The following is a 72,089-nucleotide window of genomic DNA, read 5'->3' as shown; positions in this document are numbered from 1 at the left end:
TTGCAGTTCCATTTCTACGGATTTTTTAAATAAATAATTTAATTATTTTAATTACTAAAATAAATAATTTGTAACATATTTACTAATTTACATTACATTTATTTATCTCGTTTACACTGTAAATGAGATAATTTTTAATGTGTCTCGTTTACAGTGTAAACGAGTAAACGAGATATATGTATTTATAAATAATTAAATATAATTTTTGAAAATAATAAAAAATATTAATAATTTAAATTGGACCAAACTCTTAAAAATAGAACGTTTCAAATAATAAGGAAGATGAATGTAACACCCTACCACACAAAGCCTTATGCTTAAGTCATAAGATAGAGGTGGTGAGTTATTATGACCTCTAAAAGTAAGATTTATACACATAATATAGTTGAAAGAAATATTTATAACTAGGAGCTTTTGAAGAAAAGTTAAAACAAAAGTGTTAAAACGAGAAGCGCAATACTCACGAAGCTATAACGCAAATGAAGCAAGATAAGAGTAAGCTAAACATGGTTATAAACAAAAGAGTTCCAATATACGAATAACAAAGCTCATGACTCGACTTGGAAAGATAAATCGGCCAGAGCACATAAGTATATATACATATATATATAGGAGAACCCAAAAGACACCAAAAATACAATTACAGAACCTGTTTCTCCAAAATAACCTTTAAGAGGAATAATACATCATATACATAAGTAGTAGAGATAATAAGTATCTACATATATACATATATATATATAGCCAAAAGTAAAGCCCCAAGAACACAAAGATCTTCGCTATCAAAAGCTTTTAGCATGCCTCAGCGAGGTGCCTCACATCCTGTATATGAAAACCACAAAATATGTATGGGATGAGAACCAAAGGTTCTCAGTATAGTAACTTTGCCTACATCTCTAACATATAATATCCCGGAAAAGCCAAAGGCGATCTTAGAACTCCGACACTCAGATTCAAGTCTTAAAGTTTGTAAATTTAAGACCATAAATAGGGTAGATTATCTAAAGATTCTTGATTCTATCTCAATTCTAACTTAATCCCTAAAATTATCTCCTTTCCTCCAATTCTCCGAACACCAGTAGAACCACACAGACAAACAAAACAGACGAGGCAAACACAAGTAGTATACAGGTACAACAAGAAAATCATGTAGCAAGTAAGCATAGTAATTTCACAAAGGCAATCCCAAATAATGCAAACTCAAACAAGACAAACAGATGCATATGATGCATGCCTTTTCTACTGGCTGTTGATATCAACTGTCGGTTACATAGCCAGCCCGACATGTCCTGGTAGCTAACCATAGACATAACACCAAACACAGAACAAGTGGGACAACGCCGCAACCCTTGCATCTTACCCGCGTACCCGGAGCAGGGGACAACTTCACTCTGCCTCTTACTCAGGCGGTGTTACAGTTCTCGACCTGGAGCAAGCGGCGATAGAACACAGCCCTTGCATCTTACCCGAAGTCTTGAACTCTCCCGAAACAACTGGATAACACCACTGCATCTTACCCGACTTATTGACTCTTACCCGGAGCAAGTGGATAACACCACTGTATCTTACCCGGAGTTACATTCAGAAACACATTTCATTATCATAAAAATTCATTCTCATTCATCTATTCATTCTTAATTCATACCCGGAGTAAGTGGATAACACCACTACGTCTTACTCAGTCACGTATATCTCAAACATAATCATTATCAGCCATAAATCATAATTTAACGTAGCCCTCAGGCCTATTACATAAATAGTACTTCCGCCACCCTCATCATTCACTTTTACCTCTTTCTTCACCAACAAGATATCTTCCCCAACAGTCCTAACCATACTTCGCTACCCAAAAATCTATCTACCAGGCTTTAAATGAGAGTTATAAAGGCTTTGAAAGCTAGAGGAATGGTTTAAAACCACAAAAATTCATATTTTAGAAAAATAGGGGATGTGCGTATGCACACCCCTACTGTGCGTACGCACACGACTAAAAATGGGTGGTCGCGTACGCAACCCCCTTGCTCGCATACGTGAGTATTCCAACCTGAATGGACTATTTGCGTCGCGTGTGTTCCTCGCATACGCATGCTTAGCAGAAATCGCAAAAAGCTGCTAAGTCCAGAATTTCTGTTTTTTACACCAATCTTTGATCGCGCATAACTTTCTCGTTTTAAAATATTTTTCCTCCATTATTCAAATGGTGAAAATCTCTCGGACCAAATTTTCTTCCAAGACCAGTTTGATAAAGTTCGGAGGTCTGAAAGCCAAGTTATGCTCCACCAAACTTGGCCAAAAATCAAGATTTTTCTCAAAACTTCCAAAACTCAACTTTCAAAGCAATAAATGTCAAACTTTTTAAAATCAAAACCAAAGCTTACCAACATAGCAATGAACCCTTCCAATTCATATTTCAATCTTCCCTGTTCATCTCACAACTTCCTCATACACACCAACTTACCATTATATTACCATTTCAATCAATAATCCAAATTCTCAAACAACTTTATGCCAACATCGTAAACAACATCAACATTTCCATTCCAAATATTCACATACAATATCACATATCATAACATAAAAGTCTCAATCACAATTTTAACATTTCCAACCTGCATACATGTCCACCAAATCTAATCGTCAATAATATAAATAGTTCAATCCTGCCCTACGGTTAGCTAACCTAAGTTTTCACGACATATTACATTTTAGTTACGAGAAACTGAAACCATACCTTGGCCGATTCCTCCCTAAGCTCGAAACATCTCAAGTATCCACCGTTAACAAATATCCATACCCCCCAAGTTCAAGCTCAAGTTCAAGCTCCCAACTTTGCCAATTTGCCTCCAATATCACCAAATTGTTTCCAAGTACACAATTCAATCTAAATTTTCATATAGCAACACTAGAATTACCTTAGGATTCACAAATTCATTAATTTGACAAGGGTTATAGTTGTCTCACCTTACCAACGTAAAATTGGAAAAAGACTAAGCAAGTCCACGAAACTGATTCGGTCCTAAACACCGAAATTACACAATTTCTCAACACTAAACCCAATTAATTTTTTAAATTAAGGACTGATCTGTATGGAGTGAGAATGAGGCTTACCTATAAAATTTTTGGATGGATCTTGTAGAGCTCGTCGCGGTAAATGCGTGGCCACAAACGGTGCGGTAATCGGAGTTTTGGATCAAAAGTTATTTGAGATTGAAATCAAGCCAAGGATTTGCATGTTCTTCCTCTCCTCCTCCACAAGTTTCCAGCATGTGTGTATGAAATGAGAGAGAGAGAGAGAGAGAGAGAGAGAGAGAGAGAGAGAGAGAGAGAGAGAGAGAGAGAGAGAGAGCTGAAGCTCTTTTGTTTAATTAATTGGGTTGGGTCTTGGGCCCAATACGGACCCGGTTCGTCTGATTTGGCCCGTTTGGCTCAATATTGGTCCAAATTCTTTAAAATTAGTGTCAAAATTTTTATTTTAATTAACTTTATCTCATTAAACTATAAAATTTAATTGTTCTAATTTCTTTTATAAACAACTAATTTATTAGCTAATTATCTACTAATTTTACGGGTTTTACAATGAACGATTTTAAATAATAGGGAAGATATACAGTCCATTATAAATAATAGGGAAGATGGACTGTTCATTTAAAATAAACACATTAACATGTTTACTTTTTCTAACGGTTGAAATAAGTGAAAGCAGATAAGTGTATTGTTAAGCTGCCCACTATTAACACGATTATTTTTTTTCTAACCACCAATTATTAATACGATTGCTTCTTCCATTCACTTACTTCCATCGATTGATGGTTGTTTTGTAGGATTTTTATAAAAATTTGAAATTTTGTTTGTTGTATGGGAGTACATTGAAATTTCATTTGTTGCATGGGAGTACATAAAAATTTGAAATATAATTTAAATAACCTTATCCCAAAAAGAACTCGATGGAGATGGATTGATCGGTTGGATGATTCTCATTAATGAATAAGAGTCCATCCCTATTCGATCGAAAGAACCTAGTTGGCTTTCTCTACCTTGCAGAGCACACTGGTAATGTTTGTTTACAGAGACCAGAACTAAGACTAGGAGACAAAGACTCAGTATTATGTTTGTTGAGCCAGAGACTGGTACTTAAATTTCTATCTCTGTCTTCAAAATTTCAGTATTTTAGTATTTCCAAAAAGTAGGGACACTGAAGACAGAAAATTTTAAAGACGGGGACTGAAACTCTAATAACATTTTGTACCTAAAATACCCCCAATTAAAACTTAAAAATCCAACTCTACCCATTTGGCTTCTCCTTTCTCTGCACACTCAACCAACTCTCTCCTCCCATCGCTCGTCCCTGCATTGCCGTCGTTGCTCGTCCTTGCACCATCGCCGCCGATCATCCCTGTGCATTAGCCATGCCCATCCCTGCGCATTCACCGCACGCCCGTCATTGCTTGTGGACCAATGACCAATATGGTGGCTTCAAAAAATTTCTAGGAGAATAGCGGACGTAAACACTAATGAAAGAAAGAAGGTTCTTAGCTAATGAAATGACCAATCTGGTAGACCAATGACCAATATCGTGGCTTCAAAAAATTTCCAGGAGAATAGCGGAGGTAAACACTAATGAAATAAAGAAGGTTCTTAGCTAATGAAATGACCAATCTATTTTAGGGAGTGTTGCAGATGAAAGTTGGATTATATTGGTCCTTGCTGTGTGGTGCGCAGAAATCGTGACGGTTCCATTCCTTGATAACGGCGCTAAAAAACTCAATTCACACGTTCATGATCTTAGTTCTTTGTCACAACTTTGCACAACTAACCAGCAAGTGCACTGGATCGTCCAAGTAATAAATCTTACGTGAGTAAGGGTCGATCCCACGGAGATTGTTGGCTTGAAGCAAGCTATGTTCACCTTGTAAATCTCAGTCAGGCGGATTCAATTGATTATGGAGATTTAGTAATTAAAAGATAAATAAAATATAAAATAAAGATAGTGATACTTATGTAATTCATTGGTGAGATTTCAGATAAGCGTATAGAGATGCGTTCGTTCCTCCTGAACCTCTGCTTTCCTATTGTCTTCATCCAATCATTCATACTCCTTTCTATGGCAAGCTGTATGTTAGGCATCACCGTTGTCAATGGCTACATCCTGTCCTCTCAGTGAAAATGGTCCAATGCGCTGTCACTGCATGGCTAATCATCTGTCGGTTCTCGATCATACTTGAATAGGATCCATTGATCCTTTTGCGTCTGTCACTACGCCCAGCACTCGCGAGTTTGAAGCTCGTCGTAGCCATCCCTTCCCAGATCCTACTCGGAATACCACAGACAAGGTTTAGACTTTTCAGATCTCAAGAATGGCCGTCCATGGATTCTAACTTATACCACGAAGATTCTGATTAAGGAATCCCAGAGATACTCATTCAATCTAAGGTAGAACAGAAGTGGTTGTCAGGCACGTGTTCATAGGTTGGGAATGATGATGATTGTCATGATCATCACATTCATATTGAGGTGCGAATGAATATCTTAGAATCGGAATAAGATTGAATTGAATAGAAAAACGATAGTACTTTCTATTAATTCATGAGGAACAGCAGAGCTCCACACCTTAATCTATGGTGTGTAGAAACTCTACCGTTGAAAATACATAAGTGATAATGGATTTCATTGGTTTCGGCCCCAGAGGGGAACCGGAGTAACCAAGACTTCGAATACAATGATAAAAAGTTCTATTTATACTAAACTAGTTACTAGGGTTACAGAAATGAGTAAATGATGCAGAAATTCACTTCCGGGGCCCACTTGGTATGTGCTTGGGCTGAGCATTGAGCTTTACACGTGTAGAGGCTTCTCTTGGAGTTGAACGCCAGTTTATAACATGTTTCTGGCGTTTAACTCCACTTTGCAACCTGTTTCTGGCGTTTAACTCTAGAATGCAACATGGAACTGGCGTTGAACACCAGTTTGCGTCATCTAAACTCGGGCAAAGTATAGACTATTATATATTTCTGGAAAGCCCTGGATGTCTACTTTCTAACGCAATTGAGAGCGCGCCATTTGGAGTTCTGTAACTCCAGAAAATCCACTTTGAGTGCAGGGAGGTCAGAATCCAACAACATTTGCAGTCCTTCTTCAACCTCTGAATCTGATTTTTGCTCAAGTCCCTCAATTTCAGCCAGAAATTACCTGAAATCACAGAAAAACACACAAACTCATAGTAAAGTCCAGAAATGTGATTTTTATTTAAAAACTAATAAAAATATTCTAAAAACTAACTAAATCATACTAAAAACTATGTAAAAACAATGCCAAAAAGCGTATAAATTATCCGCTCATCACAACACCAAACTTAAATTGTTGCTTGTCCCCAAGCAACTGAAAATCAAATAGGATAAAAAGAAGAGAATATACTATAAATTCCAAAATATCAATGAAACTTAGCTCCAATCAGATGAGTGGGACTTGTAGCTTTTTGCCTCTTGAATAGTTTTGACATCTCACTTTATCCATTGAAGTTCAGAATGATTGGCATCTATAGGAACTTAGAATTCAGATAGTGTTATTGATTATTCTAGTTCAGTATGTTGATTCTTGAACACAGCTACTTTATGAGTCTTGGCCGTGGCCCTAAGCACTTTGTTTTCCAGTATTACCACCAGATACATAAATTTCACAGACACATAACTGGGTGAACCTTTTCAGATTGTGACTCAGCTTTGCTAAAGTCCCCAATTAGAGGTGTCCAGGGTTCTTAAGCACACTCTATTTTTGCTTTGGACCTTGACTTTAACCGCTCAGTCTCAAGTTTTCACTTGACACCTTCACGCCACAAGCACATGGTTAGGGACAGCTTGGTTTAGCCGCTTAGGCCAGGATTTTATTCCTTTATGCCCTCCTATCCACTGATGCTCAAAGCCTTGGATCCTTTTTATTACCCTTGCCTTTTGGTTTTAAGGGCTATTGGCTTTTTGCTCTTGCCTTTTGGTTTAAAGAGCTTTTGGCTTTTTCTGCTTGCTTTTTCTTTTTCTATTTTCTTCTTTTTTTCGCTATTTTTTTATTTTCTAATTTTTTTTTGCAAGCTTTTGTATTCACTGCTTTTTCTTGCTTCAAGAATCATTTTTATGATTTTTCAGATTATCAAATAATATTTTTCCTTTTCATCATTCTTTCAAGAGCCAACATATTTAACATTCATAAACATCAACTTCAAAAGACATATGCACTGTTCAAGCATTCATTCAAAAAACAAAAAGTATTGTCACCACATCAAAATAATTAAACTAATTTCAAGGATGAATTCGAAACCATGTACTTCTTGTTCTTTTGTTTTCAAAACAGTTTTCATTTAAGAGAGGTGATAGAGTCATAGGACATTCATAGCTTTAAGACATAGACACTTAAACACTAATGATCATCTAGTAAAGACACAAACATAATTAAACATGAAGCATGGAAACCGAAAACAGAAAATAAATAGACAAAGAGATTAAGGAATGAGTCCACCTTAGTGAGGGTGGCGTCTTCCTCTTCTTGAAGAACCAATGGTGCTTTTGAGCTCCTCTATGTCTCTTCCTTGTCTTTGTTGCTCCTCCCTCATAGCTCTTTGATCTTCTCTAATCTCATGAAGGATGATGGAGTGCTCTTGATGCTCCACCCTTAGTTGTCCCATATTGGAACTTAATTCTCCTAGGGAGGTGTTGATTTACTCCCAATAGTTTTGTGGAGGAAGGAGCATCCCTTGAGGCATCTCAGGGATTTCATGGTGGAAAATTTCCTCATGCTCTTGTTGAGGTCCATGATCTCTTGTTTGCTCCATCCTTTTCTTAGTGATGGGCTTGTCCTCTTCAATGAGGATGTCTCTCTCTATGTCAATTCCAGCCGAATTGCAGAGGTGGCATATGAGGTGAGGAAAGGCTAACCTTGCCCAAGTGGAGGACTTGTCAGCCACCTTGTAAAGTTCTTGAGGTATAATCTCATGAACTTCCACCTCCTCTCCAATCATGATACTATGGATCATGATGGCCCGGTCTATAGTAACTTCAGACTGGTTACTAGTAGGAATGATTGAGCGTTGAATAAACTCTAACCATCCCCTAGCCACTGGTTTGAGGTCATGCCTTCTTAGTTGGACCGGCTTGCCTCTTGAGTCAATTTTCCATTGAGCTCCTTCCTCACATATGTCTATGAGGACTTGGTCCAATCTTTGATCAAAGTTGACCCTTCTTGTGTAGGGGCGTGCGTTCTCTTCCATCATTGGCAAGTTGAACGTCAGCCTTACATTTTTCGGAATGAAATCTAAGTATTTCCCCCAAACCATAGTAAGCCAATGCTTTGGATTCGGGTTCACACTTTGATCATGGTTCCTAGTGATCCATGCATTTGCATAGAACTCTTGAACCATTAGGATCCCGACTTGTTGAATGGGGTTGGTGAGAACTTCCCAACCTCTTCTTTGGATCTCAAGTCGGATCTCCGGATACTCATTCTTTTTGAGCTTGAAAGGAACCTCAGGGATCACTTTCTTCTTGGCCACAACTTCATAGAAGTGGTCTTGATGGACCTTTGAGATGAATCTCTCCATCTTCCATGACTCAGAGGTGGAAGCAATTGCCTTTCCTTTCCTCTTTCTAGAGGTTTCTCTGGCCTTAGGTGCCATAAATGGTTATGGAAAAACAAAAAGCTATGCTTTTACCACACCAAACTTAAAATGTTTGCTCGTCTCTGAGCAAGAGAAGAAAGAAAGTAGTGGAAGAAGAAGAAAATAGAGGAGATGGGGGAAGAAGATGTATTCGACCAAGGAGAAGAAGAGAGGGTTGTGTTGTGTGAAAATGAAGAAGGAGTGAGGGGTTTATATAGGAGTGAGGGGGGTGTAGGGTTCGGCCATTAGGGTTGGGTTTGGGAGGGAAATTAGTTTGAATTTTGAAGGTAGGTGGGGTTTATGGGGAAGAGAGGATGGATGTGAGTGGTGAAGAAGTGATGGGAAAGAGTGATTGAGGTGAATGGTGAAGGGTATTTGGGGAAGAGAGTTATGAAAAGGTGTGAAGAGGAGAGAAGAAGATGTGGGGATCCTGTGTGGACCACAGATCCTAAGGGGATCCTGTGGGATCCACAGATCAAGTGGGGTCAAGGACTTAACATCCCTACTCCAATTAGGCGTGTAAAATGCCCTTGCTGTGCAATCCTGGTGTTTAATGCCAGATTGCTGCTTGTTTCTGGCGTTAAATGCCCAAATGTAGCCTGTTTCTGGCGTTTAACGCCAGGCAGATGCTTGTTTCTGGCGTTAAATGCCAGACTGCTCTTCCTCCAGGGTGTGCTGTTTTCAATGCTATTTTTCATTCTGTTTTTGATTTTTCAGTAGTTTTTGTGACTTCACATGATCATCAACCTAATAAAACACGAAATAACAAAAAGAAAATAAAATAGATATGATTAAATAACATTGGGTTGCCTCCCAATAAGCGCTTCTTTAACGTCAATAGCTTGACAGTGAGCTCTCATGGAGCCTCACAGATGTTCATAGCATTGTTGGGACCTCCCAACACCAAACTTAGAGTTTGAATGTGGGGGTTCAACACTAAACTTAGAGTTTGGTTGTGGCCTCCCAACACCAAACTTAGAGTTTGATTGTAGGGGCTTTGGTTGACTCTGCAGTGAGAGAAGCTTTTCATGCTTCCTCTCCATGATTACAGAAGGAGATCCTTGAGTTTTAGATACAAGGTTGTCCTCATTCAGTTGGAGGACCAACTCTTCTCTATCCACATCAATCACAGCTCTTGCTGTAGCTAGGAAGGGTCTTCCAAGGATGATGGATTCATCCTCTTCCTTCCCAGTGTCTAGAATTATGAAATCAGCAGGGATGTAAAGGCCTTCAACCTTTACTAACACGTCCTCTACTTGTCCATAAGCCTATTTTCTTGAGTTGTCTGCCATCTCTAATGAGATTCTGGCAGCTTGCACCTCAAAGATCTCAAGTTTCTCCATTACAGAGAGTAGCATTAAGTTTATTCCTGAACCTAGGTCACACAGAGCCTTCTCAAAGGTCATGGTGCCTATGTTACAGGGAATTAGGAATTTACCAGGATCTTATTTTTTTGAGGTAATTTCTGCCTATCCAATGTATTTAGTTCATTGGTGAGCAAGGGAGGTTCATCTTCCCAAGTCTCATTACCAAATAATTTGGCATTCAGCTTCATGATTGCACCAAGGTACTTAGCAACTTGCTCTTTAGTAATGTCTTCATCCTCTTCAGAGGAAGAATACTCATCAGAGCTTATGAAGGGCAGAAGGGGGTTCAATGGAATCTCTATGGTCTCTAGATGAGCCTCAGATTCCTTTGGTTCCTCAAAGGGATACTCCTTATTGGTCACTGAACGTCTCAGGAGGTCTTCCTCACTAGGATTTACGTTCTCCTCCTTCTCTTTGGGTTCGGCCATGATGGTTAAATCAATGGCATTGCACTCTCTCTTTGGATTTTCTTCTGTATTGCTTGGGAGAGTACTAGGAGGAGTTTCAGTGACTCTTTTATTCAGCTGGCCCACTTGTGCCTCCAAATTTCTAATGGAGGACCTTGTTTCATTCATGAAATTTACAGTGGCCTTAGATAGATCAGAGACTATATTTGTTAAGCTAGATGGATTCTGCTCAAAATTCTCTGTCTGTTGCTGAGTGGATGATGAAAAAGGCTTGCTATTGCTAAACATGTTTCTTCCACCATTATTAAAGCCTTGTTGAGGCTTTTGTTGATCCTTCCATGAGAAATTTGGATGATTTCTCCATGAGGGATTATAGGTGTTTCCATAGGGTTCACCCATGTAATTCACCTCTGCTATTGCAGGGTTCTCAGGATCATAAGCTTCTTCTTCAGAAGATGCCTCTTTAGTACTGTTGGATGATTCCTTCAATCCATTCAAACTCTGAGAGATCATATTGACTTGCTGAGTCAATATTTTATTCTGAGCCAATATCGCATTCAGAGTATCAATTTCAAGAACTCCTTTTCTCTAAGGCATCCCATTACTCACAGGATTCCTTTCAGAAGTGTACATGAACTGGTTATTTGCAACCATGTCAATGAGTTCTTGAGCTTCTGCAGGCGTTTTCTTTAGGTGAATGGATCCACCTGCAGAATGATCCAATGACATCTTTGATAACTCAGATAGACCATCATAGAATATATCTAGGATGGTCCATTCTGAAAGCATGTCAGAAGGACACTTTTTAGTCAGTTCCTTGTATCTCTCCCAAGCTTCATAGAGGGATTCACCTTCCTTTTGTCTGAAGGTTTGAACATCCACTCTAAGCTTACTAAGCTTTTGAGGAGGAAAGAACTTGGCTAAGAAAGCCGTGACCAGCTTATCCCAAGAGTTCAGGCTATCCTTAGGTTGAGAGTCCAACCATATTCTAGCTCTGTCTTTTACAGCAAACGGGAAAAGCATGAGCCTGTAGACCTCGGGATCAACCCCATTGGTCTTAACAGTATCACAGATCTGCAAGAATTCAGTTAAGAACTGAAAAGGATCTTCTGATGGAAGTCCATAAAACTTGCAGTTCTGTTGCATCAGAGAAACTAATTGAGGTTTCAGCTCAAAGTTGTTTGCTCCAATGGTAGGGATTGAGATGCTTCTTCCATGTAAATTGGAATTAGGTGCAGTAAAGTCACCAAGCATCTTCCTTGCATTGTTATTATTTTCGGCCATGTCTCCTTCTTTTTCGAAATTTTCAATCAGATTTTCTCCAGAGAGTTGTGCTTTAGCTTTCCTTAGCTTCCTCTTCAGAGTCCTTTCAGGTTCAGGATCAGCTTCAACAAGAATGTTCTTATCCTTGTTCCTGCTCATATGAAAAAGAAGAAAACAGAAAAGAAAATATGAAATCCTCTATGTCATAGTATAGAGATTCATTTATGTGAGTATTAGAAGATATGAATAGAAGAAGGAGAATCCAAACACAAGGGTGAGGAGTAGGTTCGAATTCTTGGGTGAAAAAGGGATGTTAGTAGATGAATAAATAAATAGAAGGAGGTGAGGGAGAAGAATTTTCGAAAATTAGATAAAATAAAATAAAAGCATTTTTGTTTTTAAATTAAAAATTAAAAATTAAAATAAAAAATTCGAAAATTAAGCAAGGAAAATAAATCAAATTAAATTAAATTTAAAACAATTAGTTAATTTAAAAAGAAATTTTGAAAAAGATGAAGGTGATTTTCGAAAATTAGAGATAGAATTAGTTAGGTAGTTTTGAAAAAAGATAAGAATCAAACAAAAAGATAAGATTGATTGAAAAAGATTTGAATCTTAATTTTTGAAAAGATAAGAGGTTAGAAAAGATTTTGAAATTGATTTTGAAAAGATGTGATTGAAACTTATTTTGAAAAAGATTTGAAAAAGAAATTTAAAAAGATTTGATTTTGAAATTAAAGTTGATTACTTGACTAACAAGAAACTAAAAAGATATGAGTCTAGAGTTTAAAGATTGAACCTTCTTACTAGGCAAGTTACAAACTTAAAAATTTTGAATCAATCACATTAATTGTTAGCATTAATTTCGAAAATATGACATAAAAATAAGAAAAATATTTTGAAAATAATTTTTGAAATTTTTCGAAAATCATAAAAAAAGATTGAAAAAGATTTGATTTTTAAAAAAGATTTGAAAAAGATAGAATTTTTAAATTGAAAATTTGATTTGACTCATAAGAAACAACTAAATTTTAAAAAGTTTTAAAAAAGTCAACTCAAATTTTCGAAAATTTATGAGAGAATAAGGAAAAGATATTTTTTTGATTTTTTTTTAATTTTAATAAGGAAAGAGAAAAACATAAAAAAGACTCAAGACATAAAAGTTTTGGATCAAAACAAAGGAAACATGCAAGAACACTTTGAATGCAAAGATGAATACCAAGAACACTTTGAATGTCAAGATGAACACCAAGAACTTATTTTTGAAAATTTTCAAGAAAAGAAAAACATGCAAGACACCAAACTTAGAAATTTTCAAACTTTAGACACTAACAAATTAAAAATGCATATGAAAAACAAGAAAAGACACAAAACAAGAAAATATGAAGCTCAAACAAGAAGACTTACCAAGAACAACTTGAAGATCATGAAGAATGCAATGCATGAATTTTCGAAAAATGCAAGAAAGAGATAAACATGCAATTGACACCAAACTTAAAAACTGACACAAGACTCAAACAAGAAACATCAAATTATTTTTGGTTTTATGATTTTATTAAATTTTTTTTTTGGATTTTTCGAAAATTATTTGGAAAAAGAAAATAAGGATTTCAAAAATTTTAATGAGAATTCCAGGAATCTTGCAATGTTAGTCTAAAGCTCCAGTCCAGAAATTAGACATGGCTTACTAGCCAGCCAAGCTTTCAGTGAAAGCTCCGGTCCAAAACACTAGACATGGCCAATGGCCAGCCAAGCTTCAGCAGATATTGATACCTCCCATGTATACAACAACTATGTGTGCAACTGCCAAATGGGTGAAGATCAACAAGCTCTTGTGATGATAAGTTGAAACTCCGGTCCAAAAGATTAGACATGGCTTACAGCCAGCCAGGATTCAACAGATCATCATGAAACACTAGAATTCATTCTTAAAAATTCTGAATAAAAATATATTTTTGAAAATAATTTTTTTTTCGAAAATAAGAATAATAAAAACAAAAAGGTTAAAATTAAAATAAAATTACCTAATCTGAGCAACCAGATGAACCGTCAGTTGTCCAAACTCGAACAATTCCCGGCAACGGCGCCAAAAACTTGGTGCACAGAAATCGTGACGGTTCCATTCCTTGGTAACGGCACTAAAAAACTCAATTCGCACGTTCATGATCTTAGTTCTTTGTCACAACTTCGCACAACTAACCAGCAAGTGCACTGGGTCGTCCAAGTAATAAACCTTACGTGAGTAAGGGTCGATCCCAGAGATTGTCGGCTTGAAGCAAGCTATGGTCACCTTGTAAATCTCAGTCAGGCGGATTCAATTGATTATGGAGATTTAGTAATTAAAAGATAAATAAAATATAAAATAAAGATAGTGATACTTATGTAATTCATTGGTGAGAATTTCAGATAAGCGTATAGAGATGCGTTCGTTCCTCCTGAACCTCTGCTTTCCTATTGTCTTCATCCAATCATTCATACTCCTTTCTATGGCAAGCTGTATGTTAGGCATCACCGTTGTCAATGGCTACATCCTGTCCTCTCAGTAAAAATGGTCCAATGCGCTGTCACTGCATGGCTAATCATCTGTCGGTTCTCGATCATACTTGAATAGGATCCATTGATCCTTTTGCGTCTGTCACTACGCTCAGCACTCGCGAGTTTGAAGCTTGTCGCAGCCATCCCTTTACAGATCCTACTCGGAATACCACAGACAAGGTTTAGACTTTCTGGATCTCAAGAATGGCCGTCCATGGATTCTAACTTATACCACAAAGATTCTGATTAAGGAATCCCAGAGATACTCATTCAATCTAAGGTAGAACGGAAGTGGTTGTCAGGCATGCGTTCATAGGTTGGGAATGATGATGACTGTCACGATCATCACATTCATATTTAGGTGCGAATGAATATCTTAGAATCGGAATAAGATTGAATTGAATAGAAAAACGATAGTACTTTGTATTAATTCATGAGGAACAGTAGAGCTCCACACCTTAATCTATGGTGTGTAGAAACTCTACCGTTGAAAATACATAAGTGATAATGGAGTTCATTGGTTTCGGCCCCAGAAGGGAACCGGAGTAACCAAAACTTCGAATACAATGATAAAAAGTTCTATTTATACTAAACTAGTTACTAGGGTTACAGAAATGAGTAAATGATGCAGAAATCCACTTCCGGGGCCCACTTGGTATGTGCTTGGGCTGAGCATTGAGCTTTACACGTGTAGAGGCTTCTCTTGGAGTTGAACGCCAGTTTGTAACCTGTTTCTGGCGTTTAACTCCACTTTGTAACCTGTTTCTGGCGTTTAACTCCAGAATGCAACATAGAACTGGCGTTAAACGCCAGTTTGCGTCGTCTAAACTCGGGCAAAGTATGAACTATTATATATTGCTGGAAAGCCCTGGATGTCTACTTTCCAAAGCAATTGAGAGCGCATCATTTGGAGTTCTGTAGCTCTAGAAAATTTACTTTGAGTGCAGGGAGGTCAGAATCCAACAGCATCTGCAGTCCTTCTTCAACCTCTGAATCTGATTTTTGCTCAAGTCCCTCAATTTCAGTCAGAAATTACCTGAAATTACAGAAAAATACACAAACTCATAGTAAAGTCCAGAAATGTGATTTTATTTAAAAACTAATAAAAATATACTGAAAACTAACTAAATAATACTGAAAACTATGTAAAAACAATGCCAAAAAATGTATAAATTATCCGCTCATCACTGTGATAATATTTTTTATAATGTATGTTTGGAATTATGGAAGCAAGCGCAAGTATGAAACTGAAGTCAAACAAAAGCTATCAATGGTTTTGATGCGAGAATTAGGTAGCAATCTACGCACAATATGAACTCCTAGAATTGGTCTTCTCTATAATGAATTAATAAAAGGAAATGGGGATTAGGGATTTCAGGTTTTATGATATGGGAATTTTGTGATACTTTAATTTTAAAATAGGGGTAATTTGGTCATTAGCCTCATTTTAGTCTCTGTATTTATTTCAAATCAAACAGGATACTGAGACATAATTCAGTCCTGAACCTTTTTATACCAAATACAATACTGAGATTTATTTTCGTCTCTGTCTCTCAGTCTCAGAGACGAAAATAAATCTCAGTATTGTATTTGATGTAAAAGGGTACATGACTGAATTATGTCTCAATATCCTATTTGATTTGAAATAAATACAAAGACAAATGAGACTAATGACCAAATTACCCCTATTTTAAAATTAAAGCAACACAAAATCCCCAAATCATAAAACCTGAAATCCCTAATCCCCACTTCCTTTAACTAATTCACTATAGAGAAGACCAATTCCAGGAGTTCATATTGTGCCTAGATTGCTACCTAATTCTCGCATCAAAACCATTGATAGATTTTGTTTGACTTCAGTTTTATACTTGTGCTTGCTTCCATAATTCCAAACATACATGATAAAAAATATTATCACAGCAAGGACCAATATAATCCAACTTTCATCTGCAACACTCCCTAAAGCAGATTGGTCATTTTATTAGCTAAGAATCTTCTTCCTTTCATTAGCGTTTACCTCCGCTATTCTCCTGGAAATTTTTTGAAGCCACCATATTGGTCATTGGTCCACAAGCAGTGACGGGCGTGTGGCGAATGCGCAGGGACGGGCGTGGCTAATGCACAGGGATGATCGGCGGTGACGGCATAAGGACGAGCGGCGGCAACGCAGGGACGAGTGGTGGGAGGAGAGAGTTGGTTGAGTGAGTAGAGAAAGGAGAAGCCAAATGGGTAGAGTTGGATTTTTAAGTTTTAATTGTGGGTATTTTAGGTACAAAATGTTGTTAAAGTTTCAATCTCCGTCTTTAAAATTTTCAGTCTTTAGTGTCCCTACTTTTTGGAGATACTGAAATACTGAAATTTTGAAGACAGAGACATACATTTAAGTACCAGTCTTTGGCTCAACAAACATAATATTGAGTCTCTGTCTCCCCGTCTCATTTCCAATCTCTGCAAACAAACAGTACCTTATATACCCGAATCACATTGCAACAAACTTTGTATAACTAACTTAAGTAGAAAAGATTCTATATTCTATGCCAATAGAGTCGTGACATCCATTAACTGAGTCATCAAATAGATCACGTATATTTAAATTATATTTTAAATTTTTATGTACTCCTATGCAACAAACAAAATTTAAAATATATATAATTTAATTTAAAAATTAATACTCAAGAGAGTATATAAAAAATTTAAAAATTTTGTCAATTAAAAATTTGAAATATTATTTGAATTGATTTAATATAAATCCTAATAAAAAACCATCTGTCGATGGAAATGAGTGAGTGGAAGAGAGTTAAACCCTAAAATGGTCCCTGAGATTGGCGTCGTGCACTAAAATCGTCTCTGAGATTCTAATTGCACCAATTACGTCCCTGAGATTGAAAAAAGTGCACCATATTAGTCCCAGACCCATTTTCCATTAACGACGTGATGACATGGCATGATGACGTAGACTGTAAGTGACACGTGTCATTTCATGATTTGGCCACGTGTAATGGTATGATGATGTAGTGACTAGTGACACGTGGCATGCTGACGTGGATGGTTGTGCCACGTGTCACAATGTTATTGGCACGTGTCCGTTTGTGCCACGCGTCGCAACAGTATTCGTCCACGTGTCATCCATTATGTCATCGTTGTATATGCACCAAATTAGTCCTTCACTTTGCATTAAGTGACTCATTTTAGTCCCTAAAATTGAATGTCGTGCACCAAACTAGCCCATCACCAATTTTTTCTCATTTTTTTAAATTTAAAATTTTAATATCTTGGATACACTAATTTCAATTCTATTTTTTTCATATATCGTTTAAATACAAGTGTTTTAATCATATAATTTAACATTGGTAAAATTTGTAATATATAAGTATGTTATTATAAAAAAATAATGATATAATTGATTAAACATATTTTTTTCATAAAAAAAAATATTTTTAACAAGAAATTAATAATTAAAATAAATATTTTTTTTCTTATGAAATACACGTATTCGTTATGTGTAAATGAGCTAGATTGAAGGCACTTCAAGCACCCTCACTACCATCTTTGACCTCTGCAGTCTAGACAAAAGAGGTCGGAGATGGTAATGAGGGAAGCTTGAAATGCTTTCATGTCAACTCCAAGACGGCAGTTATTAGGGGTATCCGCAAGAAAAAAATATTTTATAAAAGTACTAAAAAAAGTCGGAAATGGTAGTGAAGGTGCTTGAAAAGCCTTCACGTCAACTCCAAGTTGGCGGTTAGGGTATTCGCAAGAGAAAAAATATTTTATAAAAAGCCTTTATTTGAAGAACATGTGAAAAAATAGAATTGAAATTAATGCATTCAAAAATATTGAGAATTTTGAATTTATAGAAAAAATGAGAAAAGACTGGTGAAGGGACTAGTTTGGTGCACGACATTCAATTTTAGGGACTAAAATGAGTCACTTAATGCAAAGTGAGGGACTAATTTGGTGCATATACAACGATGACATAGTGGATGACACGTGGACGAATACTGTTGCGACACGTGGCCAAATAATATTGTGATGAGTAAATGCTCAATCCGGTCCCTAACCATTTGAACGAAGGACAAAGCGCCCCTTGAAAATATAAAATTGACCAACCGGACCCCAACCACACATGAAACCACTCACAGCGGACCCTGCAACCGGATGGGAGAAGGTGGAACGATGACATATCAGTTTCTCCGCCACGTAGATATTGTCTTCCTCTAAATTGAGACCCATTGACCCCTCCTAATTTCAGAAACGGCATCGTGAAGGCTGTTTTGAATTTCCATAAAACCCCTCATTCTCCTTTGTCATTTACGCTTTACTCTAACCCAGACAAACCCTTCATCTTCATTCCCTCCAAAAACTATACCAGACGTAGACGACCTGCGAGTTAAGGCATGTACTCATAAGCTTTCAGGGACAACGAGTTTGCGACGACGGTACTGCATTGCAAGAGTAGTCAGGCACGGTGAGTGGCATTTCTGTTCTTCTTCCTTTTTCTTCATGTTTTACTTAGCGTGAGTGAAGAACATCAGATAGGTCGTACTCTGTAATAGGAAGCTATGATGAAAAATTTGTACTAGTTGAAAAATTGATTTCGTTAGGGTTAAATTTTCTGTAATTATTTATCTGCAAATTAGGGCAAAGTAGGGCATGTTCAAAGTTTAAAATTGTTTTAGTAAAGTATATTTGATTAGAAAAATCACAATTTTTTATCCTTATTGTGTTTAAATTTTGTGGGTTGAAGTTCCAAAATTTATGTTAGTCGATGTTTTGAAGTATATATAATGTCATTTTTTAATGTGATGCAGATGTCTATTTTTGTTGTGCCTGTGTTTTATCATGGTGGCAAATTTATTAGAGATGGAAGTGGAATTTTACGTTACAGAGATGGGAAGGTAACAAGATTTCCTCCCATGGATGTAGATCTTGTGAATAAGAAAGACTTGGAAGAACTGCTTAAGAGTTTAGGGTATTTGGAGTACAAAACAATGTATTGGTTGGACTGTAATTGCTCTAACATAGAACTTGGATTGCACATTCTGAAGGGTGACAAAGAGATTAACGACATGTGTGACTGCATCCTTAACAATGATCACCCAAAGGAGTTTTATGTGTTTTTTGAGCATTCTGTTAGTGAAGAACCTGTGATTGTAGAACATGTGATTGTAGAGACAGAGTCTTCTTCTTCTTCACACGATAGTTATGAAAGTGCAGAAGATGAAGTATACAAGCCACCTCCACCTGGTTATGAGAGTGAGAGCAGTGATTCAGAATTATCAAGAGAGACTAGAAAAAGGAAAAAAAGTTATTACACCAAAGAAGCCATCTCAAAAATCTTCAAAGAAATATGCTGGAAAGAGGAGAAAGGGACATGTTTTAAGGAAGGGTATGGAGAGTAGAGCAGGGACAAGTGGGTCAGTTGCAAAGAATTCAGGAAATAATGGTTCAGGACCCAATGCAAGATTTGGGCCTCATGATCCAGTGGTGGCTGGTGAGGATATGGGCTTAAATAATGGTCAAGTTGGAGCAGGTGTCAGAGATCCAAACGTTGGAAGTGAATCTGAAGAGGAAATTATTTATGATTATGCTTCTGAAGAGTTTCATACCCCTGTCTCATCAGAGGACGAAAAGGTTGTTGCAGGTCCTGATTTCAATGAGGACAATGAATATGGCAATGTCAGGTTTGAGCTGGGAATGCAATTCGCAACAATGGAGAGGTTTAAAGTAGCTTTGAAGGATGTTTTTGTGTGGAAAGGCAGGGACTGCATGTACATCAAGAATGAAAAAGAGAGGGTCAGAGCTAGATGTGCGGAAGAAACATGTCCTTGGTTGATATATGTAGCTAAAAATTCTGCTACATTGTCGTTTGAGGTTAAGACATTCCATGACGAGCATACTTGTGGGAGGGATTATGGGAGTAATTTGGCTGATAGGGTGTGGGTGACTGACAAGTTGGTTAAACGCCTAGCAACTCAACCCAGTTTGACTCCAAGAGAGGCCATGGAACATCTGAAGCAAGATTTGAATGTTTAGGTGCATCCTAAGATGATAACTAGGGCTCTTAAGGCTGCCAGGGAGACTGTACTTGTTAATGAGAAGGCCCAGTATGGAAAGTTGAGGGATTATATGCTAGAGCTGCATCGGAGTAATCCTGGGAGCACTACCAATATGGAAGTTGTTCCCCTTTCACATTCTCCACCCTTATTTGAGAGGATTTATATATGTCTAGAGGCATGTAAGACTGGGTTCAAAGCTGGTTGTAGGCCACTGATAGGACTAGATGGTTGTTTCTTGAAAGGTTATTATGGTGTTCAGCTCCTGTGTGCAGTTGCACAAGACGCCAATAATCACTCTTTTGTGATTGCATACGCAGTGGCCAGAGCTGAAAATACAGAAAATTGGATGTGATTTCTCACTCTCTTGGAAGAAGATTTAGGTGATCACAAGACATATGGATGGAACTTTATGTCCGATCAACAAAAGGTTAGAAAATATTAGTATATTTTCTTAAGTTGAATATTCTTAAATTGAATTGTTAAGCTGCTTTTTGCAATTTTTTTTAAGTTGCTTTCTGTTATTGAGATTATTATTTATTAATAGTACATGTAAGTTTCATTTTTGTAATTAAATATAATGGGAGTACATAAAGAATACATATAGAGTACATATGGTGTTTTCATTTAATAAAAAATATTATTAACCAACATGTTGAATGTGATTTGATCTATAAATACTGTTGGTATATTTGTTAGGCTATATAAAAACTTATAAATTAAATAGAACATATTGTGAACCAATATGTTAAATGTGATTAATTGTAAATTTATGTATTACTGGTAGGGTCTTGTTCGTGCTATGAAAGAGGTGATGCCAAATGCACACCATCGACATTGTGTGCTGCATATTTGGAAGAATTTCAGACAAAGATTTAAGGATAAGCAGACGGAGGGACTTGTGTGGCAGGCCTCAAGGTGCACAACACATAGTCAGTTCAAGGATGCCATGGAGAAATTAAAGAGTGTAAACCTTGGTACATGGGAATATATGAATGGCATTGATCCTGGTGCATGGTGCAGGGCTTTTTTTAGTCACTTTTCAAAAAATGATAGCAACACAAATAACATGTGTGAAGTATGGAATGCAATGGTAGTTGCTACCAGAGAGAAGCCAATATTAACAATGTTAGAGGAGATTAGATGCACAATCATGAAAAAGATGGCTAACCATAAACGGATCTTAAGTTCATATACTAGAAAATTGGCACCAGCTCAGCAGAAGAGGCTAGACAAGTTTATCAAGCCTGGAAGTCACAAATGGACAGCTCAGTAGTCTGGAGATAATGATAGAGTCTTATTTGAAATCACAAGAGGAAAACACAAATTAGGAGTGAATCTACAACAACATACTTGCACCTGCAACATATGGCAACTTTCAGGTAAGAGTTGTATATGTTTTAATAATACAAAATTTATTAGTGGACACTTAGAATAATTGAATGTATTTGGAGTAAGAGAAATTAATGTATTGTTATTGTTCTGTCCAGGTATACCATGTGTGCATGCTGTTGCTGCCATATCTAAACTTAGGGTCAGAGCTGCTGAGGATTTTGTTAGTCCACTGCTAACAATGGATGCTGTTAGAGCCACTTATAATGTGTGTGTGAAACCAGTGAACAGTGAAGAGTTTTAGGAAGAAGCAAGTCAACCAAAGCCTGGCCCACCTAGAATAACAAGACCGACTGGACGTCCGAAAAAGCGAAGGTCGGATGCAGCTCCCCCACTACCACAACCTAATGGTGATAAGGTTAGGAGGACTTTTCAAGTCACGTGCAGCAAGTGCGGAGAAAAGGGGCATTATTACAAGACTTGCAAGGGAGCACCTTCAAGACCTGACTGGCAACCAAAGAGAAAAAAAATCAAAGGTTTCTAATCTACAATTGGCCGTACATAATGGAGATGAGGCAGACCAGCAAGTTACAGGGATGCAGAATGCAAATGAACAAACAGAACAGGTACATATTTGTGATTTCAGGGACCAAATTGTACTATACTTATAATGGTTAGGTATTTATCTGTACTGAACTTAAATTGGTTAGGGTGTTTTCTATCTTGAAAGATAAGGGATAGACATTCATGGTCTTTTAATTGTACTCAGGTTGGAGGCTTAGGTCAAACTAACATAGGCACTGCAGACGTCACTAATGAACCTTTGGTCAGCTCAGTGGTAATGGATCCTTTTAGTTTGCAAGTACATAACGTGTTGTGTATGTTATCGAGATTAGTATTGAATTTCACTTTTGCATTAATATAGGAAAAGGCTAGGAAGAACAAAAAAAAGATGCCAAAGAGGCCCATAGGTGAGGCAGATGAAATTAATGTCTCACAATCTGCCCCACAATCAAAGGTAACAACAGCTATTTTTATTTTTGTGTATTTGAAGTCTATTGTGTACTTATCTATACTAGTTGTCTTATTGTTAACAGCCCACTGTGGTTCAACCTGAAACTCCTAACATTGCAATGGCAAATACTGGCATAAGGTTTAGACCAAAGCAGAAGATATTTAGGCCCCCAGTCCCACCAGCAACACAACAACATGCAAATACCACCATCCCACAACCTCAACCTAATGCAAACCCTACTCAAGGCCCAAGATCTCCTCATGTACAACCTAACATCAGTGGTGAAGCTATTTCAGTGGAGACAATAGCAGCAGCTGGCAACCAAACCTCATCAAGACTGTATAAGTTCATTCCAACCCCAGGCATAAATCTATCAAAGAAGGATTAATGAACCTTTTCACCATGACATACTCTTTTTGAAAGGTTTACTTATAGTACATGGGATCTCATCTTTTGTTTTGGCTTAATTGCTATTAGACTTAATGCTCTTTTGTATTTTGATTTAGTTTACTTATATTGTACAACAATACTGAATTGGCTCAGACATCGCCTCTGTTGTGATTATTCTGGTTATGCATTTTGGTTGACTCATTTTATGTATTTTGAGTACCTTAAATGCACTTATCTATTACTAATTTGGTTACAAATACTCTATTCTTTTTATTCCTTTTGTCAACTTAGATTACCTATCATAATGAAGTTGCTAGTATTTATGCAGTGAATATAGAAAAAAAAATAACAACTTACTTTCATTCTCAAGGTTACAAAACATACATATTTAAGTTCAAACTCACACATTTGTCAACAAAAAATATCCATCATACAACCCTGTTTTGATATCCTAACCTAGTTCTTATAAACTAAGAATCAAATTTTTCAACCATATAGTCCGCTGAATAAGACCCAAAATAACAGTGCCATTGCAATTCCAACCAACAATGTCGGAATAGTCTTGCATTTAGTACTCTTAGCTTTTGTTCCTGTTCTATCCTTTGCCATCAACAACTTCATGGATTCCAATTTCTCTTCCAATCTCTTAACTTGGTCCACCAATTCATTAGAACTAACATCTTTCGCATGGAAAGATGTCACATATTCATCCAGCCAAGCAAAGAATTTACAGTGAGGAGTTCTGGTCTGCAACAACACATGAATTTGCTAAGACAAGAAAGAAAAAAAAAAGAAAGAAAGAAAGAAAGAAAGAAAGAAAGAAAGAACGAATGAATGTGAAACTAAAGAATGTCCCACTTCAATATGTGTTTACCTTAAAATAGGCGCACCCGAAGAAGAGTCTGTTTGGATTGTCTATGGTGCTTGATTCAAACAGTATGGCATATGTTCCGCAGTTACATATAGGTGCTGTAAATTTTTTCTTCCTACTATTCGCACCTTTTCGAAACCTACTGGTCGAGCCCAGCATCGCACTTGAACCCTCGCTTTCTGCATCGGCACCCGTCTCGGTTTTACTTCGTGAGTAGCAACCACCATTTTTTCCAGTCATGACTTGCATATACTAATCCCCAAATGTAGCTCCAACAAAGATCCAAACCCTAATTTGGAGAAGATACAATCCAGCCTTCACGACGCCGTTTCTGAAATTAGGAGGGGTCAATGGGTCTCAATTTAGAGGAAGACAATATCTACGTGGCGGAGAAACTGACATGTCATCGTTCCACCTTCTCCCATCCGGTTGCAGGGTCCGCTGTGAGTGGTTTCATGTGTGGTTGGGGTCCGGTTGGTCAATTTTATATCTTCAAGGGACGCTTTGTCCTTCGTTCAAATGGTTAGGGACCGGATTGAGTATTTATTCTATTGTGATACGTGGCACAACCATCCACGTAAGCATGCCACGTGTCACTGGTCACCACCTCATCATACCATTACACGTGGTCAAATCATGAAGTGACACGTGTCACTTACAGTCCACGTCATTTAAAATTATCATCTTCTCTATTATTTATATTTTTAAGAATTTGGTCCAATTTAAATTATTAATATTTTTTATTATTTTCAAAAATTATATTTATATATATATATATATTGTTTACATTGTAAACGAGATAATTTTACAATGTAATCGTTTTAGACGAGATAAATAAATATAATGTAAATTAATAAATACCATATAAATTATTTATTTTAAAAAAAATCCCATTTCTACGTAACGCCATAATACAATATTACTGAGTAACACCATTTTTTTTCGTCTTAAATTAATCTCTGTAATAAATTCAAGGAATTAGATTAACTGATGTACTTGCTACCCTAGCTGCAGGCTGCAGCCAGCTTAAAGTACGTCGCCACGTCACTGATCCCCAAAAAAAAAACTATCCATAACATCTACCCGGAAAGTGTATTCACCGTTGATAAAACAAATCAACAATCAGTAATTTCCGCAACCACAGGACAAGGATTACAATCTCGAAGCGTCCATTTTTCCCACATCCAACGGCCAAGAAACCTCTCTTTCTATTTCGAGACTCGAAAGTCGAAACACAAATCCTACTTGTGACTCACCTCCTCTGTATATATAACAAGTAACAACATCAACAATTCAAGAAACAGCGCCATCGAAACTCCAACAACGTTCAAATAAATTCTTTCTAAAAAAGAAAAATCTTTTATCTAGTGTTTGAAGATGTCGGGTCGTGGAAAGGGAGGAAAGGGATTGGGAAAGGGAGGAGCGAAGAGGCACAGAAAGGTGCTTCGTGATAACATTCAGGGAATCACGAAACCCGCCATTCGCCGTTTGGCTCGCAGGGGAGGCGTCAAGAGAATCAGTGGCCTCATCTATGAGGAGACACGTGGCGTCCTCAAGATCTTCTTGGAGAACGTCATTCGCGATGCTGTTACCTACACCGAGCACGCTCGCCGCAAAACCGTTACTGCCATGGATGTAGTTTATGCCCTCAAGAGGCAGGGAAGGACTCTCTACGGTTTCGGTGGTTGATTCGTTCTAGGGTTTAGTATTTGCTCCTGTTTGTAAATGTTTCATGGATTATTGAGCTTGATGAGGTGTAGTTTGGATCTAGAGGAAATGGAACTGATTACTTCTTTTGTTTTGGAAGTTGATGTTATAATTCTATATGAAATATTAACGTGAAGAAGTTAGCAATTTCATTCTGTGTTGGTGCTTTAATTTTTATTTTTTTATTTTTAATGTTAATTCGTTCGCATTATGTTATTAGTTCGAATTTGAAGTTCAATGAGTAGAATTGGTTTATCTGGGTTACCTGGGTTTAGAAGTTGGATAACGGTGGAGTTGATAATTCAATAATTTAGAGTTTTGTTGAGTATTGAGTGATTTTGTCGAATGAATTTAATTTTGATCTCAAACTTGCTTCATAGCTTTCAAGAACAAAATTAAATATTGGAAGGATTAAGAATTCCTACAATAATGCAAGTAACCAGTAAAAAGCATAACATAGAATATAATCAGGAGCTGCATTTACTCAACCGATGAAGTGTGATTGGATTGCTTTTGCGAATGCGGTTGATAACTAGGATGGCATCAGATCTAGAGCAATTATTCAGCCAAGGATATAATTCTTCAATGTTCTTGAGAGCTTCAATTATATAAGGTATGTCAAACTTTAGACTGTTCCTTCAACATCTCTTTTGGCATGTAAAGAATCCACAACTTCTGATCATATTTTCTTCATTTAGAGAGAAGGTATCACCAGATATAGATCTTGGATTCTGTTTAGATGCCTTTTCTCAATCTTCAGGAGCAAGCATCTTTTTCTGCCGCACTTCTTGAAAGGAAGAAAAGGACTCATTTATATCACAAGAATATTTTTCTGCCACACGAATCTGCATATGCAGACCCAAAGCTGATTTCCCTATAAAAACAATATACAACATAACCACCCAAAGACGATGAAATAACATGATAGACATACATAGTAAAGAATATTTGATAAATTAAGTACACTGCAGAAAGCTGTAACGATAGTACATAAAGTCACAACTTGATCAAAAGAATTCAATAAATGTGCAGTAGCCAAAGACATGAAAAATAACATGACAGGAAGCTTTATGCAGGAATTACATGATGAAAAGTATCAAATTAGCAGTTCGGCCATTCCGGTGTCCTTAATTGGGAAACGAAAGGATTTTCTTCAGATAAGAAACCTTGTTCTTTAGGAGGAGCTAAGATGTTAGTATCAAAATGACAAAATCGCACTCAAGCGACTTCTGCAGTAACGATCGATCCGTAAAGGGATCATGCTTCCCTGCACCTGGTGCTGTTGCTAAACAAGGAGGGAGCTCTGGTCTACCACAATAACAGATGAGATCAATCCCCTCAAAAGTCTAAACACTCTTCAAGGTGTTTGATAAAGAAACTACTCAAATGTGGATTTGGCTTTAGACTCGCAGGGAGAACTGAATGTGCCTCTGATGTAGCTTTTTGATATTGCAAATCTTTTCAGTAATGCTATTGCTGATAAAAGAGATGTAAAAGGGGACTTTTTTTTCTCCTTGTACTCTTTGATATTTTGTATGAGAAACTAGTTATTTAACCTGTATCTTAAGTTGTCAATATAAGTGGGAAACATTTTAAGCATGTCATTCATCAAGAAATAAACCTGAGATCAAAGAATAAGATTATAATCAATACTATTACTATGCTGATTTCTAAATATTATTAGTTTATTACCTCAAGGGTAAGTTTATTACCTAAAGATCCACTACTTTTTTCTAAATAAAAGTTATATTGAAGATTAAAGAACTTGAAACAAAAAATTGTCTACTAAAACAAAAGGGGTTCTGCAAACTCATTGAAGACATAAAATAGAAACAGAATTATTTAAATTTTATTGATGTGCATCAAAGTGTGTATCATAACATGAAGTATGAAGCTCATAATTCTACAATGGAGAACCCCAACCCCCGCCACCAGGAGTCAAAATTTGAAGAATTTCTCCTGGAAGCACCTCAACTGAATTCTTACCACCGAGATAAATCTTTCTTTTATCTTTCTTTATCAGGTAGTTAGCACCACGGGCGCCATTTTTCCCACCCTTGAGCCCTCTTGGTGCATGAACACGTCTCTCAGAGAGAATGCTAACAATTACAGGGCGCCTGAACTCTATTTCTCTGAGAAGCCCATCACCACCTCTGTGAACTCCATCTCCCCCACTGTTTTCTCGAAGTCCGAACTTGTGAAGAATAACTGGATATCTTTGCTCAAATATTTCCGGATCAGTCATGCGTGTGTTCGTCATGTGGCACTGTACACCGCTGGTCCCATCCCATGAAGGACCAGCCCCACTCCCGCCGCCAATTGTTTCGTAGTAACCAAATGTGTTGTCTCCAAATGTGAGATTATTCATACAACCCTGTGAACAAGCACAGGCCTGAAATGCAGTAAATATGACGTCGGTTATCCTCTGAGAGGTGAGGACATTACCTCCTACTACAGCAGCAGTATCACCAGGAGACAGAAACGAGCCTTCCGGAATAAGAATCTTGACTGGATCCAAACAGCCTTGATTCAGAGGAATATCGATATTCACCAGACAGCGGACACAGTATATGACAGCTGCAGCCGTTACAGCTTCGGGTGCGTTCCAGTTACCATAGACCTCAGCGCTCGTCCCACCAAAATCAAAAACTGCTTCTGCTTTGTTTGAATCAATGCTCAATTTCAAATGGATAACAGATCCATCGTCCATGTAGTCCTCTTCTTCAATAGTCGCTCCGTTTTCATTTGATTCAGAGGAAATTCTAAGACCAACTGACTTCAGCATCTCTCTTACTGCTGCTTCTGCATTCTTCTGTACATAGTTCATGTAAGCCTGAACTGTTTCCAGACCATACTGCTCAATGAGCTCTTGGACAAGAGAAATTCCTCTCTGATTTGCTGCTACTTGTGCATGAAGATCTGATAAGTTATCCTGAATCCTACGAGTTCCTGGTACCTTATTTCCCTGCTTATCAGTTCCTGGGCACTGGAGAAGATTTATAATTCCTTCTTCTTGGAAGACACCTTTATCCACAAGCTTAAATGTTTTAATAGCAGAACCTTCCTCCAATATGGACTTTGAAAATGGAGGCATGCTTCCAGGAGTAATACCCCCAATTTCCGCATGATGCCCTCTGTTTGCCACAAAGAATACCAACTTTCCATTGAAGAATACAGGTGTGACGACAGTAATATCAGGAAGATGGCTACCTCCAGCTGAAGGATGATTAGTGACCAATACATCTCCTTCGTTCAAATTGTTACCCCAGTAATTGAGCTGCCACCGAACTGTAGTAGACATAGCTCCTAGATGGACTGGAACATGAGGGGCATTTGCAACCAGGCCCCCACTAGGATCAAACAGTGCACAAGAAAAATCTAGCCGTTCTTTGATATTTGTAGAAATAGAAGTTCTTTGTAAAGTCCTTCCCATCTGCTCAGCTATACCCATAAATCTGTGATTGAAGATGGAGAGCTGCACAACATCCGCAACTTTATCAGATATTTTAACACTGCTCAACGGGGAATCAATTTCTATCTTGATGTTTCCGTATTTGGTTATAGTGGCTCTACAGTTGGGTTCTACAATCACAGTGCTATTTCCATTCATGATAATCGCAGGCCCTAAGATCACATGCCCAGAACCCAGCTTCTCAAGCTTATAGAGGGGTGTTTCCTGCCAACCATTTCCAAAGTAAACCTTATATTTGCCTTCTATAGGACTTGTGGATGCAGATCCTATGGCCCGTGGCCTCAATATATTAGTAACTCCTATACCACGAACTCTAACATCACAAATTACAATCTTTCTGTTCTGGAGTTTAAATCCATATTCCTGCTGAAACAATCTTACAAATTCGGTAGCATAGTCACACAATTTTCCATCCTCAGTTGTATGTCTTTTGACCATGATTGCAGTGTCTGTACCCTCATATCTCAGATTTAAATATGTCTCTGTTGAAATGCTTTCCTCTTTAAATCCTTGCTTTTGCAACTTCTGCTTTACCTGTGCCACTAATACAGCTTCACGTTGTGAAGCCTCAAGTGTAGATTCGGCTCCATACACTGCAGAATAAGGCTCTTGTGCCTCTTCCACAACATTTGCCAATCCCATGCCATAAGCACTTAAGATCCCACAAAATTTGTGAATGAGCACTTCCTTCATACCTAGTGACCTAGCTATGGCACATGCATGCTGAGGTCCAGCACCTCCAAAGCAAGCAAGCGCATGATTCTTGGTCTCATGGCCCTTCATTTCAGTCAACTGCCTTATTGGTCGACACATTGTCTCATTAGCAACATCCACAAAACCAAGGGCAATCTCTTCCACTGCCATGTCTTTAGCCGTTGGATCCTGGTTCTTTCTGTGAGCATTTATTTGCTCGGCAAGTTTCTCAAACTCTTTTCTTGTAGACTTGACATCAAGAGGCTGGTCTTCATTTGGCCCAAATATGGATGGGAAATAATCAGGAATAACATATCCTAGAATAAGGTTAGCATCTGTAATTGCCAACTCTCCACCCTTCCGGTAACATACAGGACCTGGGTGTGCTCCAACCGATTCTGGTCCAACTTTAAAAGCTCCAAATTGGAACTTCAACTTTGAACCACCACCAGCAGCCACTGTGTTTATGTCAAGCTGAGGTGCTTGTATTATGGCACCAGCAATCTGGGTTTCCAGAACTTGCTCATAGCTCCCTGCATATCGACTAACATCTGTAGATGTACCTCCCATATCAAAGCCAATTAATGGCTTATCCGTTTCAAGATCGAAAAGGGTTTGCGAGTAACCGACAACTCCACCAGCAGGGCCAGACAAAATTGCTTTGTGCCCTGAGAAACTACTCTCAGGTGCAAGTCCTCCATCCGACTGCATAAATAAAACATTCAACTTCCCCAGTCCCTCATCAAATCTTGAGATGAAGCCTGACAGGTACTCTTTAATAACAGGCGTTAGATAAGCATCAACACTGGCTGTTAAACCACGAGGAACAGCACGGACCATGGGAGTCAAAGCAGATGATATAGAGACATGTCTGAACCCCAGACTCAAAGCTAGCTTCTCAACCCGTTGTTCATGTTGTGGATAAGTGTATGAGTGCATCAAAACAACAGCCAAGCAACTAATTCCTTTGGCCAACAACTTTTTAAGTACAGGCTTTAATGCTTCTTCATTAAGAGGCTTTACAATCCTAAGAAGCTCCCCAGAAATTCCTTCAACAACCGATAAAGTATCGCCCTGTTTTTCTTCCTCTTCCTCCTTGCCCTGAACAAGCTGAACCCTCTCCTCCACCTCTACAACCTCTTCATAGAGATTCGACGGCTTCGATACAGTAAGGTCAAATATGCTGGGGCGAGCCTGGTTACCAATCTGGAGTAAATCTCGAAATCCTTGCGTCACACACACAGCAATCCGCTCTCCCTTTCGCTCTAGAAGTGCATTTGTCGCCACCGTTGTACCCATCCTTATCCACTCAATCTTCTCAGTTGGTATCTTTGAGCTGCGTGGAATTTTCTCTCCAGTGAACTCTTCCAAGATCCTCCGAATCCCTTCCACGGGGGCATCATCATAGTTTGAAGGGTCAACAGAGAGAAGCTTCATAACCCGACCATCGAGCCCGCCGGGGATCTCTGCATAAACATCAGTGAAAGTGCCCCCTCTGTCTATACAAAACCTTAATTTCCCTTCAGAAGCACTACCCATCCTCTTAAAAAGCACCTGTAAATTCATACCGATTGCAAAGTCGCAATTCAGTGATCAAATGAAGTAAACTACGAAACAATAATAAGGAAAATGCATTTCACTGAACAGGCAAAGGATAATCATATCATATTCCATTTATTAAAGTCAAGTAGAAAATTACTACTACACTAATGGATTCAGTATTCAACTATTGAAAAAGATAGAAAGAAAAGAACTAGCTAGCTGCACCGCATAAAGAAAAGAATCCAGTCTTAAATATAATTTTCTATTTCTCAATCTCAATGAAAAATAAAAACCCCGCATATGGTTGATAATCACAAATTGGATAAGATAGAAAGAACAGAAACCTGAAAACTGAAATGGGAAGGGGAGTGATGAGAGTGATACTGAAATCGGAGTGAGGTACAGTCTCAGAGTACTTAAATAAAGGCAGATACTCAGATTCAAGAAGGATGCGTTGCGGGTGGTTGGTGAGGAATTCCCTTTCTAAAGTTGCGAACTTGCGATACATGTTTTTGAGTAATATTAGTACAACTAGTTGAACAATTTTAAGGAAAACATCCTCTCCAATTTTTTTAACAATGGATAGAATACAGTGTTATTTTTTATTTTTGATTTTATGAGTGGGATAAAAAATAAATAAAAAAAAATAATAAATAATTAGATTGAACATTGAATATTATCCAATTTTTTTTCATTGGAGGGGATCACTCTCCAATTTTACGATATAATTGTACGTTCTTAATTAAACAAAAAATATATTAAGTAAATACCCTAGAAACTTTTGTAATTAATTTATAATTTTGAAGGGGAAAACATAAGTCTTTGAAGATTGCTGTAGACTTAGCGGACTTTGTCAAATTGGAGTAGAAGGCTAACTAAAAATGACATTATCTATTTATAAATTTATAATTTTAGTTTTTTCGAAATTTATTTAGAGGAGTGTTAGGGGCAGCAACTTTTGTGATTTGTAGTCATCAATGATGTTTTTAATGGTGTGAGATTTAATCCAACGGTGTAAGATTATTCACTTTTCTTTTACTAGTTACATACTTTTACTAGTTACATACTGACCAAAATTTAATAAAATTACTGGCCTCCTAGACTTTTCTATTTATTTAATATTATTTTTAACAAATTTAAAAGTATATCACGGAATTAATTTTTTTGGAGATCTATCTGATTTTTTTTTTCTAAATTCTATAAGTCTAGGGCCATTAAAATGGGCCAAACCCATCAGACTAACCCATTTATCCATTTAAATGGATGGATTTTGCCTCTAAAATTAAGCCCGTTTAAATTTTAGGTTAAACAGGCTAACCCGTGGACTAAATGGGTGACCCGTTTATTTTTTTTAGGGTTAAGTATGATTTTGGTTCCCAACGTAGAGGTCGAAAATCGGAATCGTCCCCAACTTTTTTTTTGCTACAAAATGTCCCCCAAAGTTTTGATTTGTTTTAAAATCGTCCTTCGAACAAAAATACTCTTCTCCCTTCACCCCAAAATCAACCACCACCACCACCACCACCACCACCAGAACAGAAGCCTACGCCCAACCAGAACCACCACCACCACCATCAGTATCATCATGGTCATCATCATCTTCATTATAACTTTCTCCAAAATAATCAAGAACCTACCACCACCACCATTATCATCATGGCCTCACCATCATCATTATAAAAAAAAAATAATCAACAAATTTGTACCATCACAATAATCAACAAATTCAGCAACAACAATATTCCAAATTCAAATTTTAGCAACAACAATATTTCACAACAAATTTCACAAAAAATCCAATTTGAAGAAGAAGAAGAAGAAGCTGGTGGTGGTGCAGTGCGGTGCAACAGGGCGACGAAGAAGAAGAAGGTGGTGGTGATGGTGGTGCGGTGCGGTGCGGTGCGACAGGCGACAGGCGGCAGCGCAGAGGTGCGGTGGTGCGGCGGTCTCCCTTCTCTCCCCCCTCCTCCCCCTTTTTCTCACGCCCCCCTTCTCTCTCTCCCCACTTCCCTTCTGAATTCATTTCTTTCTTTTTTTATTTATTTTATATTTATTTTATTTTATAATTTTTTACCGAGGGATAATTTAATAATAAAAAATAAAATTAGTACGTTAACTCGCACACGCAGCCATTAAGTATTTACGTGTACAAACTGAACAAATCAATCCCAAAACAGTCTCTAAAAAATTTAAAAAATCTCAAAACAATCATTAAAAATTTTGAAACATTCATTTCGAATAATTTTTTTTATCTTTTTCAAAAATTAACTATTATAATATTTTTATTAATCAAAAAAATAAAATATTACTAAAAATATATAATAAATAAAGAATATAAAAAATAATAAAAATATATACTAAAAATAATTTTATTTATTAATTTTAAAATATCATAAAAGATAATATTATTTAATTATTAATCTTTGGTACCTATATAGATGTGATGTAGAAACTAGAAAGCATAATAATAATTACTAAATTTAAGAAGTCATTAAATTCTAAAAGTCATTATTTATATACTAAAACTTTTAAGATATTGACCAAAATTTATAAATTTAACTTCATAGGTAACTTGATTTGCATTACATGCAAGTTTCAAAATCTTACCTTTATAAACGTTCGTAGAAATATTATCAATTGTTTATGTAAAAGATTTTATATTAAATAAAAGTTCTTCCATCTCTCTTATTCATCATTAAATAATGATCATAGAATTTATAAATTAAATTAAATTAATATATTGCATGATAAAAAATAAATATACGTTTATTTATTATTAAATTTAATTAAATTAATATCTTGTATGGTCAAAAATAAATATAAGTTCATTTATTTTATTATTTTTGAAAAATAGTGCTTTTTTAAAATTTATTTATAATATAAGATTTTAAAATATATAAAAAATTTTTGTATATATAAATAATTAAATTTGAGATAAATATATAAATAATTCAAATAGACTATTTTAAAAATTTTTGAATTTTTTAGGGACTATTTTGAGATTTTTTAAATTTTTTGGTGACTGCTATGTACTTCACCCTAAACACTGATTTGTTCAGATCACACACATTGACGGCCAAGTGAACGAGTCAACATTCTACGTTAGTAGTCACCATTAGTGACTAACGAAACTGATGGAAAAACAATAGGAACTATTTTGTGTATCTTAAAACTTGAGGGACTAAAGTATTCGATTTTAAAAATTTCAAGAACTGACTTGGGTAGTTACTCTTAAAAGAATAAAATACTCAAATTAATTTCAAAGGAATTTCCTTCCCCAATTAATGTTTTTTTTTTTTAACTTTAAAAGTTGTTGACAATTATTTTCATTAAATAGATTGATCTATCCATTATTCTTAATAAAACTAAGAGAAAATAGTCATTTCTAACCATGAAAGATTTGGATGTTGACAAAATTGACCATGAAAAATTAAAACTAAAGTTATACCTATATAAGATAAGTTTTGTTCGACAAAAGTGACCAATTACTAAATTTTTGTTCATAATTTCGTAAATACCCCTAACCTTTCATCTCCAAACCTAATCCCTAACCTTAACAATTTAACCCCGCTCCCTCCTCTTCTGTCTCTACCTTCCACCCTTCTCCGCCATCGCAACTCCCTTCCACCACCATCATCCCCTCCATCCTCTCACCCTCCCTTTATTGTTCTGCTGGAAACGCTAGCGTGAGTATACTTGATCGTGATCTTCCAACGTACGTCAGCCTTGGTATCAGGCTCAACTTCTCAGGTGTTTCCTTGTATCAAGGCAATGCTTTACCTAATTCTCCATTACTGTTTGTTTACGTTGACAATGCAAGCAACGCAACAAATAGAAACTTGTGCATGATGGAAACACTATCGCTCGAGAAAGTCGTCAAAAAATCGTATTGTGTGAAAGAGGAGTTAGCGCTAGGGTTAAAATAGGTGCTGTGGTGAAGGCTGCGAGAGGATTGGGGTGCTTGCTAACACTGTTGCCAACAGTAAAGAGCTTGTGGTTGACGCGCACCTACTTTTGACAACGGCGGCAAGTGAGAAAGCCAGCAACACCATGAAGAAGTATCTCTTTATTGACGCTAAACCAACCGTGAAGATAGATTTTGAAGGGACTAAGGTAGGGATCCAACCATCGCCGGTGGTGGCGATGTTCAGTTTCCATGGCCTCAATGGTGAAGGAGGTGGTTGAGGGAAGGGTGGGGAGGAAAATGGAGCGGCGGTGGTGTTGGAGTTGGTGATGATCGAAGGAGAAGGGAGGGTGAGGGGGATGGAGGGGATGGTGGTGGTGAAAGACGATTGTGATGGCAGAGAAGGATGGAGGATAGAGGCAAAGAAGGAGGGAGCGGTAGTTAAATTGTTAGGGTTAGGGATTGGGTTTGGAGATAAAGAAAAATAAAAGGCAAGGGATATTTATGGAATATGAACAAAAATTTAATAATTAGTCATTTTTGTCGAACAAAACTTATCTTATATGGGTATAACTTTAGTTTCTATTTTTCATAGTCAGTTTTGTCAGTGTTCGAATCTTTCATGGTTAGTTTTGCCAGAAATACTTTTTATTTCAATTAAACATGCATATATAATCCATTTCATATCACAATTTCATAAGATATATATATACCTACAAAATTTCTTATACAAGTAACTTACCAATATATATATATACATATCATTACAACTCCTATCCCTCTTACAAATATAATAATAAAGGCGAAGGAAACCTATAACTGTACATACAATAACATAGAATACAATCAGATGCTCGAAAAAAACTCCTTAAATTCTTCGTTCGTCTTGAAAGGAAAAATCTGTAGAGGGTACAAACATCGTCCTCGCTGGTTCTCAGTAGAGGATTTTTAAGAATTGTCGTAAGAGGATATTTAAAACAAAACTGTTTTTCGATTGCAATGATCATCGCTCGTCTTATGAATCTTTTTGAAAACAAACTATTAGTCATCCAAAAACCAAACTTTTTAAAAAAAAACCATAAGTTAATTACCAAAATCCAGATTCATATTTTAAACTTACAGAAATTCCAATTAAACACAATATCTCGTAACTTTTCACTACATGTACCAAAGAAGTAATTTCATCAAACTTACCACTGACTCAACCAATCATGGTCCCAGCCCAAAACAACCAAATCACGGTTTCCGGCCCAAAATAAAATCACATCACACTCCAATCATCATAAACTAAACCAACAATTACAATCACAAGTAATACAGTTTAAACACAATCAAGAGCAATTACATCACATATAGCAACTAGTAGTTAAACAGAATTATTCACATAGGCAAACCAAGTACAATTTGCACACCTAAAAATATCACATAGATGCATATGATGCATGACTATCCTACTAGCTGTGATATCACATTGTCGGTTCAAAGTTGCCAACCCGACACATCCTTTCGAATGTAGCTTTTCTGCCACGTCAGGGATTCAGTGCCCTGCACACTATCGTTTCAAGGATATAGTGCCTAACACACTCTTATATCAGAGAAGGTTATGCGAGTGGGATACTACCTCATCCTTCACATTTGAACGTAAGCGGGATTAACCACCGTCCTTATGCCGGCGCCGCAACCTCGACAAGTGGGATTCACCACTATCCTTACCCGAGCCGCATAGCGACTTACCAAAACAATATATAATCATAAATCATCCCAGGGATATAGTTTCCTGTACACTATTGTTCTTGAGATATAATGCCCGGCAGGCCAGCACACTATCAACTTATCATAATCATCCTCATATCTCAAGTTCTTTCAAGCTCATAAACTATTTTTCAATTTGAATCTCTTTTAAAAGACTCAAGAAAATCATTTATTTTAAATTTACTAAATACTTTTCAAAACAGAACTTTTTCCTATTGAATCAGACTCAAAACATAATTTCTTTCTTAGATAATTCAAACTCGAAATATAAACTTTTCTTTGATAAATCAAATTCAAAATAGTATAATTCTTTTCTTAACTAAATAAAATTCAAAACATAATTCATTGCTTTTCTTAAAAAATCAAAATCAAATAATATAATTCTTGAATCCAAACTTTTCTAAATAACATTTCAAACCAAAACTCCAATTTAAAAAAAAATTCGACAGCATCTCTTCTAAAATTCGGACTATTGCCACCAATCAAGGGTCCCAACCAAACCATTTATCAAACTTTTTTCAACGGGTTCAAAACCCAACCATTCCCAAATCTCAAATCATTTTCTAAAATCAAACCAATTCTAATATCAAATCATTTCCAAATCTCAATTCATTTCCGAAACCAAATCATTTTCCAAATCTCAAATCATTCTTTAATAAAACATACGAATCAGATTTTCAAATCAATCTTTCATTCACTACCACAATGAAACTCAATAATAAAAAATAGCCACAATCCGATCATCTTCATAAGGACCTTAAATCAATTACAAAACCCAACTAAACATCTTCAATCGATCAATAAACCAATCAAGCAAGCAATCACATTCATTCAAGGCAACTCAGTTCACTCTATAAGACTCACATAATCACCAAAAAATATATTATTTGCATCAATATCGATTTATAACAATTCTTGAAAATAAAATAAGTTTAATGAAAGCGCCCCTACCTCAATCACGACTCAACGTGACAAAAACTTTCTTTTCTCTCGGCCTGCAACAGCGGTAGCCACGACCTCAGCTTTATCTATTATCCGCAGCAACAACCGCAACTCCAATCATGACATGCAATAACCGGAACTTGACCCTATGTTGCCAAAACCTCAAAAACATATACAAAAAAGCGACTAAAAGATTTTTCGAAGCAAAAGCAACTTACTGCACAAAAAGAAACCAAGAGCGGAGCAGCCACAGCTCCGATGATGACTGTCGGAGAGTGGAACGGTGACTGAGCTCCAGTGGGGGTGCTTACCCCGAAGGCAGAGGCAACCACCAACCACGGCGTCAGTAGGGAACGGCACTGCGCAGCGGTGCACAACTCGACCGCAGCTCAGTAGTGGCGAGGAACAGCGACGGCATGAACGGCGATGAAGGTGGCTGACTCCAGTGACGGTGATAGGTCGCGATGAGGACGACGATGGCGACGGCGGCTTCCCTTGGCAGCGAGGTCGTAGCAAAGTTGACGCCTCTCCCTCTCTTTGGCTGGTTCTCCCTCAGTGTCGCGCTCTTACCCTCCTGACGCTCTTGATGACAACGGCGACCCTCCAGCATGACGATGACAACGCGAACAGCTTCCCTCTCTCTCCTAGCACTCGTCCTTCTCTCCTTCACCGTTGGCGCCAACGACGGCGACTTGGCGGCAAGACGGCGCGACAACGAGCTGGACGCGGATGGGTGTGACGGGGTGCAGTGGCGGCAGGGCTCCTTTCTCTTCTCTTCTCCCTCACTCCTCGGGCACTCCCTTTCTCTTTTCTAGGGCTGTTCAAATTCAAACCGATCCAAATTAAACCGCTCATCCAATCCAATCCAAACCGAAAATTGATTAAAACCGCACTAATTCAGATTTGATTAGATTCTATTTTTTGCAAACCGCTGGATCGGATCGAATTTCAAATATACTTTTCATAACCGATCCGATCCAATTTAAATCGCACAATGTGCTATAATATTATTATTTTATTATTATATTTACAATTATACTTATAACATATTCAATTTGTTATACATTTTTATATTATTTATGTGTTATTATTATATAATAAATATTTTATGTATCATTTATTTATTTATTTTAACTAACCTATAATTTTATGGAAAATTTATTATAAAGGACTGTTAAAAAAATTTAATTATTAAAAAAGACTTTTAATATTAAAATTATTTAAAAGGATTAATTTTATAATATTTAAAAAAAAGGACCAAATCTTTTTTGTGAAGAGAGAAATATATTTTTGGATTATTTTTTCATTTATTTCTTTTTTTGTAAACATATTTTTATTTTAATTATCTATCATATTCAAATTCTTATTCTTCGTCTATAATTCATAAAGACATTTGTTACTGCCAATCATAAAACATAAGACCTGCGAGTATACTAATGTCTTACTATTATCATATATAGAGTAATTATCAATGAACATCAAATAAATCATTTAAAACTTGTGGAATTTGTCTCGAGAGATCTATTTCTTCAATTATTCAAGGGTAAAAAACACAAATAAACCAAGGGGGGAAACTTGTTACATGAATAAGCCAAATGAAAAAGAGATCCACGAATCAGCCAAACCCTATTTATATACAATTCGAACCTAATTGGTTCGAATTACTACTGATTTTGTCCCTCAAGTAATTCGAACCTAATTGGTTCGAACTACGTTCAATGCAATTTGAAGCTAGATGGTTCGAATTAGTAAGGAACGAAGCTGCATATGTTACGTGCATGGGATCGGAATTTATGAATATGTTTTGTTTAGGTAGTATTAAACGAAATGTATGCTGAACACGCATGAGAATAAATTAGTGTACGAGTTACATTACGAAGACATGATGCAGCAATTAAATAACATCAAAATGCAAAGTACAAATGTTTTCTCTCTAACACAGACATACATCTAAAGGTGGATACAAAGTAACACTGGTAACAAAATACATAGACAAACATGGGTAACATACAACTAGGCACATAAATCATCTAAAAAGGTGCGACCCCGTGAAGCAACGACGTGAAACCCATGTCCTCTGACCTCTCCGAATAAACGGCTCCTGTTCCTCGATCTCCTCGTCCTCGTCCTCGTTCTGCGGGGCTGGCTATGCAGGCGTCCTAGGCTGGACATGTACCGGTCGGGATGAGGACGGCCCGGCAACTGAATGTGACCCAGCAGTATGTGCGGACGCTGGGGTACCACCCAAAGCGAAATACTCAGGAGGAGGAACGGAGGGCGGCTCATTCAGATCGACATCTAACGGTGCCTGTGTCCCCGTCGTCTGACTCCGCCCAGGGACAGCCTCATCATCATGCATGATGGCACTGATGTCATCAAAGAAGGGGGATCCAAGATCCCCGTCAAACCCAACACCGGCAAGTAGGTCTAAAAACGTGCTGCTTGGACTCACCCATGGCCTACTCTCCTGAGGTGTGGGGTCTTAAGGTGGAACTCCAACTAAGTAATCTCCTAGCGGCACCTCCCCAAGTCCAGCCTCAGCATGGGGAGCAGGATCTCTGGTGGCGTACCCCTGTCCACCAAGGCCACCAGCCTCACGACCGTCCTGGCCCTCGACGGGCGCCTTCCGTCTGCCTCCACGCCCTCGTCCTCGACGACCACCCCTACCTGCCTCATCAGCCTCGTCGATAGCCCGCTCCAGCCACCTCCACTCACGCTGGCTCCGTCGTGTCCCGACACGAGCTCTCCTCTCAACCCGACGCCTATCAGGGACGTCGTCGACTCGATCCATGTCAAGAACTCGACCAGGACCCTTCTGTGACGCCTCGACAGGAATAGGAATGCCCCTCGGATCCCCCATATGAATATCGGGTGACAAGAACCTCTTCCCATGCTGGCTCCACCAGTCTAGATAGGCGTGCGAAGGTCCAGGATCGGCAACAAAATCGAACCGGAGGACGTGGTCCGCACGGGTCTCCCAATGAATATGCCAATCTGGTAAGGCGGACGGGAACCAACGATCACCGCCTCTCCCGTCCTTCGACATCAGAAAGTCGATGTTCAGGGCGGGACGCGGGAGGGGCTGCAAACAGCTGAGTGCCCAACAACATCATGATATAGGCACGAGCGAAGCACCGCATAGTGTCCTCATCGGCTCCCTCGGGGCACTGTCCGAAAGTCTCCTGGAACCAGGTGCAGTTTACTGCGAACTTCTGAACCTGGCTCGGAGGAGGTATCACTCCAAGCAACTCCTCGAACCACACCCAAGCTGGACGTCCACCCTCGATATACAGATGGAAGTCTGTAAGGCAACCGCTGACATAACGCCCGTCCACTGCCAACCCCAACTGGTATGCCACGTCCTGAAGCGTGATCGTGCACTCTCCGAAGGGCATGTGGAAGGTATGCGTCTCAGGACGCCACCTCTCGACGAAGGCGCTGACAAGGGGCTCGTCTAACCGGAACCATCTATCGTTCAGTCTAACCAGATGGTATAACCCGGCCATCTGCAGGTACGAAACATAACGCTCATCGAGTGGCATGCCTTGTTGCCGCCGCATGCTCCTGATGCATCGCTGTGGCTGCGCATTAAATGGACCACATTATTAAACCACTTACCCTAAACCACCAACTAAACCGCATGCAAAACCACTAAATTAAACCATTTGCAATACCACTACAACAAACCACTAACAAAACCACCTAACATAAACCACTTACATAAACTATTCACAGAAGCGCATATAAAACCACTTACAAAAACCCACTTACCAAAAACCGCCCCCCTAAACCGCATGCAATAACCTCTAAGCTAAACCATTTCCAATGCCACCCCGATAAACCACTCACATATAGAACCGCTAAAACCACATGCAAAACCACTAACTCAAATAAACCATGTGCAGAAACTTTTCTATGTACTAACCTCGTCGTTGATGACCCCAGCTATATGAGCAACCCCATCCAACCGGTACAGCCTTGCAGGATCGTCCCCCATCAGCTGAGTCTTCGGTTCTACTATTTCTCGGATCGAATCTGGGTCGTTTTCTCTGGGATTTGGTGGGGTATGGAAAAGGATAAGTGATTCGAATCTGCTTGATTCGAACTCCTTATATAGCACAATCACTCATAGGTTCGAATTATTTGATGCACGTAATTGAACGTAGTTCGAACCAATTAGGTTCGAATTATAAAGTTGAAGTTCGAACCTATTAGGTTCGAATTATGGGTAAATAGGGTTCGAACCAATTAGGTTCGAATTGTATATAAATAGGGTTTGGCTGATTCGTGGATCTCTTTTTCGTTTGGCTTATTCATGTAACAAGTTTTCCCCATTGGTTTATTTGTGTTTTTTACCCATTATTCAAGGCTTAACCCTTGAATCAAATGCAATAATCGGTGCTGATCTAATTGGTCTCTGGTGTGAAATATTTGTAAATTATTGCATTTCACGCCTTGAATAATTGAAGAAAGAGATCTCTCGAAACAAATCCCACAAATTTTGAATGATTTATTTGATGCTCATTGTTGATTACTCTATATATGATAATAGTAAGACATTGATATACTCCCAGGTATTGCTTCTAGGTCTTACATTTTGTGATTGACAGTAACAAATGTCTCTGAGTTATAGATGAAGAATAAAAATTTGAGTACGATAGATAATTAAAAAAAATGTTTAAAAAAAAGAAATAAATAAAAAATAATCTAAGGATATATTTGTTTTTTTACAAAAAAAATTTGGTCTTTTTTTAAATATTATAAAATTAGTTCTTCTAAATAATTTTAATATTAAAGATCCTTTTTAATAATTAAATCTTCTTAACGGTCCTTTGTAATAATTTTTCTTAATTTTATTTCTATTGTTATATTATCGTTGACTTTTTAAGATATTGTTGAGACTTGTTATGTCATTGTTGATTATTTAAACTTTGATATTGAGACTTGTTATATGTATTTTATTTTTTTAATTTACAAAACTACAAATCCAATCCAATCCAAAGCGCACCGCAAATAAAATTAGTGTTCAGATCAGATAAATTTTTAACTCAAAATCGATCCAAACCACACCATAAATACTCCTATTATTTTCTGTTCTGTGGGAATGGAGTGGGTGACGGCTGGAAAAAGGGTGAGGGGTAAAGGTTTGGAAAAAAATTAGGGTTTTGTTTTGGAAACAAAAGCTACTACTAGTGTAGATATTTTAAAAAAAAATTAAAGGTAATATAATAACTAGAAACAAATTTTAATCTAACAAAATTATCTTTAAAAAAAATGCTATTTATTCATCAATTTACAATTATTTTTAAATAAATACTCTAATTTAAAATTAAAGGTAATCAAATAAATATTTTTATTCATAAAATAAAATTTAAAATTAATTATTCAAATTAAACCATATAAAATCTTCATTATTTTTTAATTATTAAAATTTTAAATCATTAATAAAAATAAATATTCAATTAATATCAAAATTTTAAAAAATATATTCACCCCGAATAAATAAAATAAATAATATATAATTTATTATTTAATTTCCAAAAATCTAAAATCCTACAAATAACACCACTGAATATTAGTTCTAAAAGTGATTATTCTTTTGGATTGGAGCAAATAAATTATATTTTCACAAAATAAATATCCTTTATGTTAAAAGATCACCTTTTATCCTCAATAAGAATAAGAATGCGCTGGTAGAGGGCAGTTAAATTATATATCTTAACATTGAAAACTAAAATGAAATCAGAAGTTAGCACTACTCCAACAAAATTTTTTGCCTCTATATTATTCACCTTTCAGCGTACAAATTTTTAGGACTCCTTTCCGTAATTTGAATATTACAACCACTTAAGTATTAAATATCAAACAAAATTGGTATCTTCCCGCTAACAATCACCAACACACACTTTCTTTTCAAGAAGATTAACCTGCATCATTTCTGCTTCAACTCCTAAAGATTGAGCGGGAAGTGGAAAGCTTACTTAGTGACAACCAATGCAGGTCGAATGGCATGCTCCATGCTGACTTAGACTGCAAGAAAGGCAATCCCTTGAGCTCTTTAATGTGAAGTAGGGGCCCATGCATGTCTCAATTTGTTAACGCAGTATCGAAGAAAGCCGAAGTTAAATTTATCTCTTCCTCTTCCTCCCTTTTCCCAGTTGTCCAGATTTGAAAGCATGTTCTTGTTCTTGAAGGAATGCCTTAGCTCTACCATACTTCTCGGTTCTTTCTTTTTCTTGTAAAGACCTTTCTTTATCCTTCACCTCAAGCAAGAAATAATTGTCTTTACGCAATTCACGAGCAGCTCCTTTTGCTTCACGCTTCAACTGTCTCTTCAACTTTCTCATTTCGGCTCGTTCACGGTCTGGGTCATAATCTCTACCCTTGACGTAACTGCAGAATAAATATGGAGTGTTTAATTCGAGTTCTCTGTATATCCTACAGGCAAACAAACCAAATAAACATTTTGAATGTGCGAAAAAGAGGTAAACTTACTTCTCCTCAAACTTGGGATTCAATAATTTGATTGGTACTGGCTTTTGTTTTCGCATTTGAAGTGGTCTCCTCAAAGTGTGATGTTTATCTATGTTCGCCTTAATTAGCTCAGTCACATCTTTAATTTTCTCTCTTAATGCATTTGGCATATTTTTCTGTTCTGATATCTCAAATAGAATTCTCAAAATTGGTAAAAATATTTCAGGAAACGAGCTTAAGCCTTCATACACTTCGACATATCCTTGTAGAGTTTCGACAACAGCAACTAACACACTAGCCCTGTAATCATTGAAAACCAAATTAGCAAAGGATAAATGAAGATACACACCAGGACTACAACCAAAACTCAAGACTATATATAGCCACTAAGTGTAAACACAGAGATATAACTGGCAACTTTTAGGAAGATCGATATGATTGCATTATTTTCATAAAAAAATTCCCAACTCTTCTACAGGCTTTGCCCCCAAAAGAACCTTGATAAGGAATAAAGAATCCTTTCAAGTCCGAGTGGGACTCGGTATTAAAAAGATATATGTTGATAACAATGTGCATCTTATTGAGTGTGAATAATTACTGATTACCTGAAATTATCAGAAGAATAAATAGAAGAGTCCTCCGGCATGTCCATTATCTGGAAAAAGTTCAGAGGACTAATCTCATTTACGGTTTCACATATGCACAACACAGGCTTGAGAGCTTTCAGTTCCATAAGTTGATATGCCTAGCATAAAACAAATAGCATGCTTACTTCAATGTCCAACCAGGAAAATGTAGCACCAACATGGCAACATAACGCATATAGCACTACATAGCCGATAATGTACACCAAAAATCAGGATCTAATGGATCTACTACTGCACAAACCTCAAGCCTATATATGAAGTCTTCTTGCATGATAAGCAATACACTCAATTGATCAGTAGTACGAATGCAAGATCAATATAGATATCTGTTAACTTAACGTTGGGACTGCTTGCACTGAAATATCCACTAAATGTTGAAGTATAGTGCATCAACATTCTTACTTTTGTAAACAACATTAAAAGAGTATCAAACATGAAAATGCATATTAACCCAATAATCTGACATGCACTTTGCTCTGTAAGGGATTTGAACTTAGTCAATCATGGATTTACATTATAATTAAGATCAGATCTCTTCATTTTTTTAGAGGATTTGATTGAAATTAAAATGCTTTGGTGTGTTATAAATGCAAACTTTCGTTTTTTGGTTAACATAAAGCTGTTATTTAACTCCTCCCAAGTTCATATCATGTAGCAGTAGCATATGTTCTGATAAAAACATGTCTAGAAATTAATTATATATGTATAGTTTCCATGAATGATTTAGGGGAACACTAATCAAAAGTACAAGAAATTACAGAATTTTTCTCTAAACAAAACAATAGTTTTATACTTGGAATTACCAGAAAATAGTTTTCATAAAGCTAACACAAGTTTTTTCGATAAAAAAGCAAACACAAATTAATAGGCCAGATGTATACGAAATATCTTTCTTTCCATGTCCCTGCTCCTTTTTCTTTTCCCTCCTAATGGTTTCTATGTAGTGAAATTTCCATTACAGATATAGCCAAACCGAAAGGAAACTTCTTCATTATCCATTAAGAAGTCATACCTGTGAATCTGTATGCGAAATATTACTCTCAGCCGCTGCAATCAGCGCAGCTTGGAGGAACATTATTGCTTCAGGACAAAACTTTCTCGACTGTCTAAATACCTATATTCACGGTAAGCATATTATAAGCAAGCTGCAAATGCAATCATCCAAAAACAGAGAAACTTGACATAAAGAAGTGCAATATATCATGCTTGCAACAATAGATGTCCAAAGCAAAGTTTCTAAATCATAACACATGCTAGCTAAATATGAAATTTTCTCATCTCATGGTGCATAGGATGAGACGGGGCAGAGGTAGGTTGAAAGAAATTGGTATTAATAGTGATAATGGTATAGAACTCTAGAAGACAAGTCCGGACTAGAATGACACAGTGAAAGAAAAACTGCAGAATCGGACAAGTTTGGTATATTTGGTGACTAGTTGGCAAAATCTAGGACTTTGGAGTATGTCCTACTGACTAGTTTTGATGGTTTTGGGCAAAAGAAGAAAGATAAACAAACCAATGGCGCATTGGGGATATCTGCCAATATATTTGTATATATCTCAGCACATGATTCTTAATAAGGGTTTTGCTGTCATGTAAGTCAAGTGATTAAAAAAAATTACCAAGAAAAGAAATTATTAGAAAAATTATCCCTTATGACAGTTTTTCCCTTTTGTTAGCTCATTTTTATATTATTATTATTATTATTATTATTATTACTATTATTATCATCATCATCATTAAGACACATCAAGTTGTCAACATTGCAACAAAACTTTTATGATACCAATCAAGCATAGAATAAACTGCATGCCTTAAGTTAGTGTATAGAAATATCCCAAGCATATACTTACGCAGAGAAGCATTGAGCATAAGAAAGAGCCAATGGCAATATCCCGACCAGATACTATTCGGCAACGCATGAGATACTCACACATCAATAGAATCGCAGGGGTCATAACTGGATGCCTGAAGTCAGAGCATGGAAATATCATGGACCACAATCGCAAGAGAAATAATGTCTTTGTAGAAGGCCAACTGCTGCTTTCTGCAACAAGAATGGTACTCTTTAAACCGTGTAAAACAGGCATACAACTGTATAGCTCCCGATAAAGGGTAATGGAGAAAATGAACTTATTAAACTGAATTTCATTCTTACCTGGATTCTTGATACTCTCAACAAACTGCTTTCTAATACTCTCTATTCTGCGACGAGCACATATTGCAGCAAAGTATGGGATCTCCATACTCATCTCTATCAATGGTTTCCCTAGCATATTGAGTAACCCAACATTCAAAGGTTTCTTGGTTGCCATAACAGCAAAATACTGCAATAATACCCCATAAAATACCTGAAAAGGGAAGACCTAGGATTATTTCCAACTATATAGTTTGACAAATAATAATCATGAAGCACAACTCTTGACAAATGATATAGATGAAGTTGCAACCTATCACCAAAAGAAGAGGAGTATCTGTCAGGGAAATGTTGCCATAATTTTATTTCCCATACTTATGCAAACTAACTTGAGCAAACATCTTTGATGCAGCAGTTAAAAGGAGGGAAAAGTTAGTTAGTTTCCAAGCTAGATAATTATTTATTTATCGGATAAAAGAAGAATTTCAATAAGACGAGTAGAAGGATAATAAAAAATCGGGGATAAGAGTTCCCCTATGAAAAGCAAAACATGTAAGGTTGGACAAGAGTTCCCCTATGCAATGCCAATACACTTTTGTAACCGTGAGTTCTCTTTTAATCTTTTCAATTTATTTTTCATATCCACAGATACATATTGCCATAGTTATTAAATCTGACCGGGTTGGAGATGAACCAACTGGGTTGAGCACAAGCGAACCAGTTCGTAAACTGAACTGTGTATGTGTAAGCCTTCAAAAACAATTCCAAATGGCTAGTTTGAGGAATCAAATCTGGTACCTTCATGTTATTCTCCTTTCACATGGTCCTCAACTAATGAGCTATAGTTGAGTTTGTATTTATCGTGTCATATATATGTATATCTTCCATTTGTTTAGTCTCATTATATACTTTATAATAATTTTAATATTTTATTTTAATAAATTATATTAATGCCTAATAAATTTAGTGTTTAATTAAATAAATCAAATTAATACCTAAACTATACTAATCTATATTGAATGCTGCATATCCAATCCCAATGCAGTTTGAACCTGGACCAGCATACTTTACAAACAAAGGCACAACCATATCCCCTTGGGAAACAATGTCGTAACGATATCAATAGCAATTAATGCATACCATGGTATTTTCTCAAACTTGGTTAATAGCTTTCAAGAACAAAATTAAATTATTGCATGATATAACACATGGAGAGGGATATGATGTAAAACACTATGTATCAAACTATATTAGCTAGCTAATTTTACTTTTATCAAAGCATTAGTTTGATTCAAACTGATGATTAAGGATTCCTACAATAATGCAAGAATATATATGTCCAGTCTAGGCAGTAACTACCAGCAAAAGCATAACATAAATGTAGTAACATATCAGCTACATTTACTCAACAAATGAAGTGTTAACTGATACTAGTAATATTAATACATGTGACATATAATAGCAATATATAATTTTAATTAAATGTTAATATCAGATCAAAGTTCATGCTCTAAGTTGAAAATATATGAGAAAATGCTTTTAGCCAACAAAGTTTCAGAGACATCAGTGGAACATCACATGTATAAATGCAAAGATATTATCTAGAACTAAAGAGTTGATCAAAGTGAAGGAATTTCATACTTGCATTTTCTTGCGATTTTCCACTGCAAGTGTGATTGGATTGCTTTTCCGAATCCGGTTGATTACTAGAATGGTATCAGAAATAGAGCAATTATCCAGCAGGGAATATAATTCTTCAATGTTCTTGGGGGCTTCAATTATATAAGGTATGTCCAACTCTTTCGACTGTTTTCCTCCAACATCTATTTTTTTGTCTTGTAAAGGATCCTTCGTGTCTTTCTTTGAACTCGTACCCACAAAATTTTTCCCATCAACTTCTTCTGAAGTTCTTTCTTTGCTTTCTTCCTCATTATCTTCATCTTCCAGATCTATTCCAATATTATCATCATCACTCTGCTCCCAATCTTTTAAAGAAAGATCCTTCTCATGATCATCAAGATCCTCATCAGATCCCTCATCAGCACCTTCTGAGCTTCCTAAGTCATCAGAATATTCACCATCACTCTCTTCACTGTCAGAATCTTCCTCATCTTTTCTTTCAAGAATCTCATCAATCCAACCCTTCTTAGCCATAGTTTCTTCATTTGGAGAGAAGGAATCACCAAGATCATCACCAGATAGAGATCTTGGATTCTGTTTAGATGCCTTTTCTGAATCTTCATTGTCTTCATCACTTGAATCTTCAGAAGCCAGCATCCTTTTCTGCCGCTCTTCCTGAAAGGTAGAACAAAGGACTCATTAGTTTTGTATCAAAACTGAGGATGAACACTAGCCCATTAGTTAATTATCCAAAGCCAAGCCTAGCTTCTCAATCTAGCTTCTCATTTAGGTATGGCATGCTTCTAGGTCTGACATGAACTCAAAAATACCAAACAAATTCATGATTGATATTTATAAATTCAGTTATTCAACCAAGGACAAATCTCTGTTTTCTTGAACAATTACATAAAAACTCCTTATATCATGTAAGCAATTTTATCCAAAGCACAATAACAAATACTTAAAAGTCAAGTAATTGTACCTCCATTTCCTCTAAATGTTCTCTTTCTTCTTGAGCTATCTCTTCTGGTGTCTTTATCCTATTTGAAGGACGAGCACGCATCTCCAGTCCCATTTGTTTGACAAGTATGTCATACTCATCCGGTTTTTCCTGCCAGAAAGGAAAAGAAGTTAAAATAAGAGATAGTTACTAAGACCTAAACAAGACTCTCCTGTGTTAAAAGTACCTGCTCGGAATAATTATTCGGTTTCGTTAGAGAAACTAATGCTTGAGATTGAGACAAAGAAGTGAACTTCCTATCTAATTCGTCAAGCAGTTCTTCTTTTTCTTCCTTTTCTTTCGCTTTTTCAGCCTGCAAAACATTAAAGAGTGAAAGAATGAGTGTACATATATATTAGGAAAACAAACACAAGAGGCTGAATAAAAAAATCCCACACCTTAAAATATTTGCTTTTTGCAATAATTTCCTTCATAACCTCCGCATGACTTTTCTTCTTCTGCAGAAGATGTCACCATTAACAAACAATTTCATAATATAGTGATAATGGTAAAGAAGTTGGCGAGGAATAGAAATAAAAAACACAATGACTAATGTCAGATCATTAAGTTGATACATTCTCCTTTTGTATGCATCAACCAGTATTTTCCTAATATACTTATATTTATATTACAAGGCATCTTACATTTGCTTCACCTTCAGCCACACTTGTCTCCGTTGGAATCTGCATATGCAGCCCCAAAGCTGATTTTCCTGTCAAAACAATATACAACATGACCACCGCAAGATGATGAAATAACATATAATAAAGAATATTTGATAAATTAATTACATAGCAGAAAGCTGTGATGATGATAGTACAAAAAGTCACAACTTCAGCAAAAGAATTCAATAGATTTGAAGTAGCCAAAGCCATGAAAAATAACATAATAAGAAGCTAGAAGTTAATATGCAGGAATTACATTGATGAAAGGTATCAAAATAGTAATACAGCCATCATCAGACACACAATAATATACATACACTTAACCTATTATCATGCAAAACAAAGTCATCTTAAGAAACCAAATCAAATGCAAGAGAGCAAATAGAGCACAAACCCCGCTGCTTGCCCGTATCAACATCCAAATAATTATAAGGTAAAAGACTCTTTGCTAAAACTATGTAAATGCTACATACTTTTAGTTTCATAAGCTTCATCACCATCATCGTCTGGAAGCATTTCATCCTCAAAATCATCTCTTCCCAAACCCAAAGCATTAGGTTCATCAAAATCATCCTCTTCATCCGACAGGTGATACTTGCTTTTCTTGCTTAGTTTCATGTTCAACTATGAAGATCCAAAGAACATGAATGAAGAAGCGTTAGAAAAGGAACGCCGGAGATCAGCAACACATTCAAGTTATAAGAAGATAACTTTACAAACTTCTAACTTATTTATAACATCCATATTCATAATTCATATGTCACAGAAACAAAGCTACAACCTTGGACATAAGTAGAAGTATACTGCCAATTTGCAAGAAACTGAATCATTTACTTGGCAACAAAACTTTCTTGCATTTCAACAATCTCATCAATCTAGCTGTTTAAACATGTGATACTAGGATAAATTACACTGAATTACCCTAAAATTAGGCAATAGTTGCCTCCATTATAAATCTATAACCTAACTAACTACCCTTGAAAATTAATAATCACATTCGAACTTATAGATATCCCTCCCTGAATATGTAATGTACCATTGAACTCCACTGTAAATATGATACTGCCCTGCCCTCCAAGGAATGTGTAATATTAACAAAAATGAAATCAGCATAGCCTACCCAAATATTTACGGAACAAAAAAAGGTAAGGCAAGAAAAAAAAATAAAAAAAACCTGGCGTTCTCGCTGGGTTCTCAAGATAGCCTTGCCAAACTCATCAAGTCCTTCATCTCCCTCACCAATTCGCTTATCCTCAAACACCGAAGACTTAGTGCTCTGCTCGTACTCCTTCAGCAGTGTCTTCTTCCTCTGTAGAACCACCCAACACCCAAAACAAACCGTCTTAACTAAACATATATATATAGTACAATAATACTGAAAACTATTCGCAATCGGATAAAAAAGAAACCTTCTCGATGGCGAGGGAGCGAGCAAGGCCGATGCGGCGGGTGTCCCCCTTGCGCTTCTGTCCAAGGACGTCAAACTTCCTTCGAGACCAGATGGACTCGAAAGGGTTGTCGGCGCCCGTAGAAGATGCTTTCAATTTCATGGCTACGGCATCAGGACCGGATTTCTTGTTGCTCTTCTTGTTCTTCTTGGTCTTCCCCATGGTATGGCGATAGAGAACAGTGTCAGAGGGTTAGGGAAGTAAAAAGAACAGTGTCCCCCTTGGCCTTTTGTTTCTGTTCGTTTGTTGTGTTGCAGTTGCGCAGCGGGAAGGAGACTCAGGGTTTAAGGTTTCTGAATCAGTGGATTCTACGGTACAAATTGATACAATTTCTATGAATTAACCAAGGCTTTAGTAAGGTCACATGATAAACTAAGGTTTTAAATTTTTTTTATTTAATAGATACAAAATAAATGTATTGAAAATTTATGTATTGATTGGTTTGAGTATTTTTATTTTTATTTTCAATGAAAATAAAAATAAGGTATGAAAATATGATTGATTGAGCATTTCAAAACAATAGAACAAAGTTGAAACTGTATTTTTTTTTTTTAGAAATTTTAGTTAATACTTTTAAAAACATTTTCACTCCAAAATACAAGATTTTGAGTCTCAGGTTTAACATTTAAATTTTTCCAACTTTTTTTTTATGCGTTGATTTTTTTTTTCTCCTCCCTCTTCTTCTATCAATTTCATGCACTGATTCTTTTTCCCCTTCTTTTACCATTAGTTTTTTAACATGCCAAATTCTCCGTTTTTTTTGCCACCAAAAATATTGTTATCAAGGTTTTCATTTTCTAACCAGCTTACATAAACCAAAATTGCAAGAACCGAACCGGTCATTAAATCGGTCAAATGACTGGTTCAATAGTCCAACCGAAGTCGAACTGTGGTCGAACCAGTTTAATAAAATATAAATAAAAATATTAAAAATTCAATATACAATTTCAAATATTCAAATTTAATATTTTTTAACTAATACAATTCAAAATTTTACCATTTTATATAATACCTTGTTCATATTTAATCAATAAAAATTCACAAAATAAAAAATTCTAATTAATTTCTAAATTCTAATAAAATAATCAGCAACAATACTCATCACATCAGGAACGAAAATTTAAAATAAAAAAATTTCAACAATAACTTCTAATAATCAAGTAATCATCAACAAAATAAGTAAAAATTAACAAAAATAGAAAAAACAGCAACTCCAAATCAGAATCAAATTCCAGCAACTCAGAATCATTCAAAATAACAAAATAAACAACAAAGTAATATGAAAGAGCAAAAGCTAACTTGCAACACATAATATTCCATGAAAGTTGTTTACAAAGTCAAGATGCTGGAGCCTTAAAATGCAGATTTATTGTGCTTCATAACAAGAAGGAACACAAATAAAAGTTAATCTCAGTCAATCACAAGTTCAACAAAGTTAAGAAGCAACAATTTCAATCGTTGTGTATCACTCGAGTATCAAGAAAGGTTTATTATAACACCATTAAGAGGCTCACAAAATCCCTAATAGATGATAATATCTAAAAAACTTGCAAAAACACTCTCAAAATAAAAAATTTAGATCAATAGTACAAAATTAACTACGAAATTTGACAAAAATCAATAATAATTAGCTCAACAAAAATAACAATCAACAATTCTTACTGTTAACAACAATCAACAATCAAAGAAATTAACTCAGAAAAACAAGAATAATCAAAGAAATCAAAGAAATCAACTGACTGAATTCAAATAAAACTTCAGAAAAAATTAATTTCTCAGAAACTCAGCAGAATCATCAATAATACATCATATGTATATTCAGAACAAAAAGAAGAAAATAATATAATACAATTACAACAAATTAAACATTATTGAAGAGGATAAAGGGGAGGTTTTACGTTATCTGGATTGGCAGAGAAGGGGAGGAAAAGACTGCAGAGCCAGAGAGCAGAGAGACAGAGAAGCAACTACGGTGAGACAGGGTGCGGAGCAGAGAGGCAGCGACGACAAGACTGGCGGGGAGCAGAGAAGGGGCCACAACCAAAAACGGCGAGGAGGGGAGAAGCAGAAACGACGCGCGGCAAGGAGAGAAGAATCAGCGACAACCAACGGTGAAGAGCAGAGAAGCAGCGACAGAGAGAGCTCGGACAGAGAAACGGCGACGCCAACAACAGCCCCGAGCCGACCTTAGCTTCTGGCGACGCGAGGAGAAGAGCAGAACGAGAAAAAAGGGGAGATGGTGATGGTGGCTCTGATAGGGTTTAGGAGAATCTATGTAGGGTTGGTGAGGGCGTGTTTGAGAGAGAAGGAAAAGGGTTTCTCTAGAAAATTAAAACGGCGCCGTTTTGATTGTTGAATCAGCGAACCGGAACTTAGAAAAACCTGGCCGGTTCGCTCAGTTTATCGGTCAACCACCAATTCAACCGGCTTTTTATAGAGCAATTTTAGAAATCAATCAGACCGATCGAATAATCGATTCTTAATTAACCTAGTCGAATCGACTGATCCTGTCCAATCTTCAGAACCTTGACATAAACATCTTTTTAAATAGTGAAGATAAAATTTTTAATATGGTCAAATTTTTTTAAATATAATTAATTTCAATAAAAAATAACATGATTTTCTAATATAGGTATAAAATTAATAAGATGAGATCTTCTAAATTCAACTAAAAAAAGTCAAGTACAGTAAACGATGCTAAAAAAACCAATAAAATTATGGTAACGTAGTTCTGAAATTTAGGATTGAACAAGTGTATTTGTTAAAATTTTTTGTTTAGTATTGAATAGTCGAGTATGCACTAACTAAATTAAAAGAGTTATAATGAATAATAGATTAATTACTTTTTTTTAGTCTTATTTTTTAATGATAGATCCATATGAATAGAATTAATTATTTTAAAATAATAATTTATTTCATGTTTGATATTATATAAAAATAAATGGTTAATTTAATAAAAAATTAAATAACTAAAATTGTACATTTAATTTGTTAACTCCACATTCTCGGACTATTATAGTGCTTGGTCTCTCCTCTCTTTTCTTTTTGTTTAATAAAAGATTCTATCTTTTTAATTTGTGCATAATATTAAATGTGTTTATGTTCTTTTATTTTCTTTTTTTGGATGTATTTGTGTTAATATTTTTTTTGCATGACTCTGTTTAATTTGAAGTTTGTAATGTTATTGTAATTTGAACGTGTTAATATTTAATTTTAAATGTATTTATATTATTCATCTAATTTTGGACGTATTTATGATCAAAATTTTATTTTTAACCTTATAATGTAAACACTGAACTTTGAATTGCGAAGATCAAAATTTTATTATCCAAAATTTGTTTTTTGTCTTTTTCTGTTGAATGTATAAAAATTGGTTCTTTGTCTTTTTCTTTGGATATATATACTGATGTCTCAATCAATTATTTATTGTGTAATTTTATAAATTTTGTGTATAAATAATTCATTTTGATATGAGTTTTGGGTATATTAATAAAATATTTAACATGTATTTTTATAATTTTAGATATATATTTAAATTTAATTCTTTTCCTGTATTTAATATACAGTATGGAACTACAATACTAATAAAAAACGTATTTGTGTTGATCTAAAGAAAAAAAATTGCCACTAATAAAAGTTATATGAATAAGAAATCCGAAAACTTTACTATAAGAAGACAAAAATGTAAAGAAATAATGATACAGAAAATTTGAGAGAGAAAAGACCGAAAAAGTACTGTATGTGTGATGGTAATAAACTAATAGCATAGTTGTTAAAACTGAATTGGAGATCGAATCGGTCAAGTTACTGGGTCATTGATTCAACTGGTGGATTACTGGTTGAACTGATTGACTCGATATTATGTAAATAAAAAATAAAAATAGTCAAAAATTTAAAATTATAATTTAAAATACATATTTTTACTAATATTTTAAGAATATCAAGCTATTTTAAAATATTATGGACCAGAAATAATAAGTATTTTGTTATTTTTATTCTATCATAAATATTTTTATTTTGTTTTTATATTAAAATATCTATTATTTTTAAATTTTAATAATTTATTAATTAGTTTATATCTATTATATTATTATATACTATAAATATTTATTAAAAAAATAATATTAATAGATATTATATAATTATAAAAAAATAAATGAGTTTATAATTATTATTAAATGAAAATATAATTAATTTAAGAATGAGTAAATTTATAACTAAATTTAAAATAAATTATATAGAAGTAAACTATTTGATAAAATCATGGCTATGCATAGCGTCTCTTCTCAAGAGGGGAGGGGTTTGAATCCCATATTGTAACATTTTGTTAAAATTTAGTTCCTAATCGGTTCGGTTAGACCGAACTTTATTGAGTTCGACCGGTTTTCACCTATTTGCACCGGATTTAACCAGTTTGCAGCAGGTTTATACCTTATTCAGTCCAAATATCGGACCGAATCGATAAAGGATTCGGTTTACCGGTTTTTTTTGTTGAACCGACCGATCCGGTGCGGTTTTGATAACACTGCTAATACGTAATCGGAAATGGATTTTTTATTTTTTTAACATTTAAAAAAATAAGGTGTGATATCTCACCTTTAATTTTATAAGTGGGACCAAAAATAAATATGAGAAAGAATAATAAAGAGTTAAATTAAACAATTGATATCATCCAGTTTTTTTTTTTACTGAAAAAGATCTATTCCCGTACGTAACCACATGAAAAAGAAAAAAAAAAGTAACATTTTTATTTTTGTAGAAGACGTTAAAAAAATTTTAGATGATAAAATTTAAATTAAAAAACTAAATTTTAAAAGATAGGTAGCACTTTCCTTATAGGGATAAGTACTTTTTTCGTCCCCAAGGTCTGGGGTCAAAATCAAAATCGTCCCCAACCTTTTTTTCTTATTAAAATCATCCCCAACGTTCAAAAACGCTTTAAAATCATCCTTTCTTGAATTTTTGGACCAAAATACCCTCATCATCATCATTCTCCTCTTCACCTTCCTCACCCCACCACCTCTACTGTCACCAACCCACCACCACCACCACCACCACCACCACCACCACCACTACCACAGACACCAACACCAACACCAACACCTCACCCCACTCCGGTAACCCCCACCTCCACCCCTTCCCCCTCACCCCTCACCCCTCACCCCTCACCGCCTCCACCGTAACCCCCACTTCCTCACCTCCTCATCGTAACCCCCACCCCTCACCTCACCTCACCCCCACCCCTCACTGCCTCCCCCTCACCCCCTCACCGTAACCCCCCACCCCTCACTGCCTCCCCCTCACCCCTCACCTCACCCCCCAACCCCTCACTGCCTCCCCCTCATCCACCTCCTCACCGTAACTCCCCACCCCTCACTGCCCCCACCCCTCACCCACCCCTCAACCCTCACCTCACCCCCCACCCCTCACTGTCTCCCCCCTCACCGTAACCCTCCACCCCCTCACTGCCTCCCCCCATCCCCTCACCCCTTCACCCCACTTCCTCATGCCCCTCTCTTCATGGTCATATTCATCATCAACAGAAAATTCAAACAACATGCACAACAAATTTTACAAAAAATTCAGTCCACAGAAGAAGAAAAAGAAGAAGAAGTGGTGGTGGGGTGGTGCGGTGCGGTGCGGCGGCGACCGGCGGGGCTCGTAGCTCCATGGGTGACGGCGTGAGGCGCGGATCTGGCGGCGAGGCGCGGCGGGGCACGTATCGGGCTGAGTACGGCGCGACGGCAATGCGATCGGACGGCGGGTTGGACGCAGGGGCGGCGGCGGTGAGGGGGTGATGGGGTGATGGAGTGATGGAGTGGTGGTGGGGTTTGGGGGTGGGTGTAGAAGGAAAAATTATTGGGGGGGGGGAGGAGAGAAACGAGGAGATCTGATGGGGGGTGTGGTTTTATTTTTTTTTAATTTTTATTAATAGTTAAGGGTAATTTGGTCCAAAAAATAGAAAAGGACAATTTTATAATGATTTGTAACGTTGAGGATGCTTTTAATAAAAAAAAGGTCATGGACGATTTTGATTTTGACCCCAGACCTTGAGGACGAAAAAAGTACTTATCCCTTCCTTATAAGACGGGAGACACTTAGGTGAAGGTGCAATCTGGTATAGTAAATTAGGGTGGTTTGGAAAGCTTTAAAAATTATTTTTTGAGTTTTTAATTTACGAAAAGTAATAGTATTAATATTTGGTACAATTTTTAAAATTAAATTATATTTTTTTAAGAAATTATTTAGAAATTTATAAAAAAATAAAAAAAATAATTTTTCTCATAATATTACTATTTTTTATCACATTTCTATAAAATAAGTACTTTTAAAACTAAAAATACAAATACAAAATAACTATTTACAAGCTATTTTTAGAGCCTGATTGAAAAGTAGCAGAATCTATTTTTTTGACTTTTGAATTATGAAAAGTCACACTATGCGTGTTTGATACTATTTTAAAAAGAACTTTTAACTTCTCGAAAAGTTAATTCATAACTTTTTGAAAAAGTAGAAATATATGACTTTTCCTCCTCGATCAGTCATTCTATCATTTTCGTACAAAAAAAGACTTCAAAACAAAAAAAATCTACTTTCATTCTTGGCTCTGTAAAAAAATACTGGCTCCCCACCACTATTTTCACCCAAGGTTCCATCTGCTAGAAGCATTGGCCTTCCACCATCATTTTCACGTAATGATTTATCTGCTGAAAATATTGACCCTTTACCACCATTTTAAAATAATGTTCCATCTGAACCACCTATTGCATATATTCCTTCCAGTTTTTTTTATTTATCATTTTACTACTCTATTTTTATTATTAAATTTGTATTTAACATTGTGTGTGGTATAAAATCTAAATTTTAATTTTATTTTTTTTCATGTGATTTATTTTTATATAGCTGCTATTATTTTATAATTAGTTATAGCAAGTTCTTGACCCCAATAAAAAAGTAGAAAATTCTAATAGAAATAAAAAAAATAAAAAACAACAACAAAATATATATTGACACACATTTCATATTTATTTTTTATTTTTATCTACCATATCATACACAATAAATAACAAACATTAACTACACAATAATTTCTTTGGCATTTCCATTAAGATTATTGTGAATTAAAATTTTATTACTATTTACCACATACAATAACACTGTTATGGGTGAAGATGAAGTACAAGAACCAGTTTCTATCTAAAAAATGGAACTAATAAGAGATCAAATAAAGAATTAATTGCCTAAACAATTGTAATCTTAGTGATTAGGTTATAGAAAATCAACATTCAATATTGAGAAGTATTTATTATTATCGTTGTTTTAATATTCATTTTTTGTGAAAAAAATTGTATTTTTTGAGTTATTTATCTAAATGCTATAATTTTAAAATAAGTATTTCTATAATTAAAAATTCAAATATAAAATAATTTATTTATATTAATAAAAGTCCTTATACTTTAAGTTTTTTTTAAAATAGTTTATAATTATTTATTGTTTAAATTATTTTTTCAGAAAGAACTTAATTAAGTTGTTTATCCAAATTTAGTGATTCAAAGATTCTCTAGTTCATTGCTAATTGGACACGTGGTGAGAGGTTGTTGTACTGGAGGAAGGTGGATTGCAAGTAGGGGTGGAAACAGGCCAGGCCAGGCCAGGCTTTAGTCTTAACAGGCCAGGCCTGTAATAGAGTATATTGGCCTTAGCCTGGCCTGTAGCCTGATATAGGCTTTTTAATGAGTATTGAGCCTGGCCTGTTGTTAAATCTGGCCTGGCCTGAAGCCTGTTAATAGGCCTGTTTTTTTTTTTAATAATAATTAAATTAAAGATATAATTTAATTTTTAAAATTATAAAATATAAAATAATAAATTTATGAATAATAGTGATACAAAATAAAGACAAAATATCAATAAATAACTACTATTAATTAAAAAAAGATAATATATATAAATATATTCTCACTTGACTACTTCCAAAATATGTAACATATCAAAATAAAAGAGTTCATCAATATCAAGAGTTGTAACAAACCAACTAAACATAACATCAAATAAAAGCTAATAACTATTTAAATCAAAATACAGTAAAGGAAATGTTGGCCAATTAATCGATTAACCCTCTAAGCTTGCAAGTGATTTAATCTTCATGTTCCAACACCTTGAAAAAAAAAAGCAAACATACACATATCATTAGATTTTTAAATAATATAAATGCAACAAATACTTAGTCATATATCATGAAAATTCAACTTTATTGTTCTAACTACTCACATCATACCAATATCAATGTTTTCACATTTAAAAGAGAAAATATTTTCTATAACATAGATACTTAGTCAAAAAGAGAAATATTAGAAAGTTAATTTTTACCTTTGGTTTTTTCTTCAAACCATACTTGTTTCGAAGCCAATCTCCTCCACAAATGAGAGCTTCAATGGACTCTTGATTTAGTCGAGAACGATATTCATCAATAACTCTTCCTCCAGCACTAAATGAAGACTCTGAAGCCACGGTTGAGACAGGAATTGCTAGTATGTCCGTTGCCATTTTAGATAAAACCTTGAATTTCAAGCTATTATTTTTCCACCACTCCAAAGCACTAAAAGACTTAGAATTGCCTTCAGGAATGTAAGCACTCTCATCAAGATAAACTTCTAATTCTGATTTTGTTGGATGAATGGCTTCTTTTTCTCGAACCATATTCAACATTTCATCAATTCCACTAATTTCCGAACTAACCACGTTAGAAGAAGCAACTAGACTATTAGTGTTAACTCCACTTATTATTGTCTCATCATGACACTTTTCAGCATATTCATCGTACATTTCTTGCAATGTATTCTTCACTTTTTCAACATTTTCAGCAGCCACATGTTCAGGTTTGTAAATTAAAGGAAAACAGAATTTAATAACATGTAATTTGCACCTAGGATCCAAAACACAAGCAAGAGACATTACCATATTGCATTCTCCCCAATATTTGTCAAACTTTTCTTTCATTGAGGTTGCCATTTCTCTCATGAAGGAATCTCTATCTTCAATAGCATCATCAATTACTTGTTTCACTCTCCAAACTTCAGGAAGATACAAGTTTGCAGTAGGATACTCACTACCAGAAATGACATGAGTAGTAAGATTAAAAACTTTTAAAAGTTTGCAAATCTTCTCAACTTTCCTCCAATCCTCGATGATGGTTCGTAATTGTAGTGAGGTTCTCTTTTCTTATACACAGGAAACACAGATTTAAACTTCAAAGCCACAGATAACATGTTGTAAGTAGAATTCCATCTTGTGGGACAATCAATGATGAGTTTTTTCTCCTTCAAACGCTTGTTTTCAGCAATATCAACAAATGTTTTAAATCTTGAATCATTAAAATTGACATACTTGACACTCTCACAAACTTTATGAATAATACCTTTAATTTTACCTAGCCCATCTTGTACCAACAAATTCAGAATGTGTGCACAACACCTAACATGAAACAAACTACCACCAACAGGTAATGAGTTGTTATCTGAAATAGTATCCTTAAGAGCCCTTAGACATGAATCATTATAGGAAGCATTGTCAACAGATACTGAGAAGACTTTGTTTTCAATTTCCCAAGTCTAAACACTTGAAAATAGCATCCGCAACATCAATGCCACGTCTAGGAGCAGGTACCTGAACAAAACTCAAAATCCTTTTTTGAAGATTCCATCCTGCATCAATAAAATGACCTGTGATAACCATATATTCAACAATTTGATGACTTGATCTCCACATGTCAGTTGTCAAACTTATCTTTCTAACACCTTGTAACAAAGCCTTCAGTTGTTTCTTTTCAGCCTCATATATTGCCAAGCAATCACTTCGAGCAGTTTTGCGAGAAATTTTATGAAATTCAGAATTGGCATATTGGAAGCCCCACATCCAAACTTCATCCTCAACAATGCTGAAAGGATGCTCATGAATCATAATTGCTGTAGCAATTATTTGTCTCATCTTCTCTTGAGAATATCTTGCACCTGGTGTCACAAAGGGATTAATACTTGAATTGGAAGGTTGAAATGGAATCAATGGTTGCTTCTTTTGTGCAGCAACATGCAATCTCCTTTGTAAGCAACTACTAGAATGCCTCCATAAATGTGAAGTACTTGCTCCTTTTCCAGCGTAAAAAAACACTGATTTGCAATACTTGCAAATAGCTTTTGTACCTTCAGAACTTTCAACTTGATCAAAATCGTCCCAAATTGGTGAAGTCTTCTTCCTTTTTTTTGTAACAATAGTTTCATTACTACTACTTTCATCAGTGACTGGTTGATTTGTAATAATTGTTGTGTGTGTTGGTGCAATGCCAGTATCTGTTGTTGCCATTGTTGGTACTAACGGATTAATTTCTTCTCCATTTAAAGAAATAGAATTTGTCAATGGATTACTTGGAGTTACAGATTCAGCCATTTCTAAAGCTTATTGTAATACCTAAACAAAAATTAACAGACAACATTATCTCATGATTTTTTTTTGCTTTCATCATATCAATGGCATAAAGTAAGAACCTTTTAACGAAAAAAAAAGATAAAATTTTATGTTCAGAAAAGTAGAAGTAATATCACAACACAAACAAAAAAAATCAAACTTAAAAGAAGATCTTTGACAGAATAAAATCCTAATTGATGAAAAATAATTAACATTATAACAATAAATATAAAAATAATAAAATAAAAAATAATGACATGAGAAAGAAGAAGAAGTGCTTACAGTCAAAGGAAGAGAAGATGAAGAGGATGATAGATTGGTAGCTGGTAGCTGGTAGGAGCGTGTAAAGTGGAGAAGAGAAAAGAAAATGACCGTGTTAATGTGTATTTCTTTATTAGTGTGGAGGGAAAGATTTTAGAATTATTTTATTTGATTGACTTTTGATATTCCAACATCAAAGATTAAAGATATTAAGAAAATAAAAATACACCTATATAATTAAAGAGACAAATGGCTGAGTGGATAAAGGTATTTTTATAAGTTAGAAGACCCAAGTTCAATTCCTTCCAATAGCATTTTTATTAGTATATATATATTTGCAGGCTCAGGCCGGCCTGACAGGCCCAACAGGCTATTTCAAAAGCCTAGGCCTGGCCTTTTAAATAATATAGGCTTTTTTAATAGCCTGAGCCTGGGCCTATTTCCTATCAGGCCAGGCCAGACCAGGCTAAATACAGGCCAGGCCAGGCTAAATACAGGCCAGGCTACAGGCCCCTGGCAGGCCGCCTGGCCTATTTCCACCCCTAATTGCAAGGGATTGTCGTTTCATATTTAAAAATGGCTTGGTGGGTGGGTTGAGGTTGAGCCGAATCAGCCCCGTATAACAGGAGTATAGGGATGTTGGGCTCCGTCAGTAATAAAAGGCCCGTTTGCTTTGCTTGGTGTGGGCGTGGGCAATTGTAGCTTTAAGTGGAGTTAAAGAGGGTTATCTCATTCATTAGTCAACGATAAATTTTCAAGTAGAGTTTTTATTTAAGATAAAAAAAAAAAAATAGAGCTTTGATTTGCAAATGACTAGTCTTTAACATGTTAGAATAAAAAATACTGTAAAAAATCAAAAGAGGATTATTCCAAAAAATTGGAAACAGACCTTGCAATGGGAGTAACGTATTTTGTTTCGAAGAAGTAATAATTGAAGTTTGGTGGCCTAAAATAGGAGCAAACAAAAAAAAAAAATTAAAAAAGTGGCATTTAAGAGGTATATTTCATGCCAAAAAGGGGAGAAAAAAATCTAAAAAAATAAAAGAGGTATGTTTTGATTAATTCCTAGAGTAAATGCTAGTTATACTAGATTGTTTATTAATTAGAAAATTATATTTTTTATTAAAAAATTATTAACTAACTATTTCTGTAAAAAAATATTACTATATAATATATTTTTTATGATAAAAATATTTGTAAAAATGTATTTTGAATAAATAGTCAATTTTGTTCCTAAAAAATTATCTGTTCTTCAAATTCATCTCAAATTTTTTTTTAATCAAATTCATTTTTAAAAAATTTTAAATTGGTCACATTAGCCTTTCTATCACTTTCACTGCTCATGGCGTCAAAATTTATTGATATAGTACGTTAAGTAACATCACATTACACACTTGATAATTCTGATTAGCTGTTAATATAATAAATTTATGGAACTAGATTAAATCAACCTAAATTGAGATATTTCAATGTCTAATAGTCCTCCTCAATTTGAAGTTAATTTGATTTAATTGCATAAATTTGTCATATTAGCAGTCAATTAGGATTATCAAGTGTGTGTTGTGGTCAGTGTGGTATCACTTAACGTGTTACATTAACAAATTTTGATGCTGTTAGTATAAAGTGATGAAAAGACTAGTATGACTAATGTAAAATCTTTAAAGGGTGAATTTGATCAAAAATATTTTTCACGGACTAATTTAAAGAACGAGTAATCTTTTAAGAATGAATTTGATCATTTACTCAATGTGTTTTATTTAAAATATTATATATAATACATAAAAATGTTGGACTCTTATTTTTTTTTTGAAAAAAATATTTTGAATTGTTTTGTTTAAAAATTAGGAATAGAAAAAAAAATTATTGTTCTCATCATTTTTTTAAATATAGATAAAAATAAGCTTTTACAAAAAATAAAAATTAGAGATAAAACGAAGATTTAAATTATCGAGACCTAATCTGTTCTAACCTAATCATGATAGTTTAAGAATATAATTGAAAAGAGTTATATCATCTGTTGTTAACCCGACTTAATAAAATTGAAGAGAGGAAAAAACTTACAAACGAGTCAAATGATGCCTTAAACTCCTATCAATTTCTTTAAAAAAATAATTAATTAATAAATAAATAAATAAATAAATAAATAAATGGATATACTACTTATAGAAATACTTTCTTACTTTATAATATTTACTTTCCCTAAGTCAATACTACTGAGTACTGATATTCCATTTAATTAGTGTTTGACCATTTTGCACACAAAAATTATTTGGTAGTATCTTTTTTTAGTGACTAAAAAAAAAAGATAAAATCAAATTAATTGGCTAAGTTTATATCTAAATCTATTAGATATTGAGACTCACTCTATGGTTGACTCCAATTTGAGTGAATGTCTGCACTAGAAGCAGCTGCTTTAGCCATACAATCTGCAACACTATTTGCATTTTTCAGAATTAAAAGAATAGAAACTCTCCAATTCTAATTCATAACCTCCTGTATATGTTTTGCCAAACTCCATTCTAGAATATCCTTACCAAGCATTCTTTGGTTTACCAAGAAAAGAGCTTCTAAACAGTCTGTTTCACAAATAACTTCACAAAATCCACTATCCCAAACTAGAAGTAAACCTCTTCAAATCGCATACAATTTAGCAAAAAGAATACTGCACAGTTCGACTTTCCCAATGCAACCTTTCAACCAACATCCCTCAGAATTGCGAATGATACAACTAAAAGCAGCATAGCCAAAAGGAACAAAACAACTAGCATCACAATTCAATTTAATAGAGTGAACTAGAGGTTGAACCCAATGCAAACAAAGCGAAAGAGGAGACAAAGATTGATGCATAGCAAAAATAGTGTGGAACTCCCTTACTGAACTACGAATCAAACTCACCACTTTACTAGCACTTCAAGAGTCATCTGTATTAAATAAGTCATGATTCCTGCTTCTCCAAATCCACCAGATGGTAAAAAAAAAGAAAAACATTTCCACTCCTTGCACCTCTGTAGAGCCAATCACGTAAATCTGAGTTATCTGAATACAGGCCTAAAAGGTTCCAAACCTCCTTGGCACTAGGGCACTCTTGAAGAAAATGAAGAATGGATTTAGAACCATTCTGACACCGATGACAAGTGCTAGATAAAACTAAGCCACGACCCAAACGAAACTCTGCCGTAGGAATAGCGTTATGAAGACTGAGCCAAATTAAGAATTTGTACTTCTCAGGAATATGCAGTCGCCATACCCACAACCAATTATCACGCTCATTCCAGTCAAACTTTCTTTTGGCTAGCCAACTGTATCCACTCCTAACTGAGTAGAGTCTAAAAGATGCCACACCCACAACCAACCTGAACTCTCTCCAGCATTCAAATTCAGATTATAAGCATTCAAATGCTATTTGACATCTTCTGGAATGTTAGAGAAAATATTATGGAGATTTGATTGGCCATCTTTCCAAATATCTCTAATAGTTAAATCAGAGTCAGATATATGTACAAAAGGGACATCTTGAGCAATTGAGCCCTCAATACTCCAATTGTCAAACCAAAAAGATTGATCAAGTGACCCAACGCACCAAGAGAAGGCATCCTTAAGAGCACCAAAAGCCTTTGAGATACTCTTCCAAACATGAGAAGTGTTGCAAGGGACAGGGCCATCTAAAACTCCTTCATTCCTTAGATACTTCCCCCTCAATAGAGCAACCCAAGACTTGTCCTGACAATGAAAAAGTTGCCAAACTAATTTACTAAGTAAAGATATATTAACACACGCAGGATCTCTAACACCCAGGCCACTAAATTTCTTTAAAGTGACCACGGTCCTCCAATTAACAAGAGAAAGATCTCTGCAATCAACTTGATCCTTCCAAAAGAACTGTCTCATCATAGAAGACAATTTATCGCAAACCCAATTTGGAAAAAAAAGATACCTGCATATGATAGATAGGAATAGATGCTGCAACAGAATTGATCAGGCAAAGTCTCCCTGCTTTATTTATAAGTCTTCCTTTCTAATTAGCTAATCTTTCCCTCACCTTTTCAATCACCGAATGAAAAGAAGCCCTATTGGGACGAGAATGATTAAGGTTAATTCCAAGATATCTTCCTAAGTCCAAAGCAAAACATATTGAAGAAACACTAGTAAAAATATCTTTTTTACGAGTAGTCACATTTTTAGAACAAAAAGCTTTAGACTTTTCAAGATTTACTTTCATGCTAGATACCTTGCAAAAAATATTGAGAGAATGCATAACCATTTGGACCTGACTCTTTGTAACCTGACAGAAAAGTAAGAGATCATTTGCAAACATCAAATGAGAAAATTTTGGGCCACCCCTAGTGACAGAAACTGGTTTCCACACACCCTCGACCACCTTATGAGATATATAGCAAGCAAGTCTTTCCATACAAAGCACAAATAAGTAAGGAGACATTGGATCACCCTGTCTAAGCCCCCTTCTAGGAGCAAAACTATGTGAAATAGAAAGAGATGATGCACGAACACAATTCACAATCAAATTAACAGTGATGATAGAAAAACCAAAAGTAATGAGAGTACTCTCTAAAAACCTCCAATCCACCCTATCATAAGCTTTTTCAAGATCAATTTTAAAAGCAATAGTACCTTTCTTGAATTTTGTGTGCTTCATGAAATTCAGAATTTCTTGGGCTACAATAATATTATCAGGAGCACCATGATCCAAAATAAAACCTCCTTATAAAGGACTAATAATATCTGGAAGAAATGGGCAAAGTTGATTAGTCAATACTTTGGTGATAATTTGTTAAACAACATTACACAAGCTAATAGGCCTGAAATCCTTCATAAAGATAGGGTTATCAATTTTGGAAATAAGCACAATCAGAATTTCCATGATGCTAGGATTTAAGTACTTTCCCAAAAAGCGCTCCGGACAATATTCCAAATCTCAGTGCCTACTATCTTCCAATATTGTTTAGAAAAGTAAGCTTGAAAGCTATCTGGACTAGGAGCCTTAAAATGGCTCATACTAAATACTGCTGACTTGACTTAGAGTGGGCATCGGAACATCCCCTAAACAATCAACCTCAACCCCTTTCATTGTACCAAAGAGATTCTTGTAAAAAGAGAGGGCTTCTTCCTGGAGAATATCTGGATTAGTAGACCAAGACCCATCTCTAATGTATAATCCATGTACTCGATTATGGTTTCTACGCACCAAAGTCTGAAGATGAAAGAATTTAGTGTTTCTATCCCCATACTTGACCCACTGCTCTCTAGATTTCTGATACCAAAAAAGTTCCTCTTGCAATAAAAGCCTATTATAATCTTTCCTCAATTCAGCTTCTTTAATTCTCAGAGACAACACATCGATAACCTCCAAACACCATTGAATCTGATCAATCTGATATTCTAACTTACTTTTTTGAACAAAAATATTTCCAAAAATCTTTGAGTTAAAGTCCAAAGAAACCTGTTGAACTATCTTAAGCCTTTCAGTAACGTTTCAAAACCATTGATCCCAAGCCTTACTGATAACATGTTTATAAGAAGAGTGTGTTGCCCATGCAGCCTAGAACCAAAAAGGACGAGAACCTTTCACTCTGGAGCCACCATGACAACGAACTAAAATAGGAGAATGATCATAATGAAGCCTGCTAAGAATTTCAGAATAAATCTCAGGAAATATTGTCATTCACGCCTCATTAACTAGTGCTCTCCAACTTTTTAGCTAAGTTCCTGCCAGCTTGAACTGGTCTATACCAAGTATATCTCCTACCAGTCACTTTAAGATCAAAGAGTTCACAGTCATCTAGAGTAGTAGCTAATAGACTAGCTCTGTGAGAAGAAAAATAAGCACCCGTACTCTCGTCTGGTGCCACAATCTCATTAAAATCACCAACAGCCAGCCATGGTCCATTATGACCTGAATTAATAAAACGCAAATGATCCCAAAGTGTAAACTCCGTAAAATTAGTGAATAATTAATCAATAAATTAATATTTAATAAAATAAATTAGAAATATAAATTTTATAATTTAATGAGGTAAAGCTACTTAAAACAAGAAATTTGACACAAATTTTAAAAAATTTGGTCCAAAATTGAGTCAAACGGGCCAAACCGAGCAACCCAAACCCAAAATGGGCCCAAGGCCTAACCTAAGCCACCTATACCCAAGAGCTCAGCTCATTTCCCTTCCCTTCACACATTGAAATACGCAAAAAATAGTTCGGGGAAGGAAGGAACAAGAACATCAAAACCTAACCCATAGTTTGATTTCAATCCTCCATAACTTCTCGCTCCGAACTCTGATTGCTGCACCGTTTGTGGCCACGCGTCCACAACGACGAGCTCTACAAAGGCCAGCCAACAATTAGGTAAGGAAACCAATTCTGTGTTCTAATTTTTTCCTTTCCAATTTTGAAAATTATGAGCAATTATGTTAAAAATTATTAAATTTCGGTGTTTAGCCTCGAATTAGCTTGAGGAGAATGTTCAATCCTTCTTCTTTGGTGTTTGTGTAAGGTGAGAATCCTAGAACTCTAGCTAATTCCTTGATTTAGTGTGTTGGGTATTGAGTTGTGGGTATGAATATGTGATAATATGTGTTAGGTGTGTGTGTATGTAAATTGGAGTTTAATTGTGGATGTTGAATGCTTGGTGAATCTGTGGAGGCTAGATTTTGGAAATGGAACTCGTGAGCTTACCTTGTGGGTTTGTCTTGGATTATACAAGAAAATTAGCCAAGGTATAGTTTAGGTTTCTCGTATTTAATATATAATATTTTGTGAACAATTAGGCTAGATGACCATAGGATAGGTTGAAACGTATGAGTATGTTAATTGCCTAGCACCTTTGATGATGATTGTTGATATGGATTGAGTATTTATTGATGATTATTTTTCATTATGAGAGTAGGGTGATAAATGATGGATTAATGATGCTTGATATGTTGATAATGATGAATATGATTAGATGATGGATTGTTGATGATTTGTTGGTAAAATTGTGAAGTCCATGTATGAGAATCATGTAAAATTAAGGTATGATTGACTATGATTGTAACAACCCAACCTTCGACACGTCATGACCAATGCCAAAAGTCTAGGTGTTACTCGTCGTAAGGACCTACTTAGCTCTAGACTCAGATTTTGTAAACAAATATAATAAAAGCCTTTATCGGTTTAGCGTGAATAAACATTAATCGTGAAATATCATTTAGTTGCTTGCAAGGTTAGTTCTTAAAGCTATGTCATAGATAAATGCATGGCAACAGAAAATAACATATATACATATATATAAATATACACATGAGTTAAGCTTAGAGATACCTGTCATCTACCAAAAGCCGAGTACTACTCCAAGTTTTATATACAGATATAAAAGAAGAAGTCAGTCCCAACCCTCACACGGGTTTCCTAAACTGGAACCAACTACTAAGAGGTCCTACCCCTCTAAAAGTACTACAAAAGCGAGGGGAAAGTAATACTACTAATCGTCAAAAGGAGTAAAAAATCAGCTAGGTCAATCTCTGAAATGGTCTTCAGCTAGAGTGAACACGTATGACATGCCGGGATTGAAACGTGGGCGATATACCAAAACCCGAAACTCAACGGACTCCTTTGCCGATCCCATCTGGGGAGGGGGAGAAAGAAAGAGAAGAAGGGTGAGAACCTAGAGTTCTCAGCAAGGTAAACGGAGAACCTAGGGTCTTTGTCTCTAAGTTGTCGTGAAACAAAAAAAGAACAAACATAGAGATATAGGGTACAAATATACATTCAAAAAGTAGATAGTATAAACAATTAGGAGATGGCAATAAACAATTCACATGAAGTTCATATGCGCAAACAAGATAATGCATGCCTTTTTCTAGCGCAGGTCATGATCTCATGTGTCGGTTGTTTACCTGCAACCTGACGTTACTCGGGGAGAACCCCAAATATGGTCTCTTTTACCGTGTCAGTTAGGCACAATTATCATAATGGGCGAACCCATGTCAATTAGTATATCTTGGTATCACGGTAAGAGGCAGGCTATCAATTAGGCGAACATTCCCACATTAGCAATCTCAGGCTATCAGTTAGGCGGACACTTTCGCATTAGCAATTTGGCACAAGGCCCATTCAATATACAATTCTCAACTTTTGTTTCATTCATTATTCCTCATTTTCTTTTGTTTTCTTTATGCCTCCACATCACCATTTACTTACACGTACCTCCGCATCACCGTTTTATCATACGTACCTCCGCATCACCTTTTAACTTTAAACCTTCCTAGAGATAACTTACATTCTTATTCATTTTCTAGACTTGTTTAGCCTAATACCTTCTTGGCGATCAGTTTTCTATTTAATAATTAATATAACAAACGGACTCAAATTTGTGAAAACTTTATGCCCACGCGTTCGAATTGAACTCAAGTTTCTAAAGAACTAAGAATCATATTTTTCTGAGCAGTCTAATGCTAGATATTGGAAAAAAACTGAGACTATTGTTCTAGATTTTTTGAACAGTACCTTGCTGTCTTGTTATGTGGTTTTTATGTTGTCAAAGCTTATGCACGGACTATCTCTCTTGATAAGGTCATTCTAGAGATTCTAATCTTTAATTTGAATTAGAATTGAATTTTATACAAAGTTTTAAAATTCTGCTACTGCACTTATAAGGATTCAGAAAAACAGCAAACAGTAGTGTTTTTATAAAATCTATAATAATTTCAATTCTAATCCGTTGCTTCTTAATTTTTGTGAGATTATACTCAACACTCCTAAGTTTCAGAATCCATAAGTTTCAGGTTCATATTACTTCATTTGATTATTTAATTGTCAATTGGAAGTGGTACCCTGTTTTCATAAATCAGTTCAGAATTTCCAGCAAGCAATCCAGCTTCCAGGTGACTTAATTAAGCCTACAAAATAGATATGGACATGAAACTTATACTCACTTAAAATATACTGATAGATATTTAAAATCATTTTGGAAACAACTCAAAATTTCAAATAAATCAAAGTTATAGCAGCTGAAAGTTGGTACTACAAGATCAGAAAATCAGAAAGTTCTACAGCAACCACTAAACTTCGAAAATTCATATCTTCCAAACCACTTGGCCAAATTCTCTGAAATTTTTATGGAGTAATTTTGACTTCTTTAAATTTGATAGAAAAATAATTTGGATAAAAAATCACATCTAAATTACTCCCAGTTTTTATTTTAAGTTGCTGTCCAAAATTCTACAGAATTTCTGCAGCATAGGTACTTAAGTTTGTAAACACTAACTTGCTTCCCTAAAACCCTAACCATTATACATCATTAATCCTAACTCATTTAGGTCATCTCTTCTTGTTTCATATGGATTACAGCTCTAAGAGCCTCAATTCCATATATTCCAAAAATTTACACCATCGGTACCATATCATTACACCTTCATAATATCAAACTCTACACTATACTCAGCAACAATTACTTAACAAATTCATGATACACTAGCAAAATTGTAGCAAGCTATTG

General features: G+C 35.7%; 5 protein-coding genes and 1 non-coding gene across 7 annotated transcripts; 2 read left to right on the top strand and 4 right to left on the bottom strand.

The window, feature by feature from the left end:
* The first annotated feature begins 11,195 nt into the window (after positions 1-11,195).
* LOC112731979 (small nucleolar RNA R71) lies at positions 11,196-11,303 on the top strand. Its single transcript, XR_003167723.1, has one exon. It is a non-coding gene; the product is annotated as a small nucleolar RNA R71 (small nucleolar RNA).
* A 13,857-nt stretch (positions 11,304-25,160) lies between these two features.
* LOC112727249 (histone H4) lies at positions 25,161-25,733 on the top strand. The gene has a single exon (XM_025776926.3). It carries the CDS (start codon positions 25,252-25,254, stop codon positions 25,561-25,563), a length of 312 nt encoding a protein of 103 aa, XP_025632711.1. The 5' UTR covers positions 25,161-25,251; the 3' UTR covers positions 25,564-25,733.
* Positions 25,734-27,410: 1,677 nt separating this feature from the next.
* On the bottom strand, positions 27,411-31,877 carry LOC112727248 (5-oxoprolinase 1). The gene is made up of 2 exons (XM_025776923.3): positions 31,633-31,877; positions 27,411-31,300 (listed from the first exon to the last, which is right to left on the bottom strand). Exon 2 carries the CDS (start codon positions 31,283-31,285, stop codon positions 27,485-27,487), a length of 3,801 nt encoding a protein of 1,266 aa, XP_025632708.1. The 5' UTR covers positions 31,286-31,300; positions 31,633-31,877; the 3' UTR covers positions 27,411-27,484.
* A 9,029-nt stretch (positions 31,878-40,906) lies between these two features.
* LOC140176684 (protein MAIN-LIKE 1-like) lies at positions 40,907-41,883 on the bottom strand. The gene is made up of 2 exons (XM_072208223.1): positions 41,812-41,883; positions 40,907-41,467 (listed from the first exon to the last, which is right to left on the bottom strand). Exons 1-2 carry the CDS (start codon positions 41,881-41,883, stop codon positions 40,907-40,909), a joined length of 633 nt encoding a protein of 210 aa, XP_072064324.1.
* Positions 41,884-43,635: 1,752 nt separating this feature from the next.
* LOC112727247 (uncharacterized) lies at positions 43,636-54,197 on the bottom strand. 2 transcript variants are annotated; one of them, XM_029290696.2, is made up of 15 exons: positions 53,776-54,197; positions 51,839-52,209; positions 51,604-51,738; positions 50,903-51,053; positions 50,409-50,476; positions 50,163-50,222; positions 49,952-50,077; positions 49,747-49,875; positions 48,786-49,439; positions 47,166-47,358; positions 46,861-47,054; positions 46,020-46,121; positions 44,966-45,105; positions 44,382-44,660; positions 43,636-44,279 (listed from the first exon to the last, which is right to left on the bottom strand). In XM_029290696.2, exons 2-15 carry the CDS (start codon positions 52,037-52,039, stop codon positions 44,015-44,017), a joined length of 2,697 nt encoding a protein of 898 aa, XP_029146529.1. In that variant the 5' UTR covers positions 52,040-52,209; positions 53,776-54,197; the 3' UTR covers positions 43,636-44,014. The 2 variants fall into 2 exon arrangements, with proteins under 2 accessions (XP_029146529.1, XP_025632707.1); XM_025776922.3 differs by having other exon boundaries at positions 51,839-52,185.
* Positions 54,198-59,449: 5,252 nt separating this feature from the next.
* LOC112729909 (zinc finger BED domain-containing protein RICESLEEPER 2-like) lies at positions 59,450-62,317 on the bottom strand. Its single transcript, XM_072208222.1, has 4 exons — positions 61,494-62,317; positions 61,293-61,414; positions 60,270-61,095; positions 59,450-59,657 (listed from the first exon to the last, which is right to left on the bottom strand). Exons 1-4 carry the CDS (start codon positions 62,315-62,317, stop codon positions 59,450-59,452), a joined length of 1,980 nt encoding a protein of 659 aa, XP_072064323.1.
* Positions 62,318-72,089: the final 9,772 nt, after the last annotated feature.

The sequence above is a fragment of the Arachis hypogaea genome, chromosome 12, assembly GCF_003086295.3.
Source record: "Arachis hypogaea cultivar Tifrunner chromosome 12, arahy.Tifrunner.gnm2.J5K5, whole genome shotgun sequence".
Taxonomy (NCBI): Eukaryota; Viridiplantae; Streptophyta; class Magnoliopsida; order Fabales; family Fabaceae; genus Arachis; species Arachis hypogaea.
Note: the sequence above shows the minus strand (reverse complement) of the source record. Positions and strands in the feature narration are given on the sequence as shown.

Coding starts and splice junctions, on each gene's coding strand:
- LOC112727248 (XM_025776923.3), bottom strand. CDS start 31,285: ATGGGTAGTGCTTCTGAAGGGAAATTAAGGTTTTGTATAGACAGAGGG.
- LOC112729909 (XM_072208222.1), bottom strand. CDS start 62,317: ATGGCTGAATCTGTAACTCCAAGTAATCCATTGACAAATTCTATTTCT. Junction 61,096..61,292: donor TGGGCTAGGTAAAATTAAAG/GTATTATTCATA, acceptor CCTGTGTATAAG/AAAAGAGAACCTCACTACAA. Junction 59,658..60,269: donor GGAGATTGGCTTCGAAACAA/GTATGGTTTGAA, acceptor GCCTATTAACAG/GCTTCAGGCCAGGCCAGATT.
- LOC112727249 (XM_025776926.3), top strand. CDS start 25,252: ATGTCGGGTCGTGGAAAGGGAGGAAAGGGATTGGGAAAGGGAGGAGCG.
- LOC140176684 (XM_072208223.1), bottom strand. CDS start 41,883: ATGGGGGACGATCCTGCAAGGCTGTACCGGTTGGATGGGGTTGCTCAT. Junction 41,468..41,811: donor CTGGGGTCATCAACGACGAG/GTTAGTACATAG, acceptor TTTAATGCGCAG/CCACAGCGATGCATCAGGAG.
- LOC112727247 (XM_029290696.2), bottom strand. CDS start 52,039: ATGGGGAAGACCAAGAAGAACAAGAAGAGCAACAAGAAATCCGGTCCT. Junction 47,055..47,165: donor TGAGAGTATCAAGAATCCAG/GTAAGAATGAAA, acceptor TTCTTGTTGCAG/AAAGCAGCAGTTGGCCTTCT. Junction 46,122..46,860: donor TATGCTCAATGCTTCTCTGC/GTAAGTATATGC, acceptor CCGTGAATATAG/GTATTTAGACAGTCGAGAAA.